The sequence below is a fragment of the Empidonax traillii genome, unplaced genomic scaffold (genome assembly GCF_003031625.1).
Source record: "Empidonax traillii isolate 1590-97213 ecotype Southwest subspecies unplaced genomic scaffold, ASM303162v1 scaffold305:size1471525, whole genome shotgun sequence".
NCBI classification, from domain to species: Eukaryota; Metazoa; Chordata; class Aves; order Passeriformes; family Tyrannidae; genus Empidonax; species Empidonax traillii.
This window is the reverse complement of record NW_020955498.1, coordinates 502,269-574,357: the sequence shown is the minus strand read 5'-3', so window position 1 is coordinate 574,357 and position 72,089 is coordinate 502,269. Positions and strand designations below refer to the sequence as shown.

General features: G+C 38.4%; 1 protein-coding gene across 1 annotated transcript; it reads right to left on the bottom strand.

The window, feature by feature from the left end:
• Positions 1 to 22,091: 22,091 nt before the first annotated feature.
• Positions 22,092 to 55,334, bottom strand: SLC15A5 (solute carrier family 15 member 5). The gene is made up of 9 exons (XM_027890971.1): positions 54,965 to 55,334; positions 53,100 to 53,322; positions 48,130 to 48,299; positions 44,365 to 44,585; positions 41,664 to 41,853; positions 36,726 to 36,914; positions 32,263 to 32,394; positions 24,298 to 24,406; positions 22,092 to 22,549 (listed from the first exon to the last, which is right to left on the bottom strand). The coding sequence occupies exons 1-9, from the start codon at positions 55,332 to 55,334 to the stop codon at positions 22,405 to 22,407; spliced, it is 1,749 nt and encodes a 582-aa protein (XP_027746772.1). The 3' UTR covers positions 22,092 to 22,404.
• Between the last annotated feature and the right edge of the window lie 16,755 nt (positions 55,335 to 72,089).

The window sequence follows — 72,089 nt, the reverse complement described above, 5'->3', positions numbered from 1 at the left end:
AGGCAGTGAAATCAACGCGACCACAGCTGATGAGCATTGACATTTGCTGAGCAAAACTTCAGGACATGAGGTGTGAATCCTCAGGCCTAAAATAAGTCACTGAAAATGGACTCACTGATGATACCCAGCCTGCTTTGTGCATTTACTGCAAAGTATGTTCTTGCAGTAGGTGACCCTGGCCTTGGCGGGGAGGGAAAATAATGCCCCTGAAAAAGTCCTTGCAGAGCCTCTCCTAAATGCCTGCAATTCCTGCTTGTTCTGTGGCTTCCCTGTCAGTGAAAGAGCATATCTGTGCTGTCATTCTGTGCTCCCTAGAGATATTTATTAGAACACGGACCGCAAATCACCTTCATTACAGCAACCAAATGCAAAGCCTCGAATGATGCAAAGATCTTTCAAGTTTACCGGCAGCGCTTCCAAAGAAAGAGAAAGTGAGTGTGAATTTAGTTTTGTTCTTTGCATCCTGTCATCCCTCAACATCCAAGGGCTTCAAGCTTGCTGCAGTTGGACTGTTGAGGACCCCCACGGATTAACACGAAGCCAGAAGACGGTAAGAGATGATCAGACGGCAACCGCAGAAGCAGATGCTTAAAGGATCTTTTCATTTCACCAGGTGACAGACCCAATATGCTAATTGAAATAATGTCTGTGTTTGCTTATACCATTTCAAACCACTAAAGCCCTGTTTTCGACACAGGCATGACAAAAATAAAGTCCTCTTCAAAAGAGTATCAGTGACCTCATTCAGACACACTCGTTTTCATGAAAGGTAAATATGGCAGACAAAGTAGTGATGTTAGCAGTTTGTTCCTGGGAAGAGAGGAAGGGAGGGGGAAGAAAAGCATCACATAATTTGTCTTTCCACCAGGCCGATTTCCTTTAGCAGCCTGAATAAGCAATTGGCCACTAGCCAGCTGTGGTGAATTTGTCCCATGTTTGCAAGATCAGTCAGTGAGCAAAGCTGTTTTCAGTTAATAAATATTTGATTTACAAGGTACAGTAAGTAATAAAAAGGGAAGGGAGTTTAGCTGCTGGGAGATTTGTTTAGCACTTTAGTGGGGATAACTAACAACCAGCTTTGGTTGTTTTTCCTCCTTCGTATGGCCAGTGGGCAACCAACTTTATCAGTCTTGCTGTATTACACCTCGTAGTGAGCAGAACTAACACACTGAGCAAAACAGAGGTGGACTGGGACACACCGTGCCTTGACAGAAACACAGCTGAAGGGAACACTCTTAGATTCTCCTTTCTTCTTCTCTGCAAGTAACCTGTGATAAATATTGCATTTCTCAGTATCATTGGGAAAAATCAAAACTGTTTGATCCTTTCCATATGATATAGGTAGCTATATATGAGAGGGGGAAGGATATAAAGTAGCAGGTACAGAACAGCCAGCAGCATTGTATCAAAGGAGAAAAGACCCCAGAAGACACCAATCAGCCGACCACACAGTCCTGGGTGTTTTGGATAGAGCTGGAAAACAAAGTGGGCACACACACACAGAAAGAAAAGAAATAAATAAAAGGGCTGTGTTTAAAACAAACAAACAAACAAACCAAACCAGGCATGATAGAAAAGGCAGCGCTTTTTTTTCTTTTTACATTTTAATTTCTTCCTAGAGTACTGAACCTCTAGGTGGGGATGTGGTAATGTGGGCAAGGCAGGGAGCAAAGCATCAGGAAACCTGTAGTGCAGTGCTAAGCACAGGTGAGCACGCTCTGCATGCTGAAGGAGCTGACACTTCTGTTCTCAGTCTCCAATGCACAACAGACCTCCCATGTGACAGTGGGCAGATCACCTAGTCTTTCAGATCTCCAGTTCCCCCACTTGTAAAACCACTGACTATTCTGTGCACGGCTCAGACGCACCAGGATGTTTCATGCAGGCTTTGTAAAGGAGTTTTGAGTTGCGTAGCAGTAACTAAAAAAGTGCAGAATATTATTGTTAGAGCTGTGGCTGTTCTTTGCAGATCAAGGACTCCACCAGAAGAGAAATAGCTGCTTTCTAGAGGTTCAGAACAGCAGTAAGGGTGTCCATACAGGCAGAGCTACTGATTTCTAGGATGCTGTCAGTAGTTTCTTCCCAGTAACTACCAGTAGGACAGAACAAAGTGTTTTCTCTGTCAAGTACAAATTTCTTCTAACTCCTCTGTCTATACAACTTTCCACTGTTCTATACTGCTTTGCATTTGACCCCAGAGTTATTCCAGGTGTTTGCCTAGTGAGATCATAAAGCCAGCTCTGGACAGCCCACAGGAGAGGGACAGATCACAGCTCTTTCAAAACAGACTCTTGAAAATCTCCCCCTTCCCCACTCCCTGCCCACCAAGAAGTCTCAGCACCTGAAGGGGACAGCAAAAAACATCCCTGGATAACCCCACACTGTTGTGGAGGACACAGGAGCTCTGGCAGGAGCTGAACAGCCCAGCTGGGTGACCCAGGTCCCCTCACAGCCACAGAGGAAGGTCCATGTTCACTTTTCTGCAAGCACAGAAAATCTGTCTTTAAATTCTGTTCCACGCTTCAGGAAAACTTCATGCCAGGAGTTTCATCAAAGCATATGCTTCTGCAAAAGAGCTTTAATGAATCAATGTTTCCTGACAAAAAATAGCTTTTGCCAGAAATCCTGTCCAGCTCCCCTATTCAGTTATCTATCTCTAAAGACCACAGTTCTCCATCTGCAAAACTAGGATAAGAATTTTACCTTCTTTTTATGAAGCACGTTAGGATCTATGCGTGAGCAGCTCACAAAATAAAGAGCTATTAAAAACCGGTGCTGCTTTCACAAACGGATCTGACAGCTGCCACACTAATATTGAACAATAGTGTTCAAAGGGGCCAGACAAAGCAGCAATTTTGGCATGAACAAACCCACATTACATTATTTTAAGATATGCAGTCATTCCCCTGCAGTTGGAGCCCAAGGGTGATGCCAAGTGCTTTAGGGAAAGCAGGGAGCAGGAGAAGGCTGTATTTCTTTCATATACTCTTTACTTTTTAATAGCTGCTGGGATACCTGTTAAACTAAACTGCAATAGCTGTTTATTGTAATAACAGCAACATTGTAAAAGTGATCAGCCCCATCCTTCAGAAACAGGCTGTGCCTCTGTTTGTTTTTCTGTTGAGGAGGGACGTGTCCCAGAGGATCTCCCTTTGGGAACCCCTGTCTCAGCATGAAATGAGTAACACGATTTATGTAGACACTGCCAGCTTCTTTCCCTTCTCAGACAGAAAATGGCTTTATCTAGTCAGGTAATGTCACAATAAAGTAGTACAGTAGAAATTTCATCACTGAGTGGTCTAAAAGAGACAGATCACCCAATCTATATTTCCACGGGCTTTTTAAACAACGTGCTGCGCTAAAACTGCAGCAAGAAGCACAGGCTTGGGGGGGAACCAAACAACCTCAATACCAAACTACTGATGCTAAACTACAGATTTTAAGCTAAATATTTTCATGAGGGACTGATGATAGCATTATCAAAGCGGGATAAACAGGGACGAGGACAAGGCAATGCGCTGATCAGATTTAGAGAACCTATTAGGCTTGCTTTTGGTCAGTTTTTCAAAACAATCCTTGATTTATCATCTGTTTAACCATGAGGATTTGAGTGCAGAGGATGGACTATGAGAGGTCTGACAATCCCCTGCCAACAGTATTCAGTATGTTGCTAACACCTCCCCAGCACATCTGCACCCAACCTACCTTTCCTCTCCAGATCAGACTGGGGCTCGTCCCACTGCATTTACACATGCAGAGATGGGGATTATTAATAGCTAATTTTTAAATAAAGAGGGATATGCAGCAAATTGATTTTTTTTCTACAATATTTCAGCTTCTTGTTTTAATCATATTTTTCCTGAATCAGAGCCTAGTGCTGGGTACAAAGCTCTCTGCCCAGGCAATGTGCAGCAGTGTCACTAATACTCATCGCTTGCATTTAACTTGGCACAGCTCTCAGCTGTGTGATTAAATAAAATATGCCATTGGTGTTTACTTGGTATTGAATACTGAATAAAAATCCTTAAAAAAGCAACCAACAGCCACATTTAGCATGTAATGCTACTGTCACATCAGCATCCCGAAGCTCGTGATTTCAGCATATCAAGGTTTCTCAGTTTGTGAAAAGTCCCAGCGGATGCAGTTTTAAGGAAAAGAGCACCATGTATGATGCACTTGGCTTGAGCCACTTTTGCTCTGGCAAGAAAAGGCCAATTCGTGCCTCAGAAAATAAGTTCCTTCCAAAAAATCCAGACTTGCAGCTCATATTGGTAACTCTGTACCACAGTACCGAAGATGGATTGGAATGCAGAACTTGGTGATGGGATTTAGCAAAGGCAAAGGAGGTGTATCACCACCTACTGAGATTTTTTATTTACTTTCAAAGGTGCGAGTGTTTACAAGCTCCCTTCCCTCAAAAGTGAAAGCAGATCTAAAACAAAACTATGTAAGTCACTACCGTCTCAACTGGCTTAGACAGCTGTTGTTGCTGATGGTATTTTTGCTTCTCGACATTCATGAATAAATTCCTTCATCTTAAACCTTATAAACATATAAGTTCATGAAAGAACCCACATGGCTCCTTTTATTTTTAGGAGAGTGAATAAAATATTTATATCCCTCTGTGTCCCAAATATCAATTACTTCCTTCACTGAAAAAGTACATATGCAATGTGATTAAAAATTTACCCTACTACAAAACAATATACAATTAACTCATACATTTCCAACTTTCCTTGACAGACATGTACTGTATGCATCCACATCCATCCCGTTTAAACTACATACCCCATCAATTCATCCTTTCAAATTTGACAGGTAAGTAAAAAATACAGCTATTATCAGGCAATGCATCCACATGATCTCCTGACAGCTACAAGCACACACAGCAGTTACCACTGGAAGAAGTCAGCATCTACTAATGTGTGTTGGATACTAGTTTGATTTACCTAGATTATAAGATTCCTAAAGTACTTTAGCTTCAGAACTAATTTTTAGAGGAGTTTAGACCAATACAGAATCTGAAATTTTCAAACTTTTTTTTTAAGTTTGAAATTCCGTGCAATTACATTTGCATCTATTTTCTTCTTTCTTATGACAACTTCCCTCTTCCAAAAGAGAATATCCAGCAAAAACCCTTAAAACTTTGTCTCAGTAAAGGTTTCTTTTTTTTCCCTTTCTTCTGGAATAGAGAACATGAAATTCAATAACAACATTTGCTTTCATCACTCCATTTTACATGGGAAATATGAGGAAATTAAAATTTTACTTAGAATTAATAAATAGTAAATGCCTAGAGTAGTACACCCTCTGCAAAAGTCTTGCAATAACAGCCATGAAAATTAGTGGTATTAAAAAAAAAAAAAAAAAAAAAAAAAAAAAAAAAAAAAAAAAAGGCATGAAAATAACTAGTTAAAAAAACCCCAATCCAATCAACAAATCCAACCAGGAAATCAATGCTCGCAAAGACGAAGCAGCATTGCAAAGTTGTGTTGGATTTTTTAACACAACATCATCTTCAAAATGGTTTTTTTTTTAAGAAAGTCTCCTGAACATCTGTAAAAATTAACCTTGGTGATCAGTTAATATTCAGACCTCAGGAGTTGAAAAAGACTGAGAAAATGGTACATGAAATACGTACTGAGATGCTGTTTATGAAGAGCAGATCCTACAGCAAAATACAGCAGCTAACCAAAATTTGATTTCTGGCACAGAAAGCTAAAGGGTTATTTAACTTATTTTTAAAATTAAATAGCTATGATACAATTTAACATCAATTGGTCACAGTTAAATCAGCATAAACTAATTTAGGTTTTCTCTAAATGGGAAAACTCCTCTATAGCAGCAAAGTTGGTTTTGTACCTTTGAGGTGCTTTCATGAAAGACATATTGAAAGAGGTAAATATTTTGTTTTCACAAAGTGCTCAAAATTCATAAAAGTAAAGTTTGTTTGTTTTTTTGTTTGTTTTTCAGATACTTAGTGACTTCACCTTGCTAAGCAGAGCCTCTGGGAAAGCCCCCACGCTGCTTCTGTTGCTCCTCCTGCCCCCTCAGGTATAATTTTTACAATTACTGTGGGCTCAGACCACCCTTAGAGGAACTACAGGGTTCTCAAGCAGAGGGAGGCAGAAAGAATGAGGGGAAAGGAGGAAAGAGCTTTTGAGAAAGAAACTCCCCAAATCTGTCTGTTTACCTGCATCCCTACAACCCCATTCACCAACAGGATGTTGTGGATTTAGTTTCTGAGTTTTCTTAGCTGTGGATCTGCTGTGGCCATCATTTACAAGATAAAAGGAAGGCCTGACCTGTGTATATGCTCCCATACAATGGAGAAAATAGGCATTAAAATGTGTTGTGGCTCAGGGATGAGGCTCATGGTAGCACAACCCTACAAATATACTTGAGCTCCTACTGAAGTCAGAAATAAGTAAAACTTCTTAAGTGCTCATGGGTGTTTGATTACATTCCTCTTCTATTCAATTTTGGAAGACCTCAAGGCTGTCTCCACTTCCCTATTTTTGGCTTCCTCCAGCCTCTGCTAAATAAAATAGAAGGACTTCCCATCTGGATGGGTCTTCTGACAAGCAATAACAACATACGACTCGATGATTTCCATCAGGAGCGCAGAAGAATGCACAGTGGAAAAATGTATCTTTGAATTCATCGTTTTGGAACTTACTTTCATTCTCATTCTATGAAAAATTCATTTGTGCTATTAAAAACTGTTATGGCGGAAACCCAAAAATCCAAGCCAATTTCATAATGGAAGGCAATTAAGTTGATTGCTGAATGATAAACACCACATCTTTCTTCAATGGGGATACTGTTTTTGAGTAAGCAAACTGCTTTTCTGCTCATGATTTTGAAAAACTGCATCACAAGGCTCTCTCTCAAAAGTTCAATGGAAAGCAAGCGTTCATTAGAGTGCTCTTTAAAATCTCAACCAATTAAAGAGCTTATATACCAACAATGGAGGCAGAATAAAAGAAAATTTACTCTTGTGCCAAAATACTAGGATTAGAAAACATATTCTATGAATCCTGACCTATATTTTTGCCTTCCAGGTGTCTATTCACTTTCAGAATGGCTTCTGCTGGAATCCATAGGTTAAGACTGGAATAAGAGAGATACTATGAAAGAGGCAGACATTGCCTTGCACGTAGTTAAGTGGCAGTTTATTTCTCAAGCAGTACCACAAAAATGCAACAGCAGCTTACTGATTTATTCCCCTGGTCCAGGCTAGGTGAACTAGATAGGTTAAGTTCCTTTACTGTGAAAACTAAACCAGCTTGGTCAAGAATTGACTATACTAACCTAGGAGCTCATACAGAACACGGGTGGAGAAATTTAGTGCTAGGCAAACCCTGAAAAGAAAAATATAAAGTTAAATCTGCAGAAGAGATCAGTTTTGAGAGTAAAGTCAACTGGGAACAATAATTTGCAGATTCCTAGACTTCAGGGTTTTTCTTCAGCAGCAAAATCATCAATGACAAAATGCCACAGATTACTATGGTTTGATCATAAAAATCTAAATTTGGTTCTTATCTTCTCCAAGCCATATACATAACAGACAAGTTGTAGGAAATGCAAAAAAGACCAAACCCAATAACAACAATAAAAACCTTTTATAGCAATGTTAGGTCTTTACAGTTGAAGAATCCCATAGTTTATGCCACACACTGACATCTTCAAGAAAGACTTTAGGTTAAGACAGGTAGCAGAATGAAACCAGATATTAAATCCTGAGCAAGAGTCCACTTGATTCTTATGATATAGAGCTGACAGTACTCAACAACAGCTGAGATGAAACTCAACGTGAAATGATGTTAAAAAATGACATTAGCTGAAGAAAAATTTAAATTGCTTGGAATACTTGATATTTCTCTCTTGTTTCTCAGAATTCTGGTTTTATTGTTTCATAAGGCACCAACAAGTTCCTGAGGTTAGAGACACTCCATCTGTTGTATTTGAACAATATAAAGAGAAGCAAACCCTGAACGTAATCTGAATCTTTGGACACACTAAGGAAAGTAACAGTAACACTAAAAAAAAAAGTGAAAATTGTTAACCAGCTACCCTTCCCTTCAACTCTCTTCTGTACAGGTGAAGCTAAGATTTTTCTGCAAATAATACAGTATTAAAAAAAAGAGGCATTTCATATTTTCCTTTGGAAAACTCAGTGTTTTCGGTGCTTTGTATTGTCAAGAGACAGGTGAAGCTCTTTGAATTGTGTCTTTAAAAAGAGATTAAATATGAAATATTTTGTAAAGCCATAAATGTGGATGGAATAGGGAAAACAGTGAATAGCGCAAGCTACAGTAACCACTATCAGAAAGGCTATAATGTACAGAAATCCTGGATGATTAGGCACAGCAGATTGCAAGGAAGGTATTCCAACACAGGAGCCCCAAAGCCAACAGGAGGATATGATAATTTTGAATGCCAAACAATCTCAAAATGTTTTGTGGGAAATGCTGGCTTATAGTATGCTGACAAGTGGGGTCTGGGTGCTCAAGATGATATTTCACCGAAGCTCAATTTTCACAAGGTGCTCATGACTCTTGCAGATCACACCCCTTAAAGGGCGGCCAAAATGGGCATTTTAAATTGGAAGGCACTGCTGGAGCCTTAGAAGTGACCCCAGACCTTTCCTCCCCTTTGCAGCAGTCAACTGGCTGTAGTACATTTGAGAACCTTCAGCAGTTCTGCTCACAACTCGGCCTTTGAGATCTCTCTTTCAAGAGATATGCTTCAGTTGCACTTATTTTAACCAACTGCAATCCCCTGCAAGCTGCAGCTCCCTCATCAGGTTTCTATTTGAGCAAAGACTAGCTTGAGCAATTTGTGAAGCTCTTAAAAGACATACACTGTCAGATTAAAAAAAAAAAAAATAACATGGCAGCCTGGCATGACTCAGCAGTCAAATGTTTTCATTCAGAGCTATTTACCATTAAAATTAAAACAGACTCAGGTGCCATTAGTTATTTATGAGGGAAAGAGTCTAAAGTAAGTATTCTTGATTTTTTCAGATTTTTAGTTACAATGAAGCTTTTGTTTCCTTTTAATTGCAAGCAAACTATTATTAGTACTCAAGGCAGACAAAACAGCAGAATTATCATTATTCATTTAACATTATTAGTAAAAAAGTACAAGAAAAAGCAACAGAAGCCCCCAACCTCACTCTCTTCCTCCACCCCTCAAGATATCCTTTCTAATCCTATAAAAGCATCTGTCTTTGATTTCAAGTGGAGTACCTGCTGTGCAGGATGCAACGCCAATCCAATTTGCGTGCAACAAAACCAAATGGGTTGAAATGAACTCTGCATTTTAAAGATGTTTTTGTTTAATCATTACCGTCACTCCTCTTTAATGAATACATTAATCAGGCAAAACTTCATGCAAAAACGGAAAGGCTCATCTCAAGAAATGAAAAAACAAACAACCCCCCCCACACCCCCCCGCAACTTCGTGATATCCGCTACTACTGTCAAACACTGTTACACTTTCCTTTGGCAGAACTTCAAATGCATATTACTGTAGGTTGTTTGGAGACATTAAGTAGAAGCAGCAGCTCCCTCCAGAAAGAAGTGGAGGAGGAAACAGGTGAGCTGCCACCAAGTCTCAGCCCTGCTGCCGAGCTGATTAATGGCCTGCACGCAGGATGTACAGCCTTGAGCTTTCCTGAGCACCCCCTCGAACGTCCAAAGTTCCTTTTTATTTTAAGGAAATAATAACCATCACTACTGCATTGTCAGCCACGTGCATAACGTTTATTCAGACCTTTGGAATGCATTTGTTTCAAAACTCAGTATCAGTAGGGACAATTCGCTGTTTGGAAGATTTCCACCAGACAATAAAGGGCACAGGGCTGGCCTAAAGAGAAAACTGTTTTTAAAAATTAAGCTATGTAAATGCTCACTTCTATCATAAATTCAGTCACACCCATTAGTTAGCTTACTTTATTTATCCATATTTTTGAAGCAGAGTTGGAAAATGAATTTGTAGGGGAAAATACCAGCAGAGAAGAACAGAAAGTGAGAGAACACAGCAGCTTTTCCAGGCTCACATTCCCACCACCTTTATCACCCAGGCAAAATTAAGGATTTGTTGAAATTTAACCATCTTGGTAGACTAAAATAAGCCAATATCATTTCACAAATAAAGTGAAGATAATTCAGGATAACTTTGTTACACGTATTTTAGTTAAGTGTTTTTCTATATAAGTGTTTTTCTTGTTGAAATTGTCATACCCTTTCATCAGGGTAATATTTACAATCCATTACTTTTCTCTTATTTCGTTTGTACGTCATGTTTTTCCCAAATGTTTAAAGCATTTTGGCTGGTCACTGCCACCACAGTACCTCATGCAAACCCAGGGAAAAGAGTTGCTGTACCAAAGTTGCAGTGTTCCTTTGAAAGGCTTTATTACAGAGCTAGATCTTTTCCAGGAGGAATTATCCAAAAGCACTCCATTAAAGGATCATAAAACTTTTAAAGACATTTTATCATTGGGCCAGTGACCTTTACTAGAATTTCTCCCATGGCTTCCACAAATTTTATCTCAATGTGGAAACAGAAGAGAGCAGAGAAACAATCATATTGTTTAAATTAATTTGTTATTTGACAACAACAACAAAAAGCAGTGTTTCCAGTATCAGACGGACTACGAGAAATATAATACAACATAAAATTATAAAAAATAATTGAAAAAAGGAATTTAGACTTTGATGTGCTCTCTCAATCCCCAGAGGATTAATATTCTTTTTTAATATTTCTGAACTAAACTAGGGAGCAAAGTTGGCTACGCTGATGCACAGCACATAGACATTTTACTGCTCTGATGCTACTAACCAGAAGATAAGTTTGTGCCATTTTTGAGTTACTGAGTGGGCAAAGGACAGTTGGCTCCTCTGCTCAATTACACAACAATCAGGGCAAGGGAAGAAGCATGTTCCATCCACTGATGGAAAGGACTGGAATTCGCTGTTATGCTATATTATGACAACCACAGAACAAGCCTATTTTTATTTGTATCTTTTAAAATCTATCCTGCTCAGAATAATTCCAGAAAAAACACTCCGTCGGGAAAATGGGAGGCTCTGCTTCTGTGACAAGCAGCGACTGCCAGACTCAGAAAAGGGAAGGAGATGGCTCCTCAGCCTCATTACAGACTCCAGATGAACCAAGGCACACATGAATTATGCATGAGGTAATTTGAAAAAGTTGTATAAAAAAGTTTAAGTTGTGATTATTTGTCATCACTTTCAAAAAAAAAAAAAAATTCCCCAGCACCACTAGCAGTAACATTTATTTACCAGTTATTTCAGTGTTGTGCATTCAAAAGAATAGCTCACGATTTCTTTACTCTTTCTTCCAAATCCTCAATTTGAAAAGCAATTAAAAGATATCCCCAGATATTTGTCTGTGAGAGACTCAACTTCCTGATTTCTGCTGTTGATAGATATGAAACAACATCACATAGGGGGAAGAAAAAGAAAAAACACGAGAAAACAAGTCATCCCAACCTTCTGTCAGGCACTTTACAGCATAATGAGCTATGATGAAAAACAAGTCAAACACTGAGAAAACAAGAAAGCTTGGAAATTTGATCTCCCTGACGGGATAGGGAGTAATTAATTATAACCCATGTGACCACTGGATGTCCCCAGTGTTCCTCGAATGCAGCGCTGACACCGATTCCATGGCAGTTACAAAACCAGAGCATCTGACAAAGAGCAAGGAGTGTGCAAGGACACAGGGAGTGATGACTCCCGCAGAAATCAAATTCCCAACGCATGCAGATGCACCCGTGGGAGCAAACCAGAGACCAGGGGAACAGCAGATCACACACTGAGAGAGAAACACTCTTTGAATACAGTTTCCACCAAGTTCTCTTGGTGTCTACTCAGTGCTTAATAATGCAACACTGAGTGAGGCTGGGTGACAGATCCTCAGAGGGAGCCAGGAAAGCAGAATTACTTCTGAGGAGATGTGAAGGAAACCTGGATTAGAGCATGGTGTGTCACAGGGCAGATAAAAAAGACCCTTGTGCCGTAACAGGTGAGAGGAAAGGTGAGCAGGAGCAGGGATGGCAGCATGAAGGCCACTGAGAAGCTGCCAGTCAAAACCAAGCATAAGAGCTGAAATAACAAGAGAACGTCTGTAACACCATGGGGTGTTCTTCAGATCAAAGCTCTGAGGGCACTGGTGGGATGAAAGCTGGAGAAGGCAAAGGAAAACAAAATCAAACCCCAAAATACACCAGGAAGACTACTTCTACACATCCTTCTTTGGGGTCAGGTCATATGAGAGGTTGAAGTTCACATGAAGGTGTAGGAAGCTGGGGTGTTAGCATCAACTCATTTTTATTTATTTTCCCATGTGACAAAAAGCCAAATCTGATTCTGCCATCAAGGAAGACCTAAGTGCCTTGCCTACTATGATAAAAAGGAAAGAGATCATCCTATTCTTAATGGAAGGAATTTCCTATGAATAGATTCAAAAAGCAAACTTCAGATCAAGACTGTGTCTATTCTGTTGACTTAGAAAGCTCAAGCTCCAATAGCTTATGACTTGTTTTATTCTTGTAATGAGAGGTTACACCACAAAAAGCACCAGATCTTCCCCATCTCCTTTCATTAGCACAGCTCCCTGATGTTAGATGTTGAACTACAAAGCTATGGGAAGGGCAGCAGTGGCTCTTACAAAATAATATTTGAAGAGTGTGCACTCTGTGAAGGTGATGCATGAGTTTATTCTCTCTTCTCCATCCAAAATCCCCTTCCTACTACTTGCAGAAGCCTGATCAGTGAAGTGTCTGGCCCACAGCTGACTTCACCTTGGACTTCAAAAGGCGAGGCATAAAAAACCCAAGAGCAAAAACACTAACAGAAAGATACTAAAAACAAATATAAACTGATAACAAGTATCTGAATGGCACAATAAACTAGAACATGCCAAACTGGCAATTAGTATTATGTTTAGTTATTATTTGTACTCTCATTAGTTACAGTAGCTACTGGGACAAGCAGGAACACAGAACTAAAGGTAACTCCTTCAGCCTGGATAACTGGAAAGGTTTACTAGAAGGGTTTTGTTTTGTTCTTTATTTTTCTCCCTCACACACCCTTAGAAGGAAGACTGGTCTGAAGTGTGGATATTCTTTTGTTCAGATTTCAGATGTTCACAAAACAGAGCTGCACTGAAAAGGCGGTGTTTTTTAGGGGAGAGCCCTCGGGGAGGGAAATGCATGAATATATTTGAATAATAAACTAATTTGAGAATTTCATGGTTTGCAATTAAATTAATTAGGCACTCTGAATTACTGGACAGTGACTCTTCAAGCTTGTTCTACTCATTTTGAAGTGATGTATATACACAAATGTGCCAGAAAACCTTGATAGCTTTTGTTCCCTGCCCCTGATCTCATTTGTACTTTCAGATCAGCGACTGACCATAACACATACATTTTGTATGAAGAATAAAATGGATAAAGTGATTTGCTGAGAACCCACAATAATAAAAAAGAAAAAAATTGCTACCTGTTAGGCTGACTTCTGGTAGTCACCACTCTCTTTTGCAGCACGTTGTCTGACAGACAGAATTCATTGTGTACACCTCAGCCTTCCAAAAAGTAGAGTTACTATCATGGCTCTTCATCCAAAGATCTGAGATTGCTAAAAACGTCAGGGATGCTTTATGACAGCTGTTCAAATTCTGAGCAGTTTCTTTATAGCTTTTGGCTCTAAAAGAGGATAAGTAACATATCTAATCCTGAGACCTGATTACTTTCTCAGGTTTGAAATGGAGACTGTGCACTCTCATTTTCAGACTTGCTGTTGGAGAGCTTGTTCTCACTCTCAGAGCATTACATCTCCACTTGACTCTAAGTTGAAGTCAAGTAAGAGGGCTCTGCACTCTCCAGTGCTCAGGTTTTTGCATCTTAATCAGGTGCTACAATTATATAGTCCTTAATTATGACTAACTTGTGAGTTTAAGAGAAAATAATTGGAAAAAACCATCAACAGTTAAAATCCCTTGAGCCAAACATTTTGGGACCCAAAATTTCAAGATCCCATGCAGTCTCTTGGCCCTACAGCCCAGAGAAGGAAGAGTTTAACCTTTACAGTGTTAGGCTGTGACAGTAAGATAGACCCTTCAGAATCAGCCAGATTCGTCCAATTTTAGTATTACCACTGTTTGAAAATTATAATGCCTACTGTGGAGTCATTTAAATTAATCCTTAGCTATTAGAGATACAACTAAGTCCCATTAGTGTTTATCAAGAATTATCAGACTTTAGGAATGATATTTAGGTAAGCAAAACAAGAACTATTGAGCCACTGCTAAGGGGCCTCCCCAGCTTCTCCACAGAAAAGGCTTTGCCTGTGCAAGCCAAAGATAATTGAATGGAAAAGTATTAAAAGGTGTCCACAGGAGAAAATAAAGACTTTGGCCAAGTTTGCTCATACCTTTATTCTGTGTCATTTTTTCCTTATCAGTCATTAATTTAAGAGAGAAAAAAAAAAAATTGCCCTGTGTTGCTACATTTATCTCTGATTAAGTTTTAGCTAATCATGGGTGATGTAAAATTCATGTCTGAAATGGCTGTGTAGTTTGGCCTGAAACACTCACACTGCCTTGACAGAGCCATTTAAGGATGATAAACCAGAACAAGACTACACAGTAAACCCCGTCTTGCACTAAGGGGTCTCACAAATTCAGTTTTAATTTTTATAAACAGATTGCTTCGTGAGTTGTTATTATTAGTGTGAGCTGGACAGCTTGAATTAGAGAATAATTTATTCCCTGTGCATTTCTAATTACAGAAAAGAGGTTCACTCACTGACACACTTGTCCGTCTTGTTCTTTCCTGTCTTTCAGGCATGGCTGATTGCAGTTAAATAGACAGACCAGCACAAACTGCATGAGAAACACAACTCTGTCAAAAAAGGACTGAAGTGTTACCATTAATTATTCTGGACCATGTGCTCATTTACAACAGATCTAACATGAGAAATATTCTCAGAGGTGTCAAACAGCCTCAGTTTCATAGGTGCAGGGGGTAGCACTGACTAAATGTTTGAGTGACTGGTAGGATGTGACCTGCCAGAGACCCTTGAAGCTTGGGGATTTCATGTGCAATTTGTGTTTCAGCATTCAATAGATAATTTAAATTGGGCCACTGTTTCTGAGCATTTCTGAAAGATCTACATACCTAAGCCTGTGTCAGAACTGCACGAGTATCTAAAACAAAAAAATTACCAAAACAACCAAACCCCTACACCAAACAAACAGAACCTCCCCCCCCCCCCCGAAACATTCTCAAAAAATCTGTGCAAGTGGTTATTTGGAACTCACCGTATCTTAAAAATGCTTGAAGAAAGTGAAAATGCCATTTACTAAAGAATGTAGAAAGGTAGGTGTAACAATCCCTGGGTGCATAGGAGGAGAGCTTTAAAATGCTAATGGAGGAGGAACAAAACCCAAATCACCATGATTTGGTCAACCCTTGCTAAAACAGAGGCTGTTCTTTCAAATAATTGAGCAGAGAAGAGTCCATTTTAGCCATTAATCAGATGAACAAACAAGGCAAGAATCCATTGACTGGCAATTCACACTGGAACTGAAAAGAGAGGCAGCACTGGATTTACTAAGTTGTACCCTTCAGTTATTTAAGCCAGAACTAGAAGAGTACGCTTTTCTGCTAATTTCTTTCTAAATACAAGAAATAGGTACTTTAGGTGTGCCTTCACTGCCACTATACTAAGTCTTTTTAACATCTGTGCAATCTAACAGACAAGACCTACATCCACTCTCACCTATTCTAAAAAACATGAATTTCCTACACCAAGCAAGGAACAGCAACCAAAACTGCAAGGAAGGAAGCATACAATAAATGAAGCAACACCATTTTCAAATAGCTCATAATCACCTCCCTCCCCTCCTCCTTCCAGTTTGCTGCTCTCTGTTGTTGAAACTCTTTGCTTGTTTTAGCATGACCCGCATAATTTCTGTACTTGGATCTCTGCACTGAAGCTTCTTCCTTAAAGTTGTAGGCATTCCCTAGCTCTTTCTCACTGAATATGTAAGGCTGCATAATATTTTTGCTTAAGGTTTTACACAATATTCTCACTATTAAAGTTTAGTTTACAAACAGCTGAAGTTTAAAGAACATTTCCACTAAATGACAGCCCTTTATAAATAGTGACAAAGTTTGTTGAGGAGGTTATCATCTGATATTAAAATCTCTCGGGTTTTTCACCTGACTATTTTAAAAAGGAACAAGACAACAGCAAAACTGTTTTGGCTAAAAAAGGCCAAGGTAAATAAATTCAGAATTGCATGTAATGACGGATTCAGTTCCAAGCAGCATCTTCTTGCAACCTTTGCTTTACTATTCAACATTGGTTTTGAGGTAATGTTTTGCATCAAAGATTGCTTCTTTCTGCCATCTATATGGACAGTATCTTTATATCATATTCATTGACCATGCAAGAAAACTCCTGAGATAACTTGCTGTGCCTTTTACAAAGTGCTACTATAACTACTACCCCCAGTCTCATCAACAATCTTGCTTCTGAAGTTTGCATGACACGATATGAAAGCTCTCGGGATCTGGTTTCAAAAGATGCTTTTTAACAGGCTACAAAGCAGGTAGGACAAATGTCAACTGCTTTAAGGTTTGTTTTTCTGTTGGTGTACCCCCCCGCCTCCTCAGTGATTGGGTTTTTCGGATTGTTTGTTAAGTGTTTCAGCTTTCAAAACATTTCTTCTGATCTGAAAGGAAAAAGAATATATATATTTAAATAATAAAAGGAGAATCCAGAAAATATGCACACCTGCATCCAGCTCCATCCTGTCAGCACACTCTGCTGGGAATTCAATACTCAGTTTCAAAACCTCTGTTCAAAGCTAAGCTATTCCAGATGTGATAGAGCAACTACTTAAATAAGAGTTTACCATATTAACAGGAAAGAAGCCTAAACTTCAAAAATATAGAGCTAATATCTGCGATATTTTCTAGAATTGTGTATTTTCTCAGAAGTTAGTTAGAGAATAGCAACTAGAGTATTTTGCTCTTCATAAAATCCTGGTATTTGCAAAGGTGGTGGACTACTCCCCAGTCAAATGTAGATATACATACTCCAGTTTCTTTACTTAATCTGTAAGGAAATAATTTAAAAAAAGTAACTAACCCCCAAACAAAATAAGCAAACAATTCCCCACCACCAAGCAAACAAGAAACTCCAAAGTTGGAAAAGATGCTGGTCATACAATATTTTAAAAAAAGGTTTCTGCTAATTTTATTTTTGCAAGCATGCAACCCCCAACAAAATATGTAGACTGTATTTACAGTTTGGCAGTCTTAGGGTGCAATATCCAGTACTCTGTAGAGATGAAATATCTTCAAAACACTGAAAAATCACTGTCAAAGCAGTTCCTTTCACTCTTTTTACCACTGAGTATTTGAACTGATTGACTAACTTTAAAGAGTCAGCACCAATACTGGTAGACTGCATAAGGTTCAGATGCCAACCTTCTCTGAAACAAGGAAATCTATATTGAAAATTATAGAGAAAACTGAAATTAGAATAATTTAAAGTACTAGACTAACAGAATAAGACTTCTATGGCAAGACTTGCTAGGGACCAGGTAGAAAGGAAATTTTTATTGGATGCAGAACACGAGGAGACTTCAGAATTTTTTTTTTATTAAGATGAAATAAAAGCAGACTTTCAAAACATCCTCTGGAAGGTAGCTGCATTTGCCTTGCCAAGGCAGTACATGTTAGAGCAAACAGACACCAAGCTTAAGTCCAAAAGCTTTAGCTCTGTGCAGCTCTGCTCTAGAGCCACAAGGAAGGTGGTTGTTCTCCTACCTCATCTTTCTAACTCAGAGTTTCCAGAGGAACTGAACAAAACCAGTTTTGATACCTAGTGGGTCATGCAACTTTTCCTGCCATCATTGTGAGAAAGCAGGTGTTTCTAGAAAATTTACAAGAACTTTCAAGATGCAATAGTAGCTTCAACTAAACAGAGGAGAAGGAAATCCAGCACCGACCTATACAGCTCAGTTTAATGCTCTAAAATTACCTCCAGAGTTTTTAATCAGACAAAAAAAAAAAAAAGAAAAAAGAAAAAAGAACTCTGAATGTTATTCTTCCTTTAATATCTAGAGAATCTGATTGAAACAAATTACATAACTTGCATGAGGACACTGAGAGTCTATGTAATGTCTGGTCTGGGTTCTACCTTCTGAGTCCTACTGCTGAGTCTTAACAACTCCCTCTTTCCTCCACAAAGCTGCAGGCTTCAGCAAACAAAGCATTCCTTATAGCTAATTGGTATTACATAGAAATTCAACTGCTCTTATTTACAAAACTACAGATTTATGTCAAGCAAAGCCAATTATGCTTAATGTTTAAACTATTGCAGGTGCTCAATGACATTGTTGCTAGGCAGTAGAAGTGAAATTGCTCTTTTAATGCATCTTGTTCCAACTGGGAGCATGTGTTTTATCATCAGTGCAAACTTAACAGATGGAGATCTTAATCCTCTCCAGTGAGTTTTCTTCACCCTCCCGCACTCAAAATGGTGTCCCATCCATTTAGACTTAACTGAGGTGCTCAACGAACTGTCTGGGACAGAACTTGAATTTTTTGTGTGTGTACAGGAATACAGTATAAAAGACACATTTAAAAGCACGTTAAAAAGAAACCCCCAAACTGCACCAGCAGTAACCAGGAATACACGTGGCTATTCAATGCTAGTAATGACCTGTGCTAAACACAGCACCTACTGAAATAGTTATAACCAGAGCTGCTCAAAAGCAACTTCTTCCAAAGTCAAGACTGAATCTAGAGTCCTTTATATTAATTTCACTCTGTGCTGAGAGATTTAGAAAAATTAGGCAGCATTCAAATAGAAAACTGAACTGGGATGTTTCTTGTTCCTAACCTCTCTTAGGAGGCCACTTTTTCTACAATACATTTCAAAACTAATCTTTTATGTTTAGAATTAAAACATTCATATCTTGGATTTGCTTTGTGGAAAGCAAAACAGAGCATCAACAGGTGACTTCAAACACAGGCAATCAGATCTGAGTGCTTTGTTATCTCCCATGAAAAGTGCCAAATATCTGAAATGTTGAACAACGGAAGGCTATCCTAAAATTTTCCAGCTGCTTATTGTATCATTTCACATGCACACACATCTCATTTCTTTTCTGCCCTCTAATTTTTTGTAATGTATTAAACCATGTGAAAAGCAGCTTCTTCCAAAGTCAAGACCAAACCTATAGAGTCCTTTATACTGATTTCACTGTGTGCTGGTACAAGATTTATAAAATTTAGGCAGTGCTCTGAATGTACAAAGGATTCCATCAGCTTTGTATTGGAGTCCCAGATGCTGCATTTCAAGAAGCATCCCTGTCTGTTGGTTTTAACTGCTAAATTGTTCTGTCATAACAGCAAGCATGATTGATGGACTTTTACATGTAGCTTCCTCTGCACCAACAACTGAAATAAGTCAAAATCCAGCAATCAGTACCTCTTTTTCTTTTACCATCCATCTAAAAGGCCAAATTCTTTATTAAATCTGATTGAAAAAGCATCCCCCCAGTCTCTGTGAAGAAGGCAGAGAGCTTTATTTATCCCAAAGCCCATTCTAATCCCTACCTTCCAGAGCACCTCTTTAGGAAGGCTGCCCAACTGCTTCCTTCATTGCTGAAAGCTTTTCTTGCATGATTGCATGCCAGAGAAGTCCTACCCAGGGAGTTAACTAATCCTCTTTTTCTTGCAGAATGATCTTCATCAAACAATTCAACTGCAATAGCTGCAATCTATTATCTGCTTTCATCTATTCTCTCATTTTGATTTCTGAGATAAAAAAAAAAAAAAAAGAAAAACTGGTCTTAGGAAGTTTGAGGTCATTTGGCCTGAGAATGCATCAGGGGAAACACTGTCTTGAAATAAGGTTAGATTTCTTGTTCTCCTGCTCTTAGTGCGAATGGTTTCACACTGCTGTTACTTTTGCAGTTAAAAAAAAAAATAAATTATCATTAGGTGTTAAAAGCATTTCCAGCCCAATTATATTCACTGGCCCAAATCTTAGATTTTACTCTTTTATTACATAGTTCTTCTCCTTTTGTGTCTAACTCTCAAATGCACTGCCAGCAATCACTTACCTCCTGTCAGCAGACTCCAGACAGTATCCTCTGTGCCAAGACAAAGGTCAAGTCAAGTATTCAAGAACTTCTCAGGGAAGGCACTAGGAATTTTCATACTTAAATAATTATTGCAACACAAATACATTTCAGAAAATAATACCTTACAAGCAAACAACTGTCAAGCGTGATGGGTAAATTTACTCAAATATGTGGAAATTAGTCTATCCCCCACTTTGTGGTGCCCTCAGAGAATAGGTCTTTCAGCCTTTTGCTGCCTCTGCTCTCACAGCCCCAGCTCCAGCCCCACTTATGCAGCCACTTTTGGAGAAAGAGTCTGTCCCTTGCTGGCAGGAGCCAGGGCAAGGCAAGCAGGCAGCCTTGTTTCCCCCCACACCACTTCCTACAGGGCAAACAGGGAGCTGTACACTCAGCTCTGCTATCGAGGCACAACATTCCCCCACTAGCCAGAAAGCAGATCTTTGACATGGAGGATCATTTCAGATACAACCTGTAGACAGATATACTTACTTCTTCCGTCTCCACGGGGCTTCCCGGGATTCTTTTTTACCACAAAGATATTAAACAAGTTCCACCAAAAAAATCACTTCCAGATGGGTACTTCGTTCTACAATATCTGTTGCCATCTGGGCTTTAATGGGTCCCTCAGCCACCTCATAGCTTTCCTGCTGACCCTGATCTCCATCTTCACAAGTTATTTCCCATGGGACATACGTCAAATGCTTTACTGAAATCAATGTACATCATCTCTACTATGTTTTGTTTAGAAAATGAGTTCTCATTACACAGACATTAAGGTAATCTGGCAAGTCTACCTTTGATACATCTGTGTTGCATTTGAACCATTTTTTTTTTTTTTTTAAATCTCATGACTGGAAATTTTCTTTTTTAAAAAAATAATTAAATACTAGTGAGATCAACTAACACTTCCTTGCTGCCTTCCTTCCTAGTTCTTAGGTGTATTTACTCCATTTTGCTCCCAATTCCATAATGCCCAACCCAAAGTTTAAGCATAAAATATGGTTAATGGTGGAGAAGTAATTTCCTTTATCAGGTCTTTCATACGTTCAGTTCAAAAACTACCCTGTATCACTTAATTACATTCTTTTAATATAGTTTCTCCTGAGATAGAGCAGTCCTCATATCTAGCAAGCATTTTGACTTAACTACCACTTCCATTATGAACATCTTGATATCAAAGTGCTCCTTTAGTTTCTGAGTTCGATATGTTTCCTTTTGACATAAATACTCCACTTCTATCCTCACTCTTTTTAGTAATATGACTTTTAAAAAGAAATGTTAAGTGCTAGATTAGCATCTCTCACAATAACAAAATCAGCCAATCAACAAAGATTTTGTGTAGATCTTTAAACTAGAATGCATTTTACTAATAGTTTTTTCACCCCATTTCCAACTGCATCTACCCTTTCCCAATCTTTTTTTCCTAATTAACTTTAACTCCTGAAACTGGGCTACAATTAGTAATTTTGATGTAAATAAATTCTAGTCTCCAGTTCTCCTGCAAGCATTTTTCTTTATATCATCCTTTATGAATGACAAATCTCACAGTGCTTCTGCCAAATAAGACTGGATGCCTCAGCATCAATTTTTCACGCCATAGTTTAGGGACTGATGCCTGGTATACAGCATCAAGTATATTTCTGGTAGATCTCCAAGCAATTTGCAAGGAAGGTTGCAAAGGATGGCTGTGCCCATTTTAGTGACTGGCAAACTGAAACAACAACTGGCAGAAGGCTGAGTAGCAGATCAGCAGCAGATCCAAGAGCAGCACAGGAGTCTCCCACCTTTGCAAGTACCAACCAGCCAATACCAGACTCCAAAATTACTTGTAAATGATACTGTCACAAAGTAATTTGCTAAACAAATGAATACACATTTATTAATTTTGAACCATTCCTAAGTACAAATATATGTGGATACCTATCTATTTCCATACAGACATTAAAAGCCTCTCTCCATTAACCATGCCAAGTAGTGAACTCTCCTTCTCCTCAGCATGAATTATGACAGTTCAGCCTCCTAAAAGGCAAAAAATCTCAGGACAAATGCTATTTTGTAAACTTATAAATAACATTATTATTCATCAGATAATTCACAAATACATTGGCAGTTCATCTTAAGTGTGCTAGGTAATTTATCATCAGAAAGTTGGTGGATAACACAATCAAAATTTAGTCAAACAAGGGTGAAATTTTATCAGCTTTCTTCCATAGGAGGCAAAATGGGAGAACTTTCCAGGACAGTATCATAACGCTTGATGGCTTTTTCATGCTTCAAAAGTTTTGCTCCAGAAAGACTTCCTCTGAATTCATTGGTGTAATCCCGATGCAGTTTGTTGTATCTGAGGGAGATTATAGGGAAGGAAAATACCAAAATAATCATCCTTTCAGGTATTAGCTTCCTCCCTTGTTTATTAGGCAATACCTTGCAAGGTACAGAGCCTTCTGAGTCCTGGAGTTCTAGGCAGCCAAAAAAAATAGGACAGTGATATGCATTTTCCTAGAATCTTTCCGATCTGCAGGATGAGAAGTACCAAACTGGATATGGATGTTAATAATACCTGTACTGTGCCTTTTTCATGAATTTAAACAATAAACATGTCTTTTTCCTCAGGGAAATTTTAGTATATTTTTTGAATTCAGAGTGTTAAAGCCTGATTTCCCCCACGCCTAATAAGTGTTTGTCTAAATGGTCCTCACCCTTTTTTTCTCCCCTCTGGGAGAATTCTTATTCAGCATGAAATTAAACATTTGACCTCAAAACCCTTATTTCTTGTATGTTTTGGTTTTCTTATTGAAAAATTAAGTGCCTCGATTCTGAAGTGAAATACTGATTTGAAATAAGTTTTTTTAAAACTTTTTTTTCCTTACTCTTAGGAAGACACATTTCCTCAAAAACATGTTAAGTTGTGGAAATATTTTTTTGTTGAGTTCAATCCAATTTTATGTCAACTTTTGGACTACCAAAACCTTTTATTTTCAGCGGTAAATGTCACAAATGAAAATTTCATTTTACAGAAGAATAAAATCGCATTTTGTAAGAGGAATACAAAGTACATGCAGGAGACACTTTTTAAGCTGTGACTCAGGTCACATTTAAAAGAAGAGAATCACATTGAAATAATTGACAAGATGCTACAGTAAACTTTGGTGCTGCAAAGTTGGTGCTAAATGTAATAGAAAAAGCAATACTTTTGTCAAGAGCTCTAGAACTGCACTGCCCTTGTAAGTCTTCTATTGCTGTCATCACCAAATCCCTACTTCATGAAGGTTTCTGAAGGATTTCCATAGAACTGCCTCCCAATGTCTAAGAAGGAATGCCATTTGCACGTGACCCTTCCCTCCCTCTTCTTGACTTCAAGTATTACTTATAATGCTACAGTAGAAAGTTAACTGTGATGAATGTTTTGGAATATGGAAGGCAGGCTAACTTTCAAACCACCCTGGATGTAAGAGGGGACCACAGCTGAGAGTTCCTTGCAGTTTACAGGCAACACACAGGGATCAAACCTACGATCCATAGGTAGCTTAAAATTGTTTCCTGTGTGGGGCCTGAGAAATTCTGTCTCCAGTAGAAAGTTGCTTTCATCCCATGCCCAGTAAAGCATCAGAAAACCTTGCAGGGTTGTGCTGCTGAAACCACTGAATACAGCATCAACCTGTAGTGGTCTGCTGCTTTCTTACCACCCCTCTGCCTACTGTCCTGTACTAAAGGTGGAAGCTTGTTGAGATGACAGTATTGTCTTATATATGTATTGGTACAAAGCCAAGTGCAGAGAAACTCAGTTCCATGGCCAATATATCTTTGTGCTCCTGTCTAAGCTCCATGTCAAAATATTTACACCTTTCTACAAAGAATATCATACTCTTCTTTAAGACATTTTTATATTAATTAGACCCCTTAAGTTTTTAAGGCTAACGACACCAGTCTTTTTTGATTAACCTTAGCAAATTTTTTGTTGGGAAATACCAAATGCCAACCTTAATCTATCACTACCAATTCTTAATTACACAGTGGTTTACAGATTCCACAAGAACTTCTGCCCATCCCTACAAAAGAAACATCAAGCTTTCATTTTCTCACACATACCTGTGTGCAATGGTCCAGAACCCCAGGGTGTTCACCATCATTAAGGAAGCCAAGAAGAAGAAGAATCTCTCCAATTTACCTTCATGTAGCAAGTGTGGAAACCAGTTGCCTGGTAAAGCAGACATTTGAAGCAGAATTAGTTTGCCTTGCAGCAAGAGACATGGCTCATAGGGAAGACACAAGGATAACTTTGTGTAAGACACAATCCCAGCAGGTGCTCTGAACCCCCCTGTAGGTGTTTATTCTTCATTCTCACAGCACCAATGGTTTTCTTTTTTTGAGTCTAAAATGTATGTTTGCTCTGCTTTGCAGATGGGCAATAGAGATCTAAAGAAACTAAAGAACCCTCCTAAGAAATCTGAAGTGTACTGGAAAACCTAATTCTGCACCCCCCCAAAACATGAGAAGCATTTGCTCAGTGCCGTAAATATAAAACAAAGGTGAAAAAGAAGACAGAAGCTGAAGTTACAGAATATCAGAGTATCCAAAATTTGGATATTTATTGCCTTTGAAGAAGGCAGATAGACTGTCTTCATTAGCAATTAATGAAGAAATATAGAGTGTAAAGCAGCTGGTGCTGAAAATGCAATGTCCACACAATTTACAGCTCAGGGGGGTTCACATCAGACCAGTTCCCACTAACAGCTGGAACATATCAGACATGGGCATTCCTTTTTCTTTAGCTCTATCCAAAAGGAATGCACTCGTTTTTATGCTCCAAGATCATTCTGAGATGCAAATCAGAGATTGTTGCAGTATATAAAAGAATGCAGAAGTTTTAATGTTGTTAAAGTGAACATGCTTCCAAAATGGGGGTGAAACTCTTTGTGTAAACCTTTCTCTTTCCCAAGATCCCTTACCTGTATCTTCGGAATGTCTAAGAGATAACTGGAAGCTTATCTATTGGTTGTTAACCCTTTCTTGTAATTGGTTGGTTTGTAAGACCTCCTGGACTCCCACTGGTCACATTGTAATCCACCTAAGAGGTACTTAAGCAGTAACGCAAAACAATAAACTCTCTCTGCCTGCTCTCCCTGCCTGCTGCAGGTGTCCTGGTCTCTCTGGGGGCCATGGAATGCCGCGGGGTGGGAAGGGCACCTTCCCCTCCAGGACTAGGGGTAAAAGGAAAGCCTCTAGACTGCAGTTCCCCTCCCTGTCCACCCTCAACGTTTGTCAGGAGATGATCAGGAGATTCAGATTAAAAGCACACTCTTGATCTGCACTAAAATACCACTATTAATATGCCCGAAGTCACCTTTCTTTGCTACATCAAAGTCTGGTATCAAAGCCTGCCGATCTAAATAGTGTGGCTATTCACCTCTTGAGCGACCGAAAGAGGAGAGGAGGAAAGCCAGCTCTCTTGCCACAGCTGTGCTGTACAAACCTGATAGCCTTAACCAATCTTTTGGCCACTAATGCCATCTTCAGCCATCAAATGCCAAACTTAACTTGCCAATATTTTTATAACGAGAGAAAAAGAGCAGTTCCACAGCACAGGAGAAACTGCAGGGAAAGACTTACAACCCCCTCCCCAGCACACATTCATGTATTTACATTTTTCTCTTCCCTCCGCGTCTCAGAGTTGTAAACACGTTTCTTTTCAAAGCCGTTGCCTTCAGCACTCCTGGGATTAACAGAGAACAACTGCCATCAGTGCAGCAGTTTTCCCAAACCCCTGTGCAGTTCTCTCCATGCCACGTTACCTTCCAGCCTGTCTCAGAGCAGCACCACCTCACCTCTGCCTGCGCCGCTCCCGTTGTAGCATTTTCTCCGAGCGAGTTTTAAAACGTATCATTTAACATCGTAAGTTGACTGAGCTCCTAGGTGCCATAACTTCATTTTAGCAGCTTATAAACTTTTACTGTCATAATTCACAATCAGGTAGTTTTTCATTTCGCATCCCCCGGTGGCCAATAGAAGTCAGGGAGAGAGCTCATGGAGCTGATGAAAGAGGAAGCACGCATGGGGCTCGGTGCTACAGCTTGTCAAAGCAGAGTTCACACTGTCTGCTAGGTTATTCACACTGGTTGGGCTGACTGTAGGAGCAGCAGGAGCTTTTTAATAGAATGGCATTTAAAATGGAGCCTGAACGGAAAGCATGTACTTAAAAATAGCACTGCGTGATAAAACCAAATAAATAAATAACAATAATTTAGCACCTTCTAAGAGAATGGAGTAAAATGGACCTTTGAAACTCTCTCACCACTAATGAAGGCACTAAATGGAAGTCCTGAAAGGGGGAAGTGTTGGAAGGGTAGGAGGGCAGCCTGGCAAGCAGGAGATCTGGGTTCTACTCCCACTTCACCACCAGTCTCTTCCATGGCCTGTGTCAAAGATCACTGCTCTGTCTCTTCCCTGCTTCTTCTAGTAATGGCTAGTGTTTAAACAGCGAGGCCAGGATAACGACACAGAGCTTTTGGAAAACCCTCTAGTATAAATGGGCAGCAGCATAGGCAGGGACAAAATTGGATTGAGCATTGTAAGGCTCCAGCTCCTATAGCACACTCTTTTCCCTCTCTAGTTTCCTGCTCTGTTCAAAGGAAGAAGACTTTCCCTTTCAGAGCAGGGCAACGAGGTTTGTCAGGGCTGTCTTTCTCTACAGAAGAACAAGGGTGGCAGCAGTCCTAGGATACTCAGACAGTAATCCTACTGCCAATATGCATTTTCATCAGTGGACACAGCAAAGATTAATTAACTATTTCCTATTTTCAGCCAAAAATATTTAATTCTGACTCTTTTTACTTCCATTTTCCCTTTTAAATCAAAGTTTTTCCATAAAAGAGGGGATAAACCTGAACTACATTTACTTCTACTTACACTCACTTTACAGAGAATCCTCACCTCTGCTGGCAGGAAGCTTTGGGAGAACAGTCATCAGTGCTAAAATATCACCCATGTGTTTCAGTCACCAAAACTCAATTTAGATGCTTTCACCCCTTACCCCACTAGCACCTTCCACAAGCAGCTTGCAGACTCCAGCACTCTCCACTGACCAGGTTTGGGGTTCATACTTTCAGGATCTCACTCTCAGCCATGAACACCAGGAACTTAGTGGACCAGCTTATTTTTTTTTTTGTTGGAGTAAAACACCCTGGGTGCTGCTGTGTTTAAATAGTCCAGCACTTCCTTGAATCAGCATGTGATACTCTAATAATTCACTTTCCCCCAAAAGGGACTGCCTTTGGGTTCTGTCAATACTTTACTTTTCTATGGAGATTGCCAGCAGAAGTGCCAATTATAAGGTTGGTTTGTCAAATGGGTAATTGCTGACTGGGAATTAACTTTCTACAACAAGCTTTAGATTTTCATTTTTATTCCAACAGTGGAAATACTTTGTAGCATGAATCACCACAAAGAATCAGAAGTTTCCTTTAGTTGCATATATTTTAAAGAGACTTCTCTTATTGGTTAGAGGTGAATTTGGTTTGTATTTAACAGCAAATTTAGAACAAATTAGAAGATTAGGTCTTAGCAGTGTCAGTTCCTCAAGCCCACTCTACCATCACAGAAATGAAGTACCAGGTAAACCTTCACTGACATTTTGCAGTCCTTTCAGTTTTGTATCAAAATTGTTCAGTTAGTACAAGAAAAAGGAATTTTATATAACAGCAAAACACATTATCCTACCAAAACAGGCCGAGGGGAAGGTGAAGCAGAGATTAGGACATGGACAAAAACTTTCCTGGGCTGCTTCTGGTAGATGACTGACAGTGATGAGCTGCTGGCAGTATTAGCCACCAAAGAAGATATGGAAAGGGTTGTGAGTCACTCTTAACAAATACTAATGCACACAATGTATCTGTTACTAGGATGGCACCCTTGGAAAGCTCAAGGGAATGCCCAAAGTTGCACAGAAAGGCATTCAGTTGTTTTTACTGAATAACACCATCGTATTTTATTATAGAGAAGACACTGAAGACAAAGCAAAACAGTCTCATGCCAGAAGTTAGTCTGTTCAGTACCATTCCTGCATTTTTGCATCTATGCAGCAACCTAGACTGTGATTACAGAAAATAATTAATTCATATCTTAGAAAAGGTTTGCATTGCCTTCAATCATTTCGTCAACTTAGTGGGCATGTATTTAGTGTTTAATCATATCCAAATTAAAGTCTCAGTCTGCCTCTAATCCTTATTAGCTAAGTAGGCACCAGTGGACACCACCATCTGGACTGTAAGAAATACCCTTTAGCTTTATCATCTTTGGTATTTAGAATCACACAAGGCTCCAAATGAAAAAAAAAAAACCCACAACAAAAAAAAACCAAAAAATCACCCCAACAAAAAAACACAACCAAAAAAACCCAGCATACCCAAACCCTGGAAAAAAACCCCAACGATTCTCTAAATACTGTGTCTGGGGCAGTTTCCTTCCTCTGACCTTCTTTATTTTTGTTTCTTTCTTACATATTTATATTATTATTTTTAGAGAAATGTATTCTGAAATGATTGGCATAGGAGGACAGGTTTTGTCTTGCATCTTCTTCCGTTAAAATGTTAGGAGAGGTAAGAGATCCAAAAGAAAGCAGTTTCCCAGCTTGTACTGAAAATATCACTGTCACCCATCATCTGTTTGCACTCGTCAGATTTTTAAAAAAGTCTTATTTTATCATATTCACACCATCCTCCATAGATGCGTTAAAAATGATTAATGCAGCTTTGACTGACTGATATCTGATCTACTTTGCCAATAAAAACCCAAATAAAATTCTAAACTAGTGACATGAAATAGGATATAAAAAAGTTTAAATTTTGTCAACACCCTCTGTGCTTCAACACTTCAAAATACACATTGGAGGATCTACTTCACTGTAGAAACATGGCAAACATGGTCTCACTGCTTAGAGATGGGAGAACCAGAAATAGTCTTGGCTCAGGTTTCAGTGAACCAAGAATCATGGGACAAGACAAAAAGCATTCACAGCCCAAGAGTCATACACTAAACCTTGTTAAATCCTACAAAACCATCGCATGAACACTACCTTCTCTTTCAGAAAATGAGAAAGAACTTCCAATATAAATAAATTAGCTGAGCTTTTTTAAGAACAAAAAAGCTGGTTGGTTTGCTTTACTCCCAGTTCCATAAATTGTCCAGATACCAAACATTTGACAAGCTCTTTAAACAGAGCTGAAAAAACCCTGACCAAATGTAAGTAATGAGAGCTTAATTCATGTAACTTGACCTAAAAGAGAACCCAATTTTTTTCCCTAAATCACTGTCATCTTTAGAAAGTTCAATAGGTAACCGCTAGGCTTTATAAATTCTAAAATTATTGTTTTTCTGATCTTTAATTTTTCATCACAAGCACCAAAGAACACTGTAAGAAGCCCAGTGGAAGAGCTGGAAAAAATACAGATGCAATAAAAGAATTCGGTTTGTAGCATTTCCTACCAAACTAGAAGAAAAACAAAACCAAGCCTAAAACGTTTCTTTGGTTTTGTTATAGTCTATATCCAGCTACAGAAGTCTGATCCCAAGCCTAATTTGATTTAAGAGCCAGCTGGACAAAAGTCTATCTTGGATGAGTAGAGGAATACTCTAAGTCTTCAGTCTGAAGCATTATAACACAAATGAGGATACAGAAACGTCTCCATCTTTTACAGACTGTGAATTATAGTAATCTGGAATAATTAATCTTGTTCAAGTAAGGAACACTAGGAAAGAGATAACCTGTGAGATTTCACTTATTTTTAAAAGTAAAAAGCAAGAGAACAATAATATGTTGTTGTGATACTAATAAGGAAAGCAATCTCTAACACTCTTGTAACTAGGGCAGCAAAGCAAATATTGAACATTTTTCACTTTATTTTTTCTAAAGTCTTTGGAGTTTTCAGAGGACATTTCTTACTCATGAGTTTATTCAGTCTCATTACAGCACCTGAATCTGAATACAGACCGTCACTGAATCCCTTGGAAATTTAAAAGTGACTTTTGCTCAGGGTGATGGTGGGGTCAATTCTACCTACAGGAATAGCAGGTCTGACAAAATTAAACAATGACCTATGTTATAGTGCCTTTTTCTTTTGTCAAATCTAAGTAGAGAAGTTTGCTACACATAAGAGTGAACAGAATTTTAGCCAGAACACTTCTCAGTTTGCTCAAAAGTCTTGAGTGAAAAGGGTTAGAACATGGCAACTGCACCCTGTGGAGAATTTGGAGAGTTCAGCCTTCTTGATCCCAGATAGGATAAGAATTTGAAGTCTCTGTTAAAACAACATTTCTGGCCAGGAATTAACATTTTCTTTTTTGAATCAATTAAATTAGTTCACACAGAATTACAGGAAAAGAATAAGTCACCTTGATAGAAAACTAGACAAAATTCTCCTAAATTGCAAGCCAAATGCAAAAATTGTTTTCCTGTATGACTTTGTATAAAAATACTCTCTGATAAATTAATTACATAATAGTCACATAGCATAGGCAAAATATTTTGGTGCTGATGTTATGCTTAAGTATTTTATAATTATTTAATTATACCCAAAGTAAACCTGCAGTAAAATATGTCAATTTTACTAAATATTTCAACGTTATAAAAGTTGATAATTTTCATACTTTTGGGGGGAGGAGAGTAAAAAAGTCAGCAACACAGTCTGTCTTAAACTGTTTGTTTCACTGAACCCATATTATACTGATCCCATAGCACACAATGAAAAACAATCTGTTCTACTGGGGGACGTTCAAGGAGCTCACCTCTCCACACTGGATGCCTTGGCACTTAATAGCTCTTTGCCTGATTCACTTCTGTAAACATTCTTGTTTTTTACCCATCTCTAGGTGATGTTTTTATACCTCACAATAAAACTTTAATTGAATTTTTAACTTAAAACGAGCACTGCATGTCAAAGCCTTATTTGTTTGTTCAGATCTTGCAAGTAGGAATAAAAACTTCTTGTCATCCTTTCAAAATACCCACTTTCCCTTGTTTTTAAAATACATGATTCTTTACATAGGAAAGAGAATAACCCAAAACTTAACCCTGAAGGGTAACAAAATTCTGCAGCCATGGTAATTGCAGTGGTGTCATGCATTGGGGCCAGGAGCTGTGCTCTCTCAGAGAACAGTTCTCTGTAACACAGTACCAAAAGAGCTTATCAATGGAAAGCATCTTTAGAAGTACTGCTTCAGCAAGTGGAACTATTTCAGACATGAACAAAGGGATCCTTGTCCCTCAGTTCAAGCGCTCCAGTGCTGTACTTCTTACATTTACTTATGAAACAAGTCTTTTCTGTACTGAACAAAGATTCATCAGCAAAGGAAAAATGACTAAGAAATTCTTGGCTTATCTTGAAAGTCAGCAACCCAGAAAAAACTCTGGTTCAAGGCTTACACTAAATTCACCTTAACAGGCTGGATCTGAAATAACTCCTTTTGAAACGGGAAGTTTCTGGGAATTTCAGTATTCACCTGCAGAAGGGTGAGACCATATTTTCACTGAAACAGGTTCTTCCAATAGCTCGGCAAAGGAAAAGATGTAAAGAAAGCAAGAGAAAAGTAATAGGTCCAGGGGAACAAGTTCCCCAGACAGCCTTGGAACACTCAAGCCAACCTTCTTTTCCCTGCGATTCTGTGGAACAGATAGGAACACATGTTCTCCATTCTTTAAAGCACAGACCTTCCTCTCGTGGTCAGAGGCTTCCACAGGAGCGTGAGTAACACGAACTTACAAACATAAAAAGGTGCTCCCTAGCCAATTTATTGTCTTGTCTCCCAGAACAGAAGTACAGAGTTTGGATGTGAGGACTTCCTGCAAGATGCCATCCTCTAATTACTCCAACTATCAAAACTAAGATGACTCATTAAAATTGGATGAATATAGTTGGAAGGCTATTTCCTATCTTAATTCCATCTTAATTGTGAGGGCAAATCAATGAAACTTTGGCATCTGCTTTAATTCTGCTGCTTAATTCTCCAAATCAATAATATTAGAAAACTGCTCAGCAACACCAATCATGAGCATACTCTTACCTTGAGTGCCTGCGTGGGCTGTCTGAACAAAGAAAGCTCCCATAAAGCAGCCAGCTCCATTAAAGAGAGCTAAAAAATGCATGGAAATCCCTCTGATTCTTTCAGGTACAAGCCGGAATGAAAGTAAGGCACCTTAGAAAGGAAACAGATACAGTTACAGGCTAAAAAAAGAAAAAAAAAATAGCAAATTATGTCAGAAGATAGATAAGACAGAAAAAAATCTCAAAGCACCTGTAATAGAGAATTTCCATATTTTGTACAGAGAATGTATTTGCTGCAGAAGACCAATCAGATGTGTTAGTATGCACCATATTAACAAAACATTATCTAAACTGTTTAAGTGAATCTCTAATAAACCATAGCTTGTACAATTATCAGTGTTCCACAAGTACACGAGGATCTTTCACCCATATAGTTGCTTTCACCTTTTAAAACCTCAGGCATCAGCAAGACCAGAGAAACACCACCATGGTCAGTAAGTATGAGGACAACAGGTGTGATATTTAACTGCAGAACAGCAGGAACTCCTGGGCCAGAGCCAATGCAGTGCTGCCCCTACTAAATACTTCCAAAATCTAGAGCTCTGCATTAACTTGGACACTTACTTTGCTTTATCTTAAAGCTGGACAGTGCTCTTCTTCCCTAGAGTGCAAGCCCCAGACTCACTGGATAATTTTTAAGACATCATTCTTCACTTTTTTTTCTTGCCAGAAGGCTAAACCAGAAGAAGCAACATCTTTGGTACTGAGGGGAAGCTGTAGCATGCTGTTGTAGCATAGATGACTGTAAATAATCCCACCAGCTGCAATTTGGCTAAAGTAGGTTACAGTAACAGCAAGACTTTATAACAGCTGTTTTTTTGGAGTATTTTTCTCTGATTATCAATAAACTTCTCTTTCCTAATTTTGTACCTTGACTCCTCATCCAAACTCACTTGCCAAGCCCCAGTGTCCCTGAACCTGCTTTATTAGTTGAATTTGCATGACCTCTAGCTTGAAAAACATGCTGTAGAGTATCCTCTTTGGATTCTGAGTTGATGTTCAGCTGAAACACCTCCGAATACAAATGATACTTTGCAATCACCACCTTTCACCCTTTATAATTTGAATGTTCAAATGAGAGCTTTGGAAACATATGAAAGAAAAAAAACCGCCATGGACAGTGTTTTCTTCCTTATTCACAAAAAGAACCAAAAGCCTGAGGGCAAGCAAAAGCAGCTGAGCCTGGGACACCATCTACAGATGCAACAACACAGTCTGAAACATCACACAGTCAGTGTCCTGCCTAATTTGAATCACTAAGACTAAAAAGTTTTTTGTTATACCTCTCTTCTAAAAGGAGGGGTGCCAAACATGCACCTTGGCCAAATTCAGCTTGGGCAATTGCATCCTCCTAACCTAAATTACCCCTGCTGTTTCAGTTGCATACTCCAGTCTTCCCTGCTCCCACAGTGCTGTGGGGAACTATTAAAGAGCTGCTGCATTTCACCCTGGAGACTGTTGCATTTCACTGGTGGGCAAAGCAATCCCAGATACAGCCTCTAACAGAGCTGTTTGCTACAAGGCTTCCCATTTCTAAGTGTTTTGAGACACAATGATGATACAGTTGCAGCACTTCAGCAAACACTGATTTATATTAAACCACTGGACTTTAAAAAGACTAGTTTCCTATTTAAAACCAAGGGTTACAAATTCAGCCTGGCAAAGATCTTACACTCTCACATCTGTGAGATCTTACATTCTAACGCTGTGGAGGATAGCAATATAATTATTTTATTTTTAAAGACTATCTTAGTGCTAGGGGAACATTAAATGATGATACTATTTTAAGAGATGCTCATGTCACCTGAAGCAGATGATTTTACGAAACTCCTGTCAATAATAAGATAATGAAATATGTTGTATAAACATAATTCTAAGTATCAGGGACCAAATCATAGACTGGCTTGAGTTGGAAGGGACCTTAAAGATCATCTAGTTCCAACACCTCTGCCACGGGAAAGCAACCAGACCAGGTTGCTCAGAGCCCCATCCAACACTGCCAGGGATGGGGCATCCACAACTTCTCTGAGCATCCTGTGCCAGGGCCTCACCAACCTCACAGTAAAGAATATCTTACATCTAATCTAAACCTACTCTCAGTTTGAAGTTGTTCCCCCTTGTCCTGTCACTACATGTCCTTGTAAACGGTCTCTCTCCATCTTTCTTTTAGGTTCTCTTGAAATACTGGAATGACACAATCAGGACACCCTGAAGCCTTCTCTTTTCCAGTCTAAACAGTCCTATTAAGAGAAGTGCTAAGGAAGATAAAGAGTTTAATATGCCAAATCTAACTTCTCTAACCAAGCAGTTCACAAATGAAATAACTCCTTTCTTCCCTCTGATTACAAGTGTGAACATTTCTGTCTTCAACTGGGATCATGTATTTCCAGGTCAAGTAAATTATTATGATAACTGAATTTGACCTTCTGCAAAAGAAAGGCAGTAAATGTCAGGAAAGGTGAAACAACGTCTAGGCTGTCACTAACATCTGCAGAGATTCACTGAATGGTTCCTGAGTGGCAATTCAGTTCAAAATGAAGTAGAAACCTGGAGTTCAGTTCAGAAGCATGAATACAGATGCTTAGTGCTGCCAGATGTGCTTCAGTGAACCTCAGCCATCTGCTTGGGGTGTCATCAGACATGGTGCAAGACCTGAGGGAAAATCGTGTTCTTCAGCAGCATCTGGGGTAGCAGAGACTGCAAAGATCCTTCTTGTCCAGTGTGCACAGCTGAGATATTCCATGACAAACGGGGCCAGACATCTGTGTGGACAAGGGAATGGAGGCCAGCATCCCCATCAACTACAGTAACTTTAGGCACCTACCTTAAGTCTGAAGTTTAGACTTCGTCACATTTGCCTGGGTTCTTAAATCACAGCTCTAACTGCAGCTCTTAGCAAGATGCCTAATCTTTACTTAAATGGGTAAAGATGGCTTTTCTTCCTAAGAAGTTCTAATCACAATCCTTTAAGAAGATCTTTAAAAAAGAAAAAAATCCAGGATAGAGTTTTATTTCTTTTCTAAAGGCTAATGTCATCTTCCAGTCACTGGACTTCAGCTGTGTCCCAGTCTGCTAAATTAAAAAGCCTTATTCTACCAGCAATATTCTTCACATGCTTTTGCATGAGAAGACTGTAAGCAAGTCACCTCCTAACCTTTTTTTTTGTTAAGCTAAACAGAGAAGGTCACAGTTTTCAGTTACACTTAGCCTGTAACCTAGAAACCAAATTACCTGCCTAGAAACTTGTCTCAGTTAAGTACTTGAGAGCTATCAGATGAAGAGGCATTATGAAAGTGCTAAGTATTTAAAACTAGGGAAAATTACCTTTTTAGTGACAGCCTGTGACCCACAGCTTTCAGCAGTCTTAGAGTATAAGAATGCAGCTGAGACACTGAAGTTATTTCCTGCTCTTAAATAAAAAGCTGAACATTTCTGGGGTTGTACTGGAACAAGAGACACTCAGCCCATCAAATTAAGTGCCTGCAGAGATCAGCTAGTCAATTACTTTACCTGTGTCTCTAAGTGAATGTTGCTTACATTATTTTTATAATATTAACTTTATTTTAAAGCTCTGCAATGTAAAACACTGGTAAACACTCTGCATGCTCCTCAGAAGAAAATAAGCCTCAGAAATGTCAGTGTAGACATGGAAAAGTAAATAATGGAAGGTAGAGAAGTTCAGACTCACAATCAAGAGTATGACTACATAATGTGTGGATGGCAGACACAAGCTGAACTCTGCCTGTGCTCTGAAAAACAGGAGTGTTTATCTCTGGCTCCATGTCACAAGTTAAGGTGTGATGATCTGTGGAGGCATGTTCTAATGACTCCTGATTGGAGCACTAACAAAAATTTTGCATCTGCCTACAACATTCTCTAGGTGAGTCAGTTGCATTGTGTTACCTGCCCACATTTGCTCTGTGTCAGTGAAAAACACGTAATAATTCTATTTGCTGGGTCCACAAATGGAAAGTGTTGAGCTAAACTGCTTCACCTTGCTTTGACTGTGGCCTTTAAAGCGGTCACAGACCATAACCAGAGTTTAGCTGTCATGTGTATTTTTGTTCTGTCTCAGTAAAATCATCACAGAGGAGTTCAGGTCAGAAGGGATCTCAGGAGCTCATCCAGTCCTGCCCGTAGCAGGTTCAGCTTCAAGGCCAAACAGTGGATTGCACACCCCATGGACCTGACTGGACTGTGCTACCTTCCAGTTAATCTGGAACAACATCATTGCTCGTTCTGAGATACAGCCAGCAAGACAAATTAAGCTTCTCTGAAGCAGGTAAAGCACAGATCTGCTCATTAAACCCATGGAAGAGAGCCAGAGATAAAACATCAAATGACTGTAACTATATTTAGGCAGCTGATATAATTCTCTGCGAGTCAGGACACTCTTGCTTTAGCCTATTAGGTTTTACTTACAGGAGGGAGTTACCAAGGCTTCAGCCACTCCAAGGAGGATGTACTGAGGAGCTAAGTGGAAGCAAGGCATGGAAGAGACCAGGAGAACCTCCTCGGAAAGCGTCTGCTCCACCTGCGGGAAATGCTTTCGGTGTATTTCAGAGAAGCCAGCAACCATCACGGAAAGTGCAGCGGATAACTGACCTACAACTGGGCAAAGAGCACAGAGAGCATTCACCAAGGCTGTAGTACATGACCATCATGTGTTTACAATGAAGCAAAGCCCTAAGAAATGAAAAATTAGATTCCTTTCCCCACCCCAAAATATTCTATCTGAACACCTAAATGGGAATATGGCAAAGGAACACCAGTTCGGCGCAGAAGGAATTTAAGAATGAGGAATAACAGAGAGGAAAATCTTTTCTGAGACGAAAGTCACAAAGAACAACTTTTTACTTTTTTTGAAGATAGAGAGAGGTAAGAAAGGAGGAGAGAAAGAAAAGTCAAAGTTCCTTCCAGATATCACAAGAGACCAGGTAGCAAAGACTACCAAGCAGCAGGAAATTCTCCTACTTCAACAGCAGTAAGATTCTGAAATATACATTTGTGCCATAAACGTTAATCATTTGTTCTCCTATTTAAAAAGAAGCCATGCAGGCACTCAAAGTGCTAGGTTTCTAAGGCTGAAGGCCATGGCAGATAGGAGAGGAAAAGATTAGTTGTGCATATCACACCTCAGGAAATCAAGAATTCCTACATTTTCTCCTTTTCCTCCACTTGAACTACTCTAGGAAGTTTGTTTACGGTGCATTTGTTGGACTGCTAAAGGTTTCAGGATGAGAAGAGCTGCATTACTGGGAGAGTTAATCTCCAGCTTTTTAAGTGTTCACACGTAAGCTGTGAGGCTACAGCTGCCTCCTGCCTTTCTCAGCTGTCTTGAAGCAGTATTGCCACATGATCCACAATACACTGGATCCCCAATACATTTCAGTATAACTCTGCACAGCCAACTCTTGGAGTCTTACACCTGCCTCAGTGGTGAGGCACAAGTGCAAGCGCTGCACAAGCTTACAGGACCAAAAAACCCCCCACCCTGTATGTTTAGCCTCATAAAACACAATGAAAGGTTCTAAAACTCAGATGCGCACTTCACCCATGGCATAGAGGATACAATTTAAATGTATTATTTTATATTTCTTGATTCTGACAGTAAGAAACGGCTGTAGCCTCCCAGAAAAGAAATACACAAAGCAAGCACAGTTTTCAAGTAAGTCTCTGAACCTGAAATATGTATACCTCTTACGGTTTAAACTCCCACTTATTTTAATCAAATTTCTGATTTGTCAGCATTTCTAAGCCATAATGTAAAGAGAATTTGGTTTCTTTTGACAGTTTTGGCTCAAATACTTGGACTCTGCTTTCCTTTCAAAGCCTCCTCTGACTTCGTGACTGATAATTGTTATACGTATTAGATTTGACGTCAACAGTCAAAAGCTTTTGTTTCATGTTATAAATATAACACATAGAAACTTTTTGCTTTTGGATGTCAGTTTGGAAGAGGTGGAAAACTCATATAGCTAATTGGCCTTAGCCTTCTTATGTTTTTGCAGGCCTTTGTGTTTCTTCTCTCAGCACCAAACTCTCACACTCTTCCACGAGCAGTTTTCCTGCATTTTCACAGCTTTAAATATTCTCCCCAATGCCTCACCTGAGCCTTGGAAGCCGTTTTGCTCTTAAGGTTCCTCTAGTGTTTAACAAGAACATTGATGAATTATTGCTTGAAAATTGATGACAGGAGGGAATTCAACAGCATTTTCTAACCAGTGCAGCTTGTCAAAGCCAGGTATAAAGCCCTCAAGGAGCTTCTTGTAATCTTCCAAAGCAAGAGCTCTCCTAGGGAAAAATTATGTTGGTACTAAAGAAACCTGAAGCAGTTCAGTATTACTACACAGTTCTATACTTGAAGCATTTTCCTTACATCTTTCCTTTTCAGAAAAAGTAAACTGTGAATGCCCAACAACTTTATTTTAACCTTTTAAGACTTTATGTGGCAGAGGAAGAAACCAAGAGACATGGAGATCTGGTTTTCCTAACTCTTCTCCCTTCAGTTCTGTTTGAAACAAGCAGCTTAGAATGACTATCTGAGGTTTTGGTTTTATAGCTTTAGTAATATTTGGGGGTGATTCTAGGACAAGGTTCTTTATGTTAACTAGAGACTAAGGTATTGGACCTTTGTGAGTCCTGATCTCATATCCTGAATAACACAGGTTAAAAGGCTTTCCTAGAATTAATACTTGTTCAAATTCAAATGTCTTTAGGGACGAATGGTCATCATGAACTTCCAAATCACCTCAAATAGACCTTGGACTGGAGGCTTATTCTGTGTACTTTATGGAGAGCTGTTCTCCATATCACTCATGGATAGAGTAAACCCAAGACTAAGACAACATTTCAGCCATTAAGAATATTACAATTAAGAATATTACATTAAGAATATTACAGCCATTAAGAATATTACAAAAAGAACTTCTAAGGCTCAGGTGTTTTATCTAGAACCTCCTGCCTGTAGCTGATATACACATCAGACATACTATTTCAGTTCTCTACTGAATCTACTACATTACTGGTCGAATCAAGCAGCATGAAATATAAAACAAAACCAAAAAAACCACCCCATCTCAACAATCAAAAAACCCACAAACAACTAAGAAACTGGAAAAACCCTAGGTCTACCAACTATTCGTGTTTTTTCATAAAGAGGTCCAGATACTCAAAAATTGGGGACACAATCTAAATTCGTGTTAAGATTTTAATGTTTTTTAGGTCATACCTCATTTACGAATAAACTAACAACTAGACAGAAAGTAACAGATTACAGTTTTCATATAGACCCTTAATATAGAACAATCAGATGTTTCAGTTCAACATTGTCTATGTAGTTCATCCTTGAAAACTGTTATTCTTAACATACTGAGAATTTCCAGAAAACTGTTGAAATTTCTTCCTCTTACAAGAGTTGAATTGAAATATAGTTATAGGCTGGCTTAACACCAACTGCCTATTTATACTTCCAATTTTGTTCCTGAAAATAATTGTGAACCTAATTAACTGTTGGCAAAAATATTGGCACTTTGAGGTCTACCATATTTGCAGGTGCAGTCATATACTTGGATATCTAAAGCCATTGCCTGTACTCACAGGTATTTTTATGCCTCAGGTAATTTATCACCTCTAACAGGAGGCTATTTTAATAAATGAAGCTATTAAGAATAAACCACTGCATATATTCTACTGCTGTTCAACATAACAGGATTGAACATTAATACTAACTTGAAATTTCCATAGTTTAAAGGAAAATGATTATCTGAATGTGCTTTTTGTGTTTTAATGCAGATGTTATTTTAAAAACTAGGGTAATTGCAACCTGCTGTGTTATATGCTTCTGGTTTGTATAAAACTTAATAACACTCTTAATTAGGCTAATTTAGTCAGATTAATACCTCTGTGTGTGTCAGTACTCACTGTGCTGCCTGCCATGGGGCACTGAATTAATAGCAGCACACTGAGAAAATAGTGGTTTATAAATATTTTCATCTGAGATTTGTAATGCAGACTGGAAGATAAAAAATGTAGGAAGTTTAATGAGTGTATCTATGAAAGGGAATAGTTTTAAGTGAATAAAGAATGGAAGCTGCTTTTCTGGTGTTACTACATGTAGCTGACATCAGAAAAGGGTTGCTCCAAATCACTTATGTTCTGTGGAACATAAGAGGTTTGGGGATAATTAAAAGATGAATAAATAAAAATAAATAAAAAATATCACAGGAGTGTCTACAGAAGGAGGCCCAACCCCTACTAAAGTCACCATTGCTTCTAGACTGTGAATTTCTCTGAAATGAGTGCCAGACTCCAATCCTGAGGTTACAGTGGTTACTGCTGAAAGCACTGGGGCTCCCAACAGGGAAGACTTCTTTTTCCCCACAGTGAGAAAGAGATAACACTTCACCTTTGAAGACCCTTTTTGTTTTAGGTGAGGACACAATAAAGCATGTTTCAGTTAAGGATCTTAATAATCAAATTGCTAAACACCTGAACAATTATCCTATACTAGATATTTTAATGAAAATTCTAGTACTGGAGAGGAAGCTGTACCTCTCCGAGTAACCTTCCACCTGTGAAATGTTCAGCCTTTTCAGTGGGAACAGCAGTCTGGTGATACACACCCACTTGTTTTGCATAGTTGTCTGCATGTTTTCTTTTGCTCATCAGTTCTAAAAACACCCATTGCAGATACACAACTGGACCAGATACTTTCATTTCACTTGTGATACAACTGCAGAATCTGGAAGAAACTGTACTAGTGATAATAGAATTTCCCTCTTATGAGCTGCAGTCCTAACAACAATGCAGTTATAGCGTAAAAAATACCAGAAAAACAAAGACTTTGTTCATAACCTACTTATTTGAATCCAAACTCACCATTCTGAGCAATACACATTTATCCAGTATCAGAGAGCAACTAACTAAAGGACTTTTTCTTTTCCAAAAAAGACTTTTGATGTAAATTAATTTTCAAAAAGAAAGACCTATAGAAGATAACTGAGTCAGAGTAATTCTCAAGACAAAATAGTTAAAACCACTTCTCTCCAACACTAGGATGAGTCATAGTTATTGTTTGTGTACCTCAAAATTTTTCGCTGGTCAGAAACATCTGTCTCTGTCCTACCCAAAAGCCATGCATTTTTTTCCTTGATTTCTATTATGTGTTTCCAGGACTTTCAATAATTCCTCTGAAACATATTTACATCTGATCATCATCCCAAAACAAGTCCATCTTAATATTTAAAGCAAAAATAGTTGTATAGGATCATCTGTCATATTGAAATTTCTCTTTCAGAAACAGAAAACAGAGCAAAACTATATTATAACTGTATATAAACACATGTATTTTACACATACCAATGTAAATTGTTGGAGAATATCCAGTGTCCTTGGAACTAAAGAGACACGAGGAGTTAATGCATTCCAATATAGGAACAAGAATCAGTAGGGGCACAATGCTTATCACATTCATTGCTGCAATTGGGAAGACAAATCCACTGAAGTGCAGGTTGGAATTCATGGTTTGGAGATAATATCCTGAAGGAATCTGTATTGAAGAATAAAACCCCACTCCATTAGTATACCAGGTATCTTCAATAGATAAGATTTTTGCTATATTTGGAAATTTCTCTGACATTTTTCCGTCTGAAGAAGTCACGTTACACCAAATACCTGCTGGCCAAAAGAAATGACCATTCATAAAAGAAGCCTTTCATATAATGACAATATCTGAATTCTCTGCCAGAATGTAACATTGTCCTTCTATAACATTTTCTCTTGAGTTTAACAGTTCTAAGCAACAGTTGGTGAATTTATTTGAACACTGATAGTTAGAGCTATTAGCCAATATACCAAATGGCCTTATAATATAGTCACTTTGCCCAGACAGTGCTTAACAGAACAGAATCTTAAAATAGCAAGATGCTGAGGATTTAATCCTAGAATAACAAAATTTTGAACTTCCAATTGTCTGCTCAAGGGGAGAGTTTTTCTTAAGATATTCTTGCCAGCACATGGTTTAAAAAGCTATTGGGAGTGAGAATTCGACCACAGCCTTAGAATCAGCTTAATGCAATAGACAGCCATAGAGGACTTCCTTTTGCTCCTGGCAACTGAAAACTAAAACCAGAAAGAAGCAGATGAGGATCACACCGATGGCAGTCATCAAGGTATGTAATTAAGTAGATTTGTAAGACTCTTTCACTACTAAAACAGATAATTCCTCCTTTTGTGAGGCTCCACAGAAGATCTGTTGGGTTTATTAAAAAGAATAAAATCAAAACCCTAGTGGCTTCTACCAACAGATTTTTCGGTTCTGGTGGAGGTTTGTTTGGGTTTTTTGTGAGGAAGCTTGATTAACTAATTTCATGTGCATCAGGGAGCCATAATCCCCTCCACTTTACTGAAGGCAAACTCGAGCCATTCACAGAGTACTGCCAGGACAGAGCTCGCTGTAGAAATGGATTCTTTACTCTCTTTCTGTTTTTAGTCAGTTTGGGATTCCTGCAGCATCCTGCACAGCTCTTCAATATGACTGGTAATTTCAAACCCAGGTAGAATGTTACTGCTTTATAGCAGTCTGAAAATGTGTAGTTAGTAACTGAGCTCATATAGGGTTTCTCATCAATGGTTATAGTCGACCCCACTCACTGGGAGTCTGTCCAGTGCTAAGGAATTACTCAAATGATAGATCTTAATAAAAATATGAAAAAACCTACATTCCATCTCCAAAGGAAGATATAAATTGTAAAAGGGAGAACAAATAGCAGCAGAACTAAGCAAGTTTAGAACTGAACCAAATCTTGTTGGTTCCTTTTTTTCCAGTGTCTATTGCAAATAAGAATTGACTTCTTAATAGGAATTAAAATATCATCAACGTGAATCACAGGCACTGAAAGCTGTTAGTAATATGAAGAAAATGTTCTTAATCTTCAAAAAAAAAGATACTGATCTATCACCTAGTCTGAGAAAGAGTCTTAAACTTATAGCAAATTCTGCTAAAGGAGTAAGTAGATATTTTCAGCAGTGGAAATACTTCTATATTTTCTAGATAAATACCTGATTATGATATATTTGATATATATTTGGTTAATTTTCATCAAGTCACTAAAGAATAACCTTGGCCAAATATATGTGTTTGTTGGTTTGGTAGTTTTTTTTTTTTTTGTTTGCTGGGGATTTTTGTGCCTTTGGGGAGAGGGGAGATTTGAGGAGGGAAGAGGACAAAGAATAAAGCAGATGGATGGGAATGTGGGAAGATGGCAAGAGGAAGTGTCAGTGAAGCAGTATATGCCACGTGCTTGTAAGAATTTCCTTAAGCAGCATTTTAACAGCAATAAGTAAAAATGAATTTCCGAGCCAGCTCATAAACTTGTTATTCCAGTTGCCAAAGGGTAAGCTACCTCAAACTCCTGCTTAGCCAGGATCATCCAGACAGAAACGAATCTGAAGGAATCATGTCAGCTTAAGTAGCTTCTTGACACATTTACATTTATATAACATACACACACTCAAAAGCGAAAAGAACCAGATAGCCTGACAGAGGGGCTGTGAAAGGACTGCTTCTTTCCACAAACGGGAAACCACCCACTTCCACTGTAGCTACAACAGCCACATAAGCCTGTCAAAACAGTAGGAGAAATATGCAACCAAAACAGCAAATAAAATTTTCTGTATCTCCCCAAAAGTAAGCAAACATTTACTAAGTGGGAAAATTACATTTTTCAAGAAGAATGCCAAGCCTGAGTGTGTATTGATAACTGCAACACAGCAGCATGAGGAGCACAGGACTCCAGTACAAGATGTTTCAACCAGTAAAGGTTCAGGGAAAGGAGCAGCAAGCAGTCACACAAGCTCCTTAATGAGTCTTGGCCAAGTCAATTTTCATTATTTTATGAGACTAGAGGTTATAGCAAGGAATATTCTTAGGTAATTGAAACTACTCTGCAAAGTTGCTCAGCTGGTAAAGCAAAACTTAAAGCAAACATTCCTACAGATATAGTAGTAAACGCGTGTCGCAGCCTATTTCAAGTTTCTTGTTTAAAAGTTGTGTACCCACCTGCATAAGGCATGTTCTGTACAGAATTTGGAAAGCAAACAGCGGGAAGAGTCTGGCAAGTGACTTCGTGCTTTCCACCTGAATCTCACTGTACTGGCCACCGTAGTTTTCCTTGGCATGATCCAGCCAGCTGGTCCCACCTCCACTGAAGTAGCGATACCGCACACAGCGCCTTTTCAGTGCACTACCAATTACCCCAAAAGTCGTCAGCAGGGAACTGTCTGCAAACAGCCAGAGACAGTAGACATTGGTACGTTTTTATTTGCTGCCAAAATGAAGAAGACGAGACAAAACACTTTGGAAGGAAAAATATAAATTGATATATTCACCTTTGTGTCTTTTTGGGTAGGAGAAAGGTAATAACAGTCTGGATTTGTTTCAAAACATTCTTTTTTGGACCCAGTCGGTTCACAAACCTAATTGTTACAGAAGCAATCCTGTCAAACATCCAAGATTGCCTTTTGCTACCAGTTATTTAACACACCAGAATTTGTTATGAGACTGAGTAAGCAAAGCATTAATTTCCTTTGCTTTTTCTTTCCTTTCATTGAATGCTGCTAGTTTTCAAGACAGTACTGTAATACTGCATCTCTGCTGAAGTCCAGCAGCATTGGGAGGGAAGTAGTGAAGTGAGAAGGAAAAGGATTATAAGAAATAGTTGATGAGGTAAGAGAATTCTCATGGATGAATTTCAAAGCCAGAAATATTATCTCAGGACTTCCAAGCAGCATGCTGGGACAGAAAAAAGTTTCCAATTCAGTACTTGGCATATTAAGACTTGCTCACTGGTTACTGAGTTCAGGAATTGCTAACTTGGTTTTCAGACTCAGAGGAAATAGAAGTAAAATGAGGACAAAACTGTTAGCATCAGGCTTGGAAATGCAGATTAATTTACCTTTGGTAAGTTGCCATCCATGCAAATAAGGGTTATGGCACTTCTCGACTTTTCTGAGTGCTGAAGCACTACAGTAAGTTGAGTATCTATAACTAAATTCTTTCCAAAAGTTAAGGTGAAGTAAGATTGCAGAGGGAAAATGTCTCCCTACTATCTCTGATATGGAAATTATTTTCCAGAAATATCCAGTGACACTTATTGGAAGCACTTGTTCTAGAGTACTAAGTAAGGGCACCTTATTAGATAAACTAACATTTAAAACTCCCTGGCTGTTTAGTATTAACTTGAAGACTGTTGGCACTATGGAATAAAGTCTGAAATAGCTTATTAAAGCCTGCAAACACAGAGAGTTGGTACAGTTTTTATTGTTCTGTATGACTGTACTAGGCATCTATTCTTACCACTCGTTATAAGTGACGTCTAAGATCTTAGACTATTTTAAGACCTAATTTAAAGGCGAAAAGTAAAAAATCTGTAGACTTCCAGAGTGACTTGACTAAGAATCTAAGTGGGACCTAGGGCTCTCCTCAAAGCAGAGGTAGTTTCATAAAGTAAATAAGAGATAACAGAAAACTTGGTTTCAGCTCAATTTAATCGGCAGAGCTTGCAATTAAATATTTCAGATCAGATAATATTTTACTTTGCCCTACCCTAGAGGTTGGACATTCAAAACAAGAAATAAGAAACAGTAATGTTGCATTACTACTCCACCAGGCTTTGAGCCCAGTCAGAGTTGAAATCAGAAGATGCACAGAGTAACCCATGACAAGACCAGCAGACAGTTCAACAAAGCAACAACATGTCCTAGTTCATGTGACCCAGTCTTGAACATAGTCATGGCCATCTCCTTTCTTTTGAAATGTGAGGTGTTGGGCAGACTCTTCTTACTCACTTTCACTGAAAAAGGGCTAAAATAAACAACAAAACCTGATATTTCCCTGCCTTTCCTAATGGATCAGCTGAGGCTCTCCTTTACCTCATTTCGATCAACTGCCTTGGAAACATTATTTTGCAGGAGACAAAACAGACAAATGCATTATTTAGCTGTGTTTCTCTTCATGGAATTCCAGCAGATTATAACAGCTAGTAAACTAGGAAGATAAAGCTGCTTGAAGTTGTTATTCAGAAAGCAACTTCAATGATACATAAACCTAATTATTATCAAGAGGATTTTGCCAATGATATAGTCAGAATAAGTATGTCATCCCTTCTTTAAAAGAAAATAAGTAAACCCCACAGAACTCCATAGTGGTGAATTCTTTAGATTTACAAACCTGATCAGCTAATAGGAGACGTGTTTAAAAGCATAAATATTTATATCGGTGCACATTATATAGCTAAACATCATACACTACATATTTTTATTTCTAAAGTTTTCAGCCTGTATAGATATTAAGTTGCAACTTTCAGAAAATTATTCACCTTCTCATTTATACTTCAGCTCTTTGCTTTCATATTCTTTTACTTTCACTGTAAACTAATTATGAATATCTGTGCTATTTAATTGCAATAAAAAGCCTACACTGCACCCTAGATGGTGGACATTTTTTTCCTCATCTCTATTCACCTGCCAGTCCTTAAAATTATAGCAGTGGGAAGAAATGCAAATACAGTCCGTGTTTAATAGCAAAATATAACTGAATGCAACATCCATTTGAAGAATTACCTTAAGATAAAAAAGGCAATATAGATAAGATATAATAATAATTAAGACAAATAATAAAAATAATAATTAAAATAATAATTAAGATAAAAAAGTAAATATAAAAATCATTGAAGGTCACCTATAGATTTGAATTACAGTTCTGAAGAATTTCTAATTTCATCACCTCACTGGATGATATAAAGTATATTATCTTTTATTTTCACTAAGGAAATAAAAAACTTTGCAGGTATTAGAGTAGAGATTGGCCTTCTGCAAAGAGCTGGAAAATATAGGATCATTCAAGTCATAGGGAAAAACACTTGGTACAAAGAAAAACAATGTTCTGCTAGTTTGATTGATGGCCAAAAAAGACATTTTTTCTTTGATTGTATTTAACAAAAATACTAAAGTAATAACTTGCTTTCAGTTTCTGGGTTCTGTTTAAAAAAGAACAGAGAGGTTTGACCATTTATGGCCTTTTTCAACCCACCTTGGCTCCTCTTACATTTCTGTGTTTGGTAAATTGAGAGAGACGTTGTCTATCAAAGGATTTTGTAGAGCTCAGGTACCAACTGGAGAAGCCTCAGAAGCATAAGAGCTTCTGTATTAAAATCTCTGCACAGTTTGCACAGGAACTATTTAAAGCTATTCAGTATTTCTAGTTACTTTCAAATGAGTAAAACCACCTGAGGTTGTATAAGCAAGCATGTTGAAAAAACAGTAAGTACCAGATGTTCTGCAAGATAAAGGCATTACAAAATTACTTTGCTACTAGTGCAGATTCCTGTTTAGCTGACTAACCACTGTGCTTGACTGCCCAGCTGTGAGTTCAGGAGAAGCAATAGAGCACACTTAGCATAGACACAAACTGACCAAAAAACACTGGCCACAGGTTGAACTACACATGACAAAATCAGTTCCACCAGCAGCAGGGATATTATACTTCTTCCTGCACAGGCAAATTCTTTGACAATTTCCTTGACATGCCAGAAAACATACACGAGTTTACCACAAACTGCTTCCCACTTTTACAGCCTATCCAGAATCTCCAGGTCTATTTTTACAGAGAATGGATGTTTTCTCTTTTGCAAAAACATATTGTAAAGCTAAAACCCAAGGATCTCCAACCAAACAAAGCAATGTTATAGAAAAACTCTTTTAGATATGCAAATTGATTTCTTCCATGAAAATAATCTCTAGAGTTACTTCCTAAGTTGCCTCTTACCTGCTTTGGGTTTGTAAATCATTTCACCCCTCATCATGTGAATTGTGATGATAGCCATAATCCCAGACACAAATGGGATAAGAAAACCAAGGTTCCTGGCCACAGACTGCTGGATGTAAGAAATGCTGACAAAGACAACTGCTGAATTTAAGTTAACCAGCCAATAAAACCTAGTACACAGAGACAAGAGACAGAAGAGTAGAGAGGCTGAATAATATAAGGCTTTTACAGAAGATAAAAACATCAAATTAAAGGCATGGTTAAGTATAGTAAGCATGGACAGCATCAGTATCATGCACACATTGACACACCAATTAAAATAGAATTTCACTTGAATGTCTCAGCTCCAAGAGGTGTCAGATTAAAGTAAGTGTACTAAGGCAGTAGAGCTGAACAAATTATCAGTCTAGTGCTGCAAATATTCTTGTAGGTGATGCTAATTAAATACATCAACATTTAACATTTACACATTTAATATCTGGTAGCATAAGTTTTGTGTATGAAATATCATCAAATCATATGCTTTAAGCTTAAGAGAGAAATGACTTAATGCCACCACCCTTTGGTTAAAAAATATTACATGTTAAGAAATCTAAGAAATATTATAATTTGATTTATCAGTCATTAGTTGCAAGGCTCAGCTTGAACTTTTGTTGTCTTCTGAAAATATCTTAATAAGGAGGTTTCCCATCACAATTTCTTTTACTCTGACACTGTCTTTGGCAGTAGAGGTGCTTCCCAAGTAAGTGCTGAACTCCTCCTGATTGCAGAACATATTCAAAGGAAAACCACACACTCTGGGAAGCAGATGGCATGCCACTACTGATAGCCCTACTGCAGTTTAGAACCCCTCAAAATATCACAATAAATATTCTTTAAGGAATTAGGAGGATAGCAAAGACAGTTCAGCTATTTTTACTTTAAATTTGACTCTGGCTTGAAGAGTTAACCTTTGAAATTTTAAAGTTTAGAATTTAAACTTCGACTAAACTTTCAAGTTCCAAGTTGGCTCTGAAGATGTGTGTTGGTCTGGTGTGGCAAGCAGGCAGACAACAGAGTTGGCTTTTGTGAGAAGGTGCCACAAGATTCCTCTGTGTCCAATAGAGCCAATGCCAGACAGCTCCAAGATGGTCATAACACTGGCCAAGGCTGAGCCCATCAGCATTGTATTTTCTGTCCCCTGCCCAGCTGAGGATGGGAGTGACAGAGCAGCTTTAGTGGGCACGTGGCATCCAGATAGGGTCAACCCACCACAAGATGACAACTGTATTTTAAACAATGAAGAGGGATCAATAGTGGAGTAGTACTGCCTCAGTATATCAAAGATTACAGTTTGTAAGCAGATGCAAGAGGAGATTACTTTACCTTTGCTGGAGCCTTAGCAAAATGGTTTCATTTAAAGGTGAAATACAGATTGATACATAATTATGCAGCTTAATACATAATGCTTGAGGAAACAAAGCTTTTTTTTTCCTTGTTCAGTGCCACTTCTACCTCATGTATGCTATTTGAACTTGAGTATTTATGTTTCCTAATTAATATAGAATTATCTTCTCAATGATAAAAGAAAAGGCACTTTGGAATTATGTTACTCTATGATGATAGAGAAGGAGGGATTTTGTACATAACCCGTGTTGACTGCTGTTCAACTAAAACTTTAAAAAAAATACAGTTACACAACTGGTTCAGTTAGAACTTGTGTAGATGTCTTGAATCAATTCCTGACATTTTTTTAAGTTAGAATTTTCAGTGGCTCTTTTCCAAACTTTCTAAAGAAGTGTGCAGGAGCTACCTGAAGTCCTCACACTCTTCTTGGTTCTAAGACTGTTTGACTGGAAGTAGGAGGCATCCAAAGAAAATCCTTGAGTACAGGAAAGCACCTTTTTTCTTCACCACCGTACTGCAAGACTAAAACAAAGTTCCTCTAACAAAAATGAGAAGGAAAAAACCCCTATGGGTTTAGCAATCCTTACTGCCCAAACAAGAGAGATAAACTACCCTCAATACACAGAATTAAGGGACGTGCTCATATCACACTGACAGCATCAGATCAGAACCTACACGAACAGAAAACACACCTGGCTAGTTCTCACACAACAGCTACCTAATGCTGCAATATTTGGGCTGGTATTACATAAAGTGTCTCAAAGATCCCACTAGGACATAGTGGCTTTAGTTAGATACATCAGACTGAACATCATGTACAGCTTTGTAGGGAACAGCTCCTTCCCGGAGCTTCAGCACTCAGAGGTCTCTTCACAGTGAGAGCCAAAGGCCAACTTGGGAGGCTCATTTCAAGAATGCAGTCCAGATACAAACCTAAATGCTACTGTGACAAGCCACATAGACCTAATAATCTTCTTATAACACTGTACAGAACTGTACTCATTGCAATAACTTTAAAGAAGTAGCAACTCTTATTGAAAATATTATTTATGTGTATAAAGAATTCAAAAAGTTCTTACTTAATGTAACAGTTGAGAAGAAACTACTGAATGAAACAATCTGAGATCATGTGAAATTTATGAAAATAGACTTTTTGGATTAATTTTTAAGACTCAGAAAATTTCTTATCACCTGAAATATTACTTGTTTTTATCTTTTAAGCCTGCTTAGCTCTTACAAATTAAGTTTTGATTTATCCAAATTCAGGCCCAGATATTCCATGTATAGGTCAGAATCCAAGCTACATATTTTTCTGTACTAGATCTCTGTAAGAGGAGGTAAATTTTTCAGAATCACTACAGAATTCTCTGCAAAAACAAGGTGACGGAAAAAATCCCAGAGAAACAGTAAAACATTTTAAAAAGTCAAAGTAAAATGTGTTCAGGATAATGTCAGAAACTGATCTGTAATATGTGGAAAGGAAAAGAAAGATAGAGGGTGGAAAATACTACTGGTTTCATGTTCTCTGTATTTACTTTTTTTAAAGCAAATCTATAGGACAAGATATAACTCTAACTCTCACCTCTAGTCTAGATTGCATTCTTTCCTCTCATTCCTTGCTCCTACAGAGAGAATGTATTTCTCCTGCTGCAAAAATAGCACTTAGCAATGCAGAAGGCCTTAGGGAAATTTAATCCATCAGAATCCAAGCCCTTCTTCACTTAGCATTGGTATATTCTATTTATTTAGAAGGTATAGTACATATTTATTTAGAAGCCATAGTACATATTAGGGGTAAGAAAGAGGTCCTGGATGTGCAAAGCAATTTTCTTGAAGGATTGAATTAGAAAATAGGTAATTACAAGGTCTTTTAACCCAATCTTTAATTCAGTAATTCTGACTGTTTAAAAGAAATTTGTCTAAGAACATAGATTCAAACTCACCAAGAGCACGCAAGCATCTCATTATATATAATTTTAAAATTCAGTCCCAAGACAAGCACCTAGCAAGAAAAAGTGATTATATTCTGAGACATTTAATGAGATTAAGAATGAACTCTCAATTTTTTAAAACTTGAGATTGCACTCCAACAGCATCTCCTTGGGTGTCACGGCAAAAATTATTAAATTTTTTTTAATTGCACATGTGCCTTTCTTGATATTTCCAAAGTTCCAAGAACTGACCCATCTGGATTCCCCCAAGGAACTTTTTATTCGCATTATATCTCCTTTGTAATCAACACTGAGAAATGTCACTTTGATTAAACACAATTCTGAATGGCTAAGACCACAGTACAATAAATTCTCCAGAGCTATCTTTCAGAACAACTGATTGCTCTCCAGTTTTAATCCCCCAGAGTCTTATTTAATCAAAATGATGTTGCTAATTAAGGATTAAAACTCAGAATAGAGTAAAAAAGGAAAGACTTTTTTTCTCTTCTCTCCTATGGGCAGGTCAAGGAGGCAGAATCTGCTCTAAGGAACTAAACAGTCTCATCCACCTTTGGTAAAGCTATCTTATTCACTGAAGTTTGGATTTAATTCAAAACTCTTTGATATTAACATAATTGGAGGAAAAAAGAATAGCCAGGAAAGCCATCCTCAAAGGAGAAGATATCTGATTCACTAAGATCTTCATTGATTCTTCAGCATTGCATTGTTAATATGCAAATGTGCCAAGTTTTGCTTTTAATAACCATGCATGTAAAGGAGAGAAAAGGGGTGGTTTAGTTTTTTTTTTTTTTTACCCTGCCTTGAAGCAGGGATTTGGAGGTACCCACTGCAACTTTCTCACTGGACAGTTTGATTATAATCAGAGAGTATAGCACTCTGTATAGGGTTAAAAAAGGGTAAAGAAATGCAAACAAATCACTACAAATTACCTCTCTGGTGCTCTGAGAAAAAAATAGTTAATATGAAAAAAAAAAACCAAAAAAACACCACCCTGAATTTTAAGAACCATCTTACGAACAATTTTTCTTAAAGAATTAAAAAGAACCAAACCAAAATACAAATGTCAAGAGGTTTATCTGGTGCCAGAACTTCCCAGCAACAGAGCTGAAACAATGCAGCTCCCTACCACTGAGTTTAGCAGTTACAGACTACTAGCAAACCCTACTTCCAGCAAACCAGCAGACTCTGCTGCTGCCTCTCAAGGCTAAACATTTACTCTGATATAAATTCCAATATATCATTGATTTTTGCCACTGTCAGTTAGGGAGCAACAGGAAAATATCTTAAAGGGATAGCCATATTAAAGTCAGAAAACCAAGTGGAACATGTTGTTTCAACAGCATCAAGATGGTCAAACCTTTGAGCATTTGGGCAAATTGTTTAATCCTGAATATTCTGACAGCATATTTCCGTAAAAGGCTAAACCAGACTATCACCTACTAGCAAAAGGAAAAGGTTAGGAGAAGTTTTAACTAAAACTCGTGGAAACTCTTCCAAAATCTACAAGTTTTGTGGTTAAAAACAAAGCATGAAACCCAGCACCCACAGAATTTACCTTGTGGGTCAGCAGTGAATTTCAAGGCAATGCTCTATCACTCCCAACAGATACTTAGCCAACATTAAATTACCAACCAGTTGAAAAATGAAAGAAGTTCCTTTGGTCCACAGTCCTCAAGGCTGTATGCACTGAGTGGACAAACTATAGCTCTTATGCCTCCTATTCCCAGACTAGCTGTGAGTAGTGCAAAGTAGAATACTATTTTCTGCTCCCTTTTGGGTAGTGTGTGAAGAACATGACGTCTGTCGATGTAGATGTCTTCAAAGGGGAATGACACCACAGGTAATAGTGCTGTGCCTGGAATGGAAAGAAAACTGTCGTTTGAAATTTATTAGAATCAGAAGAATCAGACACATATTTTTTTTTAAAGCAGGTATGTTGCAAAGACAGATGGAAAATCAAAGATACACAACAGAAAAGTGCAAAGAGGGAGAGTCATAATCCTGTAGAGAGGCAAAACCTTTCTGGATGTTGATATATAAAGTAAGGAAAACCACAATGGACCTCCAAGAAACTAAACTTCCTCTGAAATGCTTATAAGGATTCAGGTTCTTCTGTGAACTGAACCACCTATTAACCAAAAAAGCCTAAAACACCCCACTGTGGAGTGCAGTCTTTTTTGCTATAAACCCCAGAATCATAATTTAGCGAATAAATTATCAAAATTTTTGTCGAAGATTTTTTCTTTTCTTTTCTTTTTTCTGCTGCAACTTCATGGAAAACACATGATTTTCAGAAACGTTACCCATAGAAGCACTGCCAGCATTTGCCACCTCCAGTCTGTAAAGCAAGTCTTTCAGATTTAATCAGCTACAGATTTTTCAAGTTGTAATTGGACTCTAAACTTAAAATATATTGACGCCTCAACAACACAAACATTAGCCACTACTAAGACTATGACTCCTTATCAGACTCTAATGCATCAGGAATGTTTAACGATCTATCTCCAACAAAAAAATGTTCCATCTGAAACAATTCCCAAATACCTCAAAATCTGTTTGGTCACTGGTCTTCTACTTTAAGATATGCACTGCAAGCAGAAGTGATAAAAGGAAATTTAAACCAGAATCCCATAGGAGAAACAGTAGGACACAATAACAATCATTTTTCCAGACTATGTGCAAAATGGGTTTTTAATCAGCTCAAGAACATTACAGGAATTACTCTGATTTTTTTATTTGCTTTGTTGCATGTCTGAATTACAACGTGGATGGCTGTTATAGAAATCAGACTTGCTTATGCTCAGTAACTCAAGTAAGAACTATTTCTATCAATGTGGTTTAAGTCGACAGAGTAACCATCCCGTGTGAGATACACTAATTGCTACAGAACAGTCATACTTAATTTGAACAGTGCTCTTATATAAAAGATCTCAAGAATGAGACACAGGGAAGATTCAGAATGTGCTAACAGAAATCAGGCCCTGGGTGCAGGTATAAGGGTACAGGTTGTACTTCAGGCAAAGTTTGTTTATACTGGTAAATGCTTAAATACTTTTCCTCTTGTCCAAATACAACAGTCACATACAATCTTACTACCAACAGCTAGGAAACAGTTTCCAAACTCTCTCTCCTACTAAAGCCTTGCATTTGTGCCAAACAATGCAAACAAAAACTTTAAACATTTGTTAAAGAGATCAATTTTAAGAGTTGAGCATTCATGTTCTGAATAGCTAACCCACTTTAGAGGAGTCAAGTTTGTGCACCAGCTGCACACAAGATACACATACAAATATTCCTTAGTCTTGTTCAAAGCACTGCCTCACAAAACTACAAAGGTAGAAATACTGCAGTGCATTTTGTAGAGGAGGAACTAAGTCATTATCTGCTAAAGAAGTTGGCCACAGGGCTGAAGAAAATGGTTAGATTTCAAACACAAAGCTCGAGAATGCACTTCTACAAGAAGTAAAACAAGAAATGGTGCCCAGGGTGTCACCTACCTAGGAAGTGTAGAAACATGCAGATGCACACAAGCCTGATCCTGCCCACGAGGCACTCGGCAATCCAGCCCATCAGCACTGGTGTCAGCATGGAGGTGCCCACAAAGCACATGTTGACAATGGCTGCCTGGTAGTTGCGATAGCCGAGCTTGACAGTGCAGAAGTGGATCATGTTGCACACGATGCCGAAGAACGTGAATCTCTCACACAGCTCCACCAGCAGCACACAAATAACCTCTTGAAGTTTCTTCTCAGGTTGAGACAGTTTTCCATCAAGGTTGCTTCTCCCAGCTGGGGGACTTTGCTCCTTGTCAGCCATGTGGTTCAAGAATCCCTTCCCTTGCACATCTCTTCCGTCTGCATCAGGCATGCTTGTCTTTTTTTGAGTACAACTGAGTAGAGCAGCTTAAGTTGCAGGTACGCTTCTGTGCTCCTCCACTGCAATTAGCAAACTGGTAAGACTCTTGCTTTGAATTCCACACTTCTCTACTACAATTTCTTAGGGCACCTGTCACTTTTGAGATATTACATATAGGATCAAAGAGTATAAAACAAAACAAAACAAAACAATCAAAGAACTATATGAACATTTCAGCTTCTGAATTTAGCAACACTCAGGAAGTTAATTAGTTTATTTAATTAGTCCATTTGGGGGTGAACAAGATTTTTTTCCTGAGAATTATATTACCTATTAAATTATGTGAATCCAATACTGCATGGGCAACTCTATCTGTAAGTTAAAGATAAAGGTTTAAATACACATGAAAGCTAACATTTTCAGCAGAATACAGACAACAGATCAAGAAAATAATTTGATTAAAATAATCCAATACTTTAGCTAGGCAACTAGTGAAAAACTGCAAGTAGATAAAGAGAGGGATTTTTTTTTTTTAAAGTAAACACTATCCAATCATTATGATACTTCTTGTTATTTTTGGCTGAAATTCAGATAAAGTTAATTATAAAAATAAGTAATGCTTCTATATTCAAGTTAGAAAAGTAGATTTCAAAAGAAAATAAGTTGAATTTATTAGCAAAAGAAAAAAGCAATCTAGAAGCAACTTAAACCACAACTGTGTCTCCAGGCAGATGCAGCACTGTAGCTGCAATGCATCAAAAGGGACAGGAGCACAGGTGATGTGTTCTCTCATATCAAACAAAAGCAATTACAACTTTGAGAGGAGATTAGGAAGAGCCAAACTTACATTGCTTTACAATGCTCCTGCTACTTTATCCACAGAGAAGTTTGCTGATTTCCCAGATCAGTTTCTTCATTTTGTGGAACTCATTAAGATCCTAACAACTGTTCAAAATACTTCCAATTACACACGAGAAGCATTCCTCATTTATTTGGTACAAATGTAAATGCATACACATGTTGCAAGGCAGTGGTAAATTAGGTCAGCTCTCCTAAACAGAGCTTTTAATGTGTCTGATAGCATTTTTTGGCCCTGCTGTTTGTTTCCACCTGTCCTTATAATGACTCAAATTTTACCTCTTCAGATCTATTTAGAATATGAGAACTACTTCATCACAAAACAGAAGCACAATAGTATATAATCAGTATGGGTGAAGATAGATTTCAAAATTACCTGGAAAAAAAAAAAAAAAAAGCAACTGTGATTCAAACACACAGCCCAGAAACTCTGGAACAGAAATCTAAGTAGTAATAGACTGTACCCTAAAACAATTCTGGAAAATATTTTTTTTTAATCTAGTACAATTCTAAAGCAAGAACTCAGATAGTAAAGAACTTAAAGTTTTCAGAGATGTTCAGTTGGGTATGAAAACAGCTGTGACTTGTAGCATGCCAAGAACTATTTCTATCTTCTAATCCATGACAGCTAAAGTGATCCTCATTTGGACAAACCAACCTGAGGAATTCAAAGTGAAATCACTTATAACTCAGCTTGGTTTCTCCATCAAAGCCTAAAGAAGCCAATATCAAGTCAAAACCAGACAGACAAAAGTATTTTAACTCAGAGGTGCATATATCTTCTGTTGCATGAAGCTACTCTAACTATTAGTGGAGATGTTTTTTTTTTTTAAGGACATACAACTGCATTTTAGCATCAGTTAGAAAACATAATGATAAATACACTCTTGCTCCCACAGAAATTGCAGTGTCAAATAGTCGTGCAAAGTTTACCTGTTCTCATAGGTGCTAGCAATTCACAGTGAACTATATCATGGTAACTACTACAGAGAGCAGGGCTGCTAGCTGGGATGGCTGTGTCTCAGTCCTCATGTGGCTTCATTTAGCCTAATTTTAGGTTACAAGCTGGGGAGAAGAAGTAATTGACTGAGCCTTATAAATGCCACAGAGAGGAGAAAGTGGGTGATTCTCATCGTTACCTTGAATTGCCTTTTCATGTGACTAATATGGATGTGGTGGTGATGATAATCACAGATCAGTATATGAATTAACATACTCAGAACATATACAACTTCATAAAACAAGGTAATCTTTATGGATTTGTTTTTTAAACCACTTTTGCAGCAATTATAGGTGGTCAGTCTACTGACCTGTGCGTGATTTTAGGTAAATTCTGGTTGAATCAGCTAGCACTCACTTGGCTTATTCTTATTCTTACACAAAATAATAGGACTGCATAATGCTTGATGAAAAAGTCTATTATTTACATTTACATATGTAGAACTTTATACATACTGAAGCTCCTAGAAAACAAATGCACAAAATAACTGCTATTTAAAAATCCAGCCCTTCCAGCAGTACCTCTGTCTGCCAGTAAGGACTTTGTAAACTTTTTTAAACAAATCTTCTTCAAAGGATGACTCTGAAAATGCGACAGTCAAATCTTCGAGAGAGGTTTACAAAAGCACTTTTTTCCATGTGACTGTGTCAGCTCATTAGAGGTCTGGCCATAAATAAAATACTTGCTATCTGGTGCCCTACCACCCAAGGCAAAAGATTACTTCTTGTCATGCTAAGTTAGCATTAGGTTAATTTTTCAAGTTGGACAGGTTAGAACTGAAATTTTTTACTAATCTTCTCTGACAAGAAGAAGGGGTTTGTATTGTTTGGGTAGTTTATTGAAATTGAGGGGCAGAACTTCAGTGCCCTGCACTGTTTATGTTCTAGAAGGGTCAGTCTCTCTAACGTTTTAGGAAATTTAATTCAGCTTTACTCTACTCTTTTAAAGAACCTGTAAGAAGTATTACCCTTCATCATAGCAGCAGCTGTGGTTCCTGCTAAATATCTGGGGTGGAAACATAATTGACATGGACAAGACTGGCAATGCAGCACAAGGATTTTGACATTGTAAATAAACAATCACATGGGTCAAATCTTTCTAGTTAGCTCCAGGATTCCCATTAACTTGCAAGGGTTGCAAAGCTGGCTCAACGACCACTGACCTGAGGACTGCAATTTGAAGACTGAAGAAATGCAGAGGAAAAGCTCTGGGTGAGAGCATTGCCAAACAGGGGCAAACATGCCTGGGGTTTGCTGCCTGATGGTGTAAACACAGGTCAAGGCGGTAGCCTGAGCAGGCAGCCACATTAAAAAAACACAGTGGGGTGTCAGAAAGAGAGAAAGCAGAAAAATGCTGCAAAGACAAGTTCAGACTACTGCCTCTGGCACCAGGTGTCTCGCTACAGGTAGAGGTGACTAAATAGAAGAGTTAAGAGGGTTAGTGACAGAAAAAACAGATGTGGTAACAGCACAGGCTAACACTAGACATCATACTTTTCAAAATCAGCACTGTATTTACGTCTGTTCCGTGTGTGAGAAATGCTCAGTGTAACACAGGACAGCAGTTCCCAGCCAAGCTGATCCCTGCAGGATGTCCCCCTGTGAGGGCAGCCAACCACCCTTCCCTGCAGAACTGCTCGTGCTGTTTTCTCCAGCACAAGGTGTGGCCTCAGAGAAAGGGTTGGACACTGGTGCAAAGCATATCCTTCTCCCTTTTTTTTTTTTCCTTCACATAATTACATCTCTAGTAGGGGGAAAAAAAAATCAGCAAATGCAAATTACAAGTCTTTTGAGGCATAAAAAGTAAGTACTAGAAGCTGAGGTCTTGCACAGGTTGGAGATGACCTGCCACCTATGAATGTGTTTCACAGCACTTCAAAATATCTGCAAGGACAGAGTTTAATTGCAGAAGGGGTAAAGAAAAGGTTCATAGTTAAAAAAAAATAGAAAAATTTTGCTTCTAGTATGAACTTTGTCTTTTTCTGTTAACTTTTTTTTTTTTCTTTTTTTTGTCTCCTTTTTTTCATCTTTAGGTGTCACTTTGGACAATGTGTTATTTTTTATGCCCTATATCCTATTTCACAGGTGAATAATGAAACTTCTTCTGTTTAAAATGTTACCTCAGACAACCATTTCAGTGATTTTTGCACTGCCTGTCACTGTGTGAGTACTCTGGCTTGAAACAGAACTGGGACAGAATACAACAGTGTTTCTTTTGGAGTTCACAGCACTTCAAACCCATTGCTGATGCTTCTGAAAAACTCCACCAGTATCAGTAAAAATGCTAGGTAATATTTTTCTGACAACACACCAGAAGAATAAATACATGCAAAACCCAAGTTCTTTGTGAATCATGTAAAAGGTGAATTAAGAAACTGAAACCTAGTCACTGTGAGTTTGAAAAGCCTCATTTGTGAAATCTGTTGTGTTACCAAATCTACTAAAATAATTGTTTTTTGTATTTCATAAAGCTGTATTAAATGTTTTAAAAGGATGCTCCAAAGGCTGAAAAATAGCATATATAAAATAACCAATTATTAAAATTACTGATTATGTGAGAAATTCTCTAAAAAGTTCTGGGACTATGGTACCACATCATCTTTGAATACTTTTATTTTCCCTTTGGTAAGTATTCTTGCAAAAGTTTCACAACTTTAGCAAGATGTAACTGGGAACTTTACCCAGTTCTGCATTGCTCCAGGATGGATGTAATGCTTAGCTTATTCCATGGCAACTTTTGTCTGTGAAAGTACAAGACCATGGTGAGACACTGAATTTAGGGAAAAGCTGTATTTTAAGAAGTATATTTGTTTTTTCCTTGTGTAATAACATATAAAACTTGTGTGAGAAAGCGTCTTTGTCAGGGAAGGTTTAGGTTAGATACTAGAAGAAGGTTCTTCACCCAGAGGGTGGTTGGACACTGAACAGGCTCCCCAGGGCAGTGGTCACAGCACCAAGGCTGACAGAGCTCAAGAAGTGTTTGGACACGCTCTTAGGCACATGGTGTGACTCCTGGGGATGGTCCTGTGGAGGGCCAGGAGTTGGACTTGATGATCCTTGTGGGTCCCTTTCAACTCATCACAGTCTGTTGTTCTGTGATTCTTCATTCTACTGAAAGGTAACATACCAAGAGAGGGAATCAAATCCCTCTCTCAAGAATGCCCCAGAGGTCCTGATGGAGAGTGCAGATAGGACCTCCTCTGCTAAGAGCTTTCTTTTCTCTGCATGAAAGACTGTCTTCTCCCTGAGTTCTCCTTTGCCCCCAGTTTGGATTTTTTCTTTTTCTCTGTTTCTCTTATTTAAGCAGGGAGTGTGGCAAAAGCACAGAACTGCCAGGAAGCAAAAATTCCATAGCTTTTTCCACAGTACCTAAGCCACTACAAGAAAGTACAAGACATGAACGTACTGGAATGAGTTCAGTGAAGGATCATGAAGATGATGAGGAGCCCAGGGCCCAAGAGAGCTGGGACTGGAGAAGAGAAGGCTCAGCGGGTTTTATTAGTGTATAAAAATACATGAAGGGAAGGTGGAAAGAGGACAGAGCCAGGCTCTCTTCAGCTATGCCCAGGGACATGATGAGGGGCAATGGGCACAAAATGAAACACAGGGAGCACAATTACAGGATAAGTACAACTTGTGAGGTTGTCAAACGCTGAAAGAGGTTGCTCAGAGAGGATGGAGTACAGTCTTCATTCTTGGAGATATGAAAAACCTGACCGGACAAGTGCTTAGCCACCTGCTGGTAACTCTGAGTAGGTGGAGTAAACTAGACAGCTGGCAGAGGTGCCTTCTAACCTCAACCATTCTGTGATTCTGAGAAGCTCAGGAAATACTTTGGCAAAGCAGAATCTAGGCAAGATGATAGAGGAAAAGAAAGCAGTTTCTTGCCCAGTTGCTGGGCATGCCCTCTGTGAGTGAGGAATTTACTTTAGGCTCTATGAGTGCTAATTTACTTTGACATTTTTTTTTCCAGGGAGATGGCTTTAAAACTGCTGATCCTCAAACCTTTAATTATAAAGGAGAATTATTTTGGCATGATTACTCTATTCCTTCAAACTGCACACGTTTTATTTTGGGTATTTTGTTCAAACATATATAATTATCTATGCTAAGCAGTTTATCATATGTTCTAAGGCTTTTGTCTTTATTGTACCTAGCTGACGGTTTTATAATTCAGGAGTAATTGAACTGCAATTATTTTTCATGATGCATAGTATGGTTTTATATCATGTTGTTGGCAGATATTCTTTATGGTGTCGTTTGGTCTAATGGGAAAATTAGAAGTAGCTCTATCATATGGAAAGATGGCTTTTTTGTGTCATGTTATAGTTTGTAGATGGCACTCAGGATATTTTCTTTTGACATATAGATTTTTAGGTGGAGGCTGAAATGAGATTCTAAAGCAGGGTTCACAGTTGAGACAATATTATCTGTACATCCAAGATGATTTCAACTGTTCTCCAACAGTGACAGTTCATTTATATTCAAGTCCATTTAGTAGACTGTGGTTAGTGCTCTAAAATACATATACAAGTACTATGTGGTGGTGGAGTTTCTGCTCTAAATTCATCCCTGATCCAACATAACTAGTTTCAGAGAAGCAAGGAAAAGACGTCAGCATCTTTTTTAGAAATATTCATCAGAGCAGGGGACTGATAGCAGATCTCCCACCTCACTCACTGAAGAGCTCTTCAACCACTGCAGTGCCCAGATATTCTCTTAATCTCTCCTGCTGGAGCTGTAACACAGTGTGTAAAGTTTTGTGAGCTGTACAGAAGCTGACTTTGTAGCCTAGAGATTAGGTCTGCTCTCCTGGAATTTGGGAAGAGGCAAATTCAAGGCTCCATGTCACTGAATAGTTAGTTAATTCTGTCTACAGAACAGGTGTTCAACAGACAGGAGAGAGAATGTGCTATCTGAGAAAAGGACAGTTTGGCCCACTGGATGAGAATGGTAGAAAATGAGAGCTGAATGCTGGAGCCAGCAGAGCATCCTATTACAAAGGGAAAAGTAGTACTTTAAAGTTTTGTCCACAAAATAATACCTGGAATCTCACATTTTTTATGGGATAATTATCATAAGAAACCCAGATTGTCTGTCCATATAAAATTGTCATACACGGTTGATCACATAAAATTTGATGGCAGGAAGTTTCAGATGGTCACCTTAAAACCATCTTTATTTCCCTCATCTGTTCACACACTTTTCTGCCCTGTAAGCTGGTACAGGAAATAGTGTAACATAATTTTATTTATTCAGCTTCAAACTTGAATGTACACAAGCTGAAAACTGTGTGAGTTACTACAGCCCCCGCTTACAGTACCTTGTATGCCTTGACTGAGGGAGAAACTGGTAGAATGGAAAATGCTTCTCCTTGTGATGGCCAATGTTTTGTCATTAAACCTGATTTTCAATGGAGTTTCCACTCTTTATGAAATGTGTCAGTATGTTAAACGAGGTGATCTTCCACTCAGCGGTTTCAAAATTAGCTCTTATTCTTGCAGTAAAGACAAATAGGTTTAAAATCTGTATTCAAACAAACATAGATTTTTTTTTCTTTTATCTTCTAGATATGTCTGAACTGAAACTGTAAGTCTGAACAAGTCTGGGCAAATTTGGATCCTGGTGTGATCTCCCAAGGGCGGGTCCTTCTTTCAGTTTCCTCTTATGTTTTGACATTTAATCTGGAAGCCACGTTTCTTCTGAAGTGAGAAGCCACATGTTGCTTCTTTTTACCTCTGGTACACAGCTATGTTAGGGCTCTGTGCCACCTGCATCTAAGTGTTGGAATGACCTTTGACTGGTGTCCCAACACACCAAATTACCAAGCTGCCAGTATTACAAAATGCTACTGCTAGGATATAATCCTGTACAAGGAAGAGCAATTATGCAGCTGCAGTAGTACTTTTAATTATGGAAATAAGAAACCAAAGATCTCTTGGGATATTGTACAAGACAAGACAATCCAAGTTGAGCTCTTAATTTATTTTCTCTGAACTTTTGAAACCTTTGTGAAGAAAAGTAAGCCTGAATAAGGGTACTACTTTCCAAGGACATCAGCTAATGCTTGGGAGAGCACATAATTTTCAGTCGGTAGTATGGGCCACTGACTTTCTATCTTCTCTTCCTTGTTTGTTTTTCCAGTACCCCTGTACCATGGTTTGAGGAAGGGGCTTAGCTCTCACTATTTGTACCTCTAAGACTTTTACAGCCTCCCAATGTTAGCCCAGTAGCTAACAGGCACCTTAGCTAAAGGCAGAATCCTTGGTCCAGATAAGAGTCTCAATGAAAGAATGACTTGTCTTACCAGAAGTATTCAGCATATCCAATCTTTATAATCTATCAATCCACAAAAGCTGTGGCTGCCTGGTACCCAAGGAAAGGCATGGGATGTACCCAAACACCAATCTTCTGGCACTGATGCTTCCAGATTTTAACACAACCCTGCTCCTCAGCTGACTATCTATGAGTTTCACTAATGCTGTCCTAAAATACTGTCACTAAATACAAACTAGTGTTTTCTTCCTACAGTTCTTGAGAGAGCTGCAATGGAGAGCTTAAGTACACTGTACATAGGCAAAAAGAGAAGGAAACCTTGAATTTGTTCATTTTCTCTCTAACTTCCATTAGTTAACAGGAGTAAAACATAGTATTCAACCACTGTGCAGTTTATAATAAAGTACCCTGAGTTGTCTTTAAATATGATGAGGCAGCATATGTGATTTATTACTTGAGAGAAGACAGATTAGTGTCTGTTACATTTTATAATTTCAATCAAAGCATGCTTCTTATTAAAAAAAGTTCAATTCCTTGTTTTAAAACCGTCAACACACAGAAAAAGTAGAGGGATACCAGATATGAACTTAGTAGACAATAAAATCAGTATGCTGCTATAAAAAAATTATTTTTGACAACACGGCAAAGGAATCATTATTGCAGAAGCATGATTTTAGAGGCCCACTGACACTTTCTATGGAGGGTGCTCAGCTTCATCAAGAAGGTGCTTTTGAAAATCAATAGACATTATGAGACTCAGAGGATGTGCAATGGCTTGCACTGATGACGTGAGAGAAAGGAAATATATTTTGGCAACCTGTAAGTGTGGGTGGCATCTATATTAAATTTCTCTGGATGCCTTCCCATTGAACATGGAAGGTGAAAAACCCTCTCATAACTTAAATATACCAGATTAACTTTTTCAACTTCAGTTACTGTTTAACCTGGCTGATTTTGGCTGGGACAGTTGAAAGGAGACTCACATAATCCTTTCCACTGATGAAATGGGTGGGTGCTGTGATGTCTGTCCCAGGGTAGTTATGTCTTCAGCTGCAAAGGTTTGTGAAGGGAAGGTTTGCCAATGCCTCAAGTGCTGATACCAATACACCATGTACTTCTGGGCCTCTGCAATTTGATGACGTGAATACACTTTTTCCTGACTATTTATGGCTCTTTGAAGACATCACTGAATTTCCAAAAGTACAGTTATTCCCACCTAGATTTCAGCCCATGAGATCTGAATTTGTATCTGGAAATACAGTTTTCAATTTCCACTTAAAAAGCACACTACAACCATCAGTGGCTGTTCCACCTGCTGCTCAGTGCTCAAGCAGAATGCTTGTCATGTTCAATACAAGAGCTGTCTGCAAGATCTGTCTATGCAGCCTTCAAAGCACAGAAGCAATTTAAGAGAATGAAAACCAGAATAATAATTATTAACTTTGTTTATACATCTTTAAGATTAGGAGTTGTTGGATTTTAAACATTGGACTTTAAATTTCAGTCTTAACTGCTACTGTGTGAATTCCAGGATAGAAATAAAATGGCTTGAATGGATTACACTGTGTTTAAAAATAATCCTCCTCCATTTTGAGACATGCAATAGACTACATTTTGAAAAATTCATTTTTTTTCAGAGAGGTGCACTTGAATGTGTGATTCCAAAACAATATAATCAGACCAAATAGCTTTATCAAAGATAGCAATTCAAAGCTTTTAGTGCAAATGCATCACAAATGCTTGCACTTAGAAATTCTCTTTCTGGGGTCGTGTTTACAGACTCTACCACAATAGGTAAAAGAACAAAAATATCTTTGATGGTTTAGCAGAGAAAAGGGTAGTACTGAAAAAGGGATGAGAAAGAACGGGATGCAAGACACTGTTGAAAAATAATTGATACTGTTGCAGCAAGGAAGGCCAAACTCAAAAAGAAAGACAGAAAGGGAATAATAGTGACATAAATTTGGTATTAGGTGCTCAGATTTTACAATTAAACACAGAAGTGTTTGTACATCAGTAAAGTTTTGTCACATTCATAGTACCCATTGACCTAAAACCCCATTTGAGTTTCTAGCTTTCCTTCCTGTTGCTTTCTCCTTGACAGACTTTTTGAAGATCTTAGATATGAAATCTCTTAGCGAGACGTACATCAGGTAATTATATTTGTGGCAGAAGAGATGAAGGTGGAGGAGTGCAAACCGGGTTTTGGCTATCATTCTTGGATCTGACAGGAAAAGAAAAGGACACAAGGACACCCTAATTTCCTCACCCAGCTTCTCTGGCTAAGTTGGAATGGTGAAGAAGTTTAACTGTGATACAGCCATATCACCAAAATGTTTGCCTTTCTGCATGTGTAACACTGGGCATCAATTCCGGAGGGAAGACCTCAAGTTGTGACAGGAGATGGTCTGGAAGTGGCCCATGAGATCGGTCCACACACATGTAAAAGGAACTGACATCTCAGCACCTGGCAGAGTTTTAGTAAAGATCATATTTAGTTTTTTACTACCATGGTACCTCTCTGTCTGCTTCACACTGTTCCCTTCAGTCCTTATTTCCAAACAAAGACTACAAACATACTTGAGAGAACAGTAAACTTTAAGACAAATACTTTCAAAATAGAAAGTGTTAAACTTTGGATGACCTGTGCAAATCTGTTCAGTCTTTTTTCTCTTTCTCTTGAACTGTGAATAGTCTTTAATTAAAATTAAAATTTACTAATAATCTCAAAGGACAAGATGGTTTTACTCAGGGGATAATTGCTGGGAAATGAGAGTTTCTGTAAAACTCTGCTTTACTTTTTGCAGAGTGTGGAAAGTGTGGAGCGGATGAAGTAGAGAGGTAGGACTGCAGACTATCACTAACCTCAATGCTAAGATGAGGAAAGCAGGCTGGCTTCCACTTTTTTCTTACAGTCTCCACCTTTTTTTTCTTTTGCTATAACTTCCAATCCATCCTCTCCATCACTCTGCCCTTCTGTTATTTTTACTTATCTCCAGTTTAACCTGGTCTTTATTTACTTGTTTTGCTATCCCTGCACTCTCATTATTCCTTGGCAGAAAGCAGTTGGAACTGAGATTTCTGTATCATTGTTCCTCTTCAGTTTGTTTCCAGACTTCTTTTTGCTATCGCTTCCTTTTTCTTCACTCTCCCTTTCTACAATTTTGCTGCCTTTTCTTTGAGGAGGATGAAGAGGTAAAGAAAAATGTAAAAAAACCACAGAAGTTCATGAGAATTTACTTTTCTTAGAATGTGGCACTTCTTTAAAAATTGAACCATTACACTTATGGGTCCAAATAAACAAAAATCCAGCTGATTCATGCTTCTCAGGTCAGATTCAGGCAAGATTTTCCTGCCATGGTGTGTACCACTGCCATGGCTGCCTGCTGACCGAACCACCTCCCAGTCAGGAGTGATAGATGCTCCACAGCCTACATCTCCTTATTCATCTGCCATCTTCATGCCAACAGCTGGAATGAGGAACAGATGGAACACGCAAGCATGGGTGTTTCCATACATGAGAACTTAAAAAATGTTAAGTTTATTTATAAGAGGTCTTCTTATAAATGCAATTTTAAAATCCTGAGTAAGTTTATGAAGCTGTATTATTATTTTTTAACCCTTATTTACATTGCAGACTAGCCAGGAGAGTGGTAAATGGAGTTTTCCTTCTTTATGTTCCAGTTCCCAAAGCCTCAGCAGCTTCTGATGGCCAGAAGCACTAAAAGCAGCAAAAATATATGTACCTGCTGTCCACAGTTTGGCACACGCTTGGGAGCAATGAAAGATAGAGGATGCTCCGTGCAAAGGGAATCTTTTGAAGTTGCAGGTGCTACAAACCCAACAATTCTTCCAGGGCATACAAAACAAGATTTCAGAGGAATATATAGTTGCTAAAAACAGTTACTTGCTTAACATGTTTGGCAAGCCTTTCAAGGGATGAGGAAGGCAACTTGGGTTCCAGTGCCTTTTCATAAATTCAAGTTCACATCCCATGGAAGACTTGCAATGAGTTTATGTCTCTCAGATTACCACACAGCACTACATGAAAATAAACAGTGAATTCAGATCAGTTCTTACATTTACTTATGGATGATAGAGCACATAAATTGGTCTGGCTCCTTCCAAGAGAAAAGAATCATGCTTCTTGCTCAATAAAATGGCAGGGAGATGTTTAATATGATTGCAACTAACTGTTAAAATCCAGGCAGCTGACAGAAGAAAAAAAATAGCATAGTTATATTGTCCCACTGCAGAGGTGTTAAATTTATAAGATAATCTCCAGCACAGTGCTTGCAGCTCGTGTTTGTTCGCATAGTTCAGAGGAATGTTTTCTAATCAGCCGAAGAAGTTTACAGTGTTGTGTTGAGTTAACACCAGTTGAAATCAGGTCAGCAAGCAAGAGATCCATCATGAAACAGCTGTACAGCACTTGTGCGTGCCGTGTGAGTGGCTGCTGCTTCCAGTCTGGTGATGAAATCCCGGTACATATTTTTCACAATAAAGGACTTTGGCAGTCACACAAGCATGCCTTCCCGGAGTTGTAAAATCCTGATGGAGCTGTAAAATCCTGAGCAGACCTAAGCTTGAATCTGAAGTTCTAAAATTCTTCCTTCTCAGAGTCCATAGCGTGTTTCACCTCTGGATTTTGCACGTAACTCTCAGTGGGATGGGCAGAATTTGCCCTTCTCTGTGAGACAAAGTGAATACATCAACCAAGAGTAGGTAGGATTTCTGGTCTTTGGCACTGATTAAGGGAAAGAGTTAGATTTCAAATTATGTGTATGAAAGTAGCTATTAACATATTTGCTATGATATACTGCACTGTGTTTAAAATGCATCTCATCAGCTCACCAACTGTTTCTCAACAACTTATTTGTGAATTTCCAGTGTGAATGTGTATCCAGAGGCTCAACCTGATAGTCTTCAAGAGCGTCAGTTTTCACAGGATGTCTCTAACTAGTCACTTCTGAAAACATTGTCTGTTGCTAATTAAGTCTGGCACGTTTCTGTCAGATAGGCAGGGAATGTTATTTTCCACGCTAGAGATGGGTCAGCTATGGTACAGAAAAATTGTGGCTCCCTTGCAAATTAACAGCAGGGCCAAATATAGAAATGAAGAATCCTAAATAAGATCAGAGGAAAAACTAAGATCCTAAATAATGACTCAACTTACACAAGGATGAATCAAAGCCATTACAAATTTTATATGTGAGGGGATAAAAAAGAAGTATTTTCAAAATATTCAACAGTGTGACAATCAGATCATGGGCTTGATGTGTGGGGCACACCATTTAAAGCCTTTCTGTCACTGATACTGAATATTATATATTATTTGTCTTGTTAGGAGAACAACTTTTACCCTGAACCCACAGAAGTTTTCCAGCAAGACATTCTCTACATTGCTCTCTCTTTCAGAGGCAACTAATTTAAGTAAATCTGATTTTTTGAAATCAGACATTAAAACAAACCTTACCCAGCTGCAATCCTTTTCGGAAACTTTTGGCAAGAATTGTTTTTCAATGCTTATTTGAAATCAGAAAACAAATATTACGTTCCAAGTATTGCCAGATATTTAGCAATTTTTCACAATGGCACAGACTTCTATTCAGTTCTCAGGAGTGACTTCATAACATGGTGACAATGTGACTTCTGACAGAAAACATAAAATGGTCTTATTCTTCTCTAGAGTCGGATGCTAAGAAATTATTCTGTGCTCAGTGGTAAGGCTGCCGATGCTATTGCCAGAAACCGTGTATTTTCCTGTCTTGGTGAAATGTTTTTGCTATGCTTTTGTTATTGTTAATGATATTTAATGCAGCCTGCAATGTGCTAGCATTACCCCTGAACATAGGAAAATGTGGTTTGTACCTGAGCTGGTCACAATCTTTCTGATTTAGACCTTATCTGCACTCGAGAGCTTTCCCAGCATAATATTTTGGTTGCCTTTTTCCTTTTAGCTGTTACTATAACACCAATAAAAACTTCAGTGTGCAATGCAAAACAAAATCACCACAGATATGCTCCCTTTGCTATACAGGGACAGCTACATGACTGAATGATGTTTTACAGGGCTGTAACAACAAGCAACGGGTTGTATTACTTTAACTACAGCGGTATATTTAAAGTGGCACAATTTTGGAGCACAGACAAAGCCTTATTTACTACTTGAGGTATAACAGCTGCATAAAAAAATATACTCCATGGATAAATCATCCCATGATGGTGGCAAAATACTGCATTTAGCAACTCTTCCGTGCCAGGAAGAGTCTCAACAAAGCTTCAGACACCTGCTAATGGAAAATAGAGAGGCTGCTTATTGCCTTCAAAGTTTTTGTGATACTAAGCTTTGCATGTATCAGAAATTACTTATTTTGTTTCCCCTGTGGAAACTCAAACTTTGCTGAAAAACAAAGAATTTTCCAGTGTTTTCCTGATTATTTTAAATAAGCTGTGATACTCAGCTTTTGTGTTCCCTAACCCAAATCTGTGCTGACTATATCTCAGGAGAAATTAATGTGGGAAAAAAGAATTGAGCTACATTATCCCCATTCAGTGTGCATTTTTTTGCCACAGAGAGACAGGGTACTTGTTACCTGCCTATTGCTGCCTGAATGTCAGGGATGTCCCGTATGCAGTCAGGTTCCCAAAATAAATAGAAATCTCCTAATGCTGTGGTAGTGTCTATCATTTGGGAACAGCTGGAGTATGAAAGGATTTGTTTATTTTCCTTTTTTTTTTTTTTTTTTTTCCCCAAAAATTAAAAGGGGATTTTGGGGTTTCCCAGATATTTAGTTTTCTTCTATATACCCTCTGTACCACCACATAGTTACTTAAGCAGACAAAGCTTAAGAACATACTACCCAAGCATGGGAGTTTTTTTGGAAGCAGTTTAGACAACATTATGTTTTTCACAACAGAGAAGTGAGCTGCAATCATGTGACACGTTGGAAAACATAAGTATACTTCTTCTTTTTTTAACTCCTTATCTTCAGGCTATTCAGTACATTTTTGTAAGTACACAGCTTTTATGTGAGAAGGAGAAATTAGGGGATCAAATTAATATTATGGAATTTCAACATGGTAGGACTCCACAGCAGGGAAGTGCAGGGCAGTGGCACGAATTCCTACTGGCTGTGAACACCTTCTGTACAACTCACACAAAAGTTACCAAACCAGCAGAAGGGTTTTTAAAAAGAATTTCTGATATTGCTTCCAGGTCATAAACATTCCACTGATTCCCCTCTGAAAAATTCCATGTTTCTACTAAGCTGGAGTTTGGCACATGCATGTCCTCTTCTGTGCCCAGCTGGGGATGGCTGGGCCGCTGAGGAGCAGACCAACATGGAATTCTTGAATCCCACAAGACACCACCACGCCCTTTCCAACTGGGCAGAGTGCCCAGAAGCTGGTACAACATGGGAGGCTTCAAGGTGAGATACACCTTCAGGAAGTGAGGCTAATAAACACAATTACTTTAGGTGGTTTTTAGAGCTTCTTAAAAGTTTTTAGTTCACTTTCCTTTTCTACTGAACTGATTCTTTCTGCTTCAGCTGATAGCAAAGATCTAGTGCAACTCTAGCCTTGAGACAGAAAGGTACCAGGTAGAAAGTGAAAAGCTATCACTTTCATCAAGCCTGCAGATACTATGGCTCACTGCCTAAGTTGCATTCATGCAGCTCTCACCATAAAAAGTATGCTGGACAAGTTCAGCGGCAGGTTAACATCAATGGATTTATAAACTTTCTAATATGTTGTTGTTTTGCACGTAATAGTTTCTTAAAAAGGGTCTGATTTTATTTTTAAAGCAGTTCTGAATCAAGGTAGTTATCAGTGAAAGCTGTCAGATACCCACTAATGGGATTTTTTTTATTTTTTATTTTTTTTTATTTCCTTTTTTCTTTCTTTCTTTTTTTTCTTTTTTTTTTCTTTCTAATAGGAAAGAAATAAGATCTCCAATAAATCCTTATTTGGTGTTTTTAAATGTTGGTCAGGACAAGATTCCTGCAGTAGCTTAAATTCCTGTAGTCCATTCAGTCTTCTGTCTCTTGGCCGCAGCTGCCAACAAAGGGTTATTTACTGAGTGCCAGTTGTGGCAGGACATTTTGCAATGCTGAAGGACCAAAGGGCACAGCACAACTCGCTCTGAAAAAAATGCCTCATCTTAACCAAGGACCTCATGAAGCAAAAAAACCCAACAACCTGGAAACAAAAAAAAAACAAGCAGTACTGGGGACCTTCTGCCTGACGAAGACTGAAAAATATTTTAAACCTCATTAGAAAAATAAAGTTTGCCTATTTCTCCTGTTTCATACACTGTGCAGGAAAGGAACACATATGCTGTCACATTCATATTTTACGGGCTCTTTTTTTCCCCCAAACCTTCGTACCTCAGATTTGAACTTTAAACTTGTGACAGTGTTATGTTCATTAGAATAAAAATCACTTGCTATTTCCATTGCAAAGCTCCCCCCCAGAGGTTATCTTAGCTGTTTTATAAATCATATCAGGAGGAAAGCTGGCATAAAGGTTGACAGCTCACTCTAGATAATCACTTCCCCTTCTCTTAAGTGACTTTAAGGAGAAAGGAGCATGTAGCTTGCCAGTTCAGTTTTTAGTGGTCAAGCATCCACA

Bases quoted from the DNA above. Each gene is read 5' to 3' on its own strand.
- SLC15A5 (XM_027890971.1), bottom strand. From the start codon at position 55,334: ATGCCTGATGCAGACGGAAGAGATGTGCAAGGGAAGGGATTCTTGAAC. The intron at 48,300-53,099 runs GTTGGTAATTTA...TCTGTGTACTAG, and splicing joins CTTCTTTCATTTTTCAACTG to GTTTTATTGGCTGGTTAACT. The intron at 36,915-41,663 runs GTATGTGTAAAA...CTCTTTGCCCAG, and splicing joins TTCTCCAACAATTTACATTG to TTGTAGGTCAGTTATCCGCT.